This window comes from Onychomys torridus, chromosome 5 (genome assembly GCF_903995425.1).
Source record: "Onychomys torridus chromosome 5, mOncTor1.1, whole genome shotgun sequence".
Classification (NCBI taxonomy): Eukaryota; Metazoa; Chordata; class Mammalia; order Rodentia; family Cricetidae; genus Onychomys; species Onychomys torridus.
Genome location: NC_050447.1, coordinates 48,613,472 through 48,683,609, shown reverse-complemented (window position 1 = coordinate 48,683,609; position 70,138 = coordinate 48,613,472). Strand labels below are relative to the sequence as shown.

The following is a 70,138-nucleotide window of genomic DNA, read 5'->3' as shown; positions in this document are numbered from 1 at the left end:
TCTACCCTGTCTCCCTTATTCCCTTCCTCTTCTCCCTCATCCTCTATCTCCTGTCTTTGTCTTTTGTTCCCTGCCCTCTGTCCCTTTGGGGCAAATAAATCACCTTTATGCTGAATACCATTCACTTTCACAGCTTACACTCTGACCACCAACGCTCAGTACAGCTTCATTAACATCTCAGAATGAGCTCTGAAGATAAAATATGAGCTGGCAGAGGTGAGGTGCCAATCCTGTCTCCCCAGGTAAAATGAATTCATTGAGATGGAGATTTGCTATGTATGTAGTTCAGATTAGCCTTGGACTCCTGCTCCAGGTTCCTGAGAACTGGGACATGCATTAGCATGCCTTATCTATTTTATTTTTGTGGTTTTTGGAACAGTGTTTCACTTTTGTAGCCTTGGCTGTCTGGAACCTCTGTGTAGACCAAGCTGGCCTCCAAACTACGGAAATTAGCCTGGCTCAGTCTCCTGAGTGCTGGGATTAAAGGTGTGTACCACCAAGCCCAGCTCCTCTTAATTTGCATTACAACACCAAAGGAAACTTGTGACTAATTACAAGTGCTTTTAGGTGAATTTTTAGCACATTTTTTGAGTGTCTTAAAGAATCGTAGGAGAGGAGGCAAATATGTGGGTGATACTTATAAACTCAAGAATTTTAGTTCCTGGAGAAGGGTGCTTTTGGTGCCTGAAGTATCATTAAGGAGTCTGTGCATGTCATGGGCCAGTCTTGTTCTGTTAGCAACAAACTGCAGGTAGCTGAATCTGAACCTGACAGGGCCCTTGCCTTATATAGTTCGGCAGGTTTCTCAGGTTCTCCACCGAGTGTGACTTGCAGTAGTCTAAAAAGCTCTATAGAGAGGAAACAGCCACTAATAGAGAGATTGGGGAGGTGGCTCAGTGGTTAAGAGCACTTACTGCTCTTGAGAGGACCAGTTAGTTCCTAACACTCAAGTCAGATGCCTACAGCTGCCTGTAACTCCATCTCCAGATCTAACTCTTTTTAATGATTTATTTCTTTTTGCTTATGTGCATTGGAGTTTTGCCTATATGAGAGTATTGGATCCCCTGGAACTGGAGTTACTAGCTGTGAACTGCCATGTGGGTGCTGGGAATTGAATCTGGGTCCTCTGGAAGAGCAGCCAGAGCTCTTAACCACTGAGCTCTCTCTTCAGCCCCTTCTGACTCCTCCTTATGGCTTTTGTGAGCACTACACTCACATGCCCATACCCACACAAGAGGCAGTCAGAGGATGTCTATGAGTTTGATACCAGCCTGGGCTACAGGACCAGGACAGCCAGAGCTACATAGTGCGAGCATGTCTCAACAAAAAATAAATACATAAAAAGTAAGATTTTTTTTTCCCTCTTAAAGTCAGTTCATCTAAGCCTGGGGGGTTAGGATGGTCAGGACATTCTAGCCAGCCTGTCACCCCAGGCTATGTGACCTGCCCTGAGGCCTTCAGGCACTGGCTCTGCCTCTCTCCATCTCCACCTCTAGCCCAGACCCACTTTTCAATGTTCATTCAACGTTCAGTACCAGGAATTCTTTGACTGTCTCAGATTCTTCGTGCATCAAATGCTGTGGCCACTCTTTTAACACTGTCTGTTCTCTGTGGTGTCCCTTAAACAATGTGGCACTGCTAAGTTCCCAGCACAAAATTAGTAGTTCTAGGGCCTCAGCTCCATTGTGATGAATTCTGAGGCTTGTGGACTGCCCTCCCTCGGGCTCTGGGTTGACTCCATCCTTTCCTCTCCTGCCAGCCCCTAGTCTCAGATGATGCTCACCTCTGCAGAAGGCTGCAGACTCCACTTGAAGACCTGGAGTCAGGCAGTACCTCTCCAGACTGGTGGATGTGGCCCCATGCCCATGGGAGCAGTACAGTCCCCATATACCCACCCCTCCCCTCTCTCTTCCCAAACACCCCACCCCCCAGTATCCCCACTATTTGCTCCTGCAGGTGCCCCCCCCCAAGTGTCCACTACTATTCCTCCTGCCCACACCCTCTGTCCTGAGTGTTCTCACCCTGGGACTGTCTCCTCAGCCCCCATTACAGCTAATAATTAAGTTTCTTAAATTGGTGCTGTTTACTTTTCAACTATGCAACCTTGCACGCTGAAGGCTGTGAGAAGTCTTTGGGTTTGGAGCCTGCCACTGTCAAAATGGGGCTGTGGAAGTTTTAACAGCAGCAAAATCCATGTAGCTATGTTGGTGAGGCCCCATCATGGTGGCTCCCACTACTGGGGAGCTCACAGTGGAATGATTGTTGAACGTGGGAAAGCTCAGCTAGCCATTTCTTAACATGTGGACTGCCAAAGGGCAACATGAGATTCCTTTGACGGGATTTCTATTTTTATTTTCCATTTTAAAAAAATCCTTGCATTTCTGGGTGCTTTTCATTTGTTTAAGTACTTGTGCCTATTATTTATCCTCAACCCTTTGACGTAGGCAATGAGGGAATTACCTCTAATAGCAAAAAACCCATAAAAATGTTGGTAGGAAAATTAGCATAACCCTGTTTCTCTAAGCCCCTTTGTCTTCTGCCCCACCTTGATTTCTGCTGCTCTGGGCAGTTCTCTGCATTCTGTTCAAGTGACTTTCTTGCTCACCATGATGTGATTTCAGGCCAGTGTTCTTCCTGCTGTCTCCGTTCCATGCTCCACAGCTGCTGTCCCATCTGCCCTGGGTGTTTCCTCAGCATGACCCACACACACACCTCCCTGCTTATTAGCCTCCCAAGCTTCTCTTCCAAGGAGAATTCACAGCTGACCTGAGAAGGAAACTCAGCCAAGGCCTGCTTCTTGCTACAAACAGGAAGTTTTGCCAGGTTACCCTCCACTTGGTGGTCATGCAGGGTCAGGAAGATGGACATTAGCAGAGGTCAGCTTCAGGGTTGTGCTTTGTCGTGGCCCTCTTGGGAGGAATATATGCCACCACTCCAGGCCACCCACCACCCTCCCCGCCCTGCCCTGCTTTTCAGGGGATCTGCTGGGCTAACTCAGGTCTGAGACCTCTGTGTACCTATCCACTGCAGACTCTTGTCCAACAGCCTATTCCCATCCTCTGCTACCTTGGTCATATGAAGCTGCCCTCGTCCGCTTTTTAATCTTGCTTTATTTAAGAGCTAGAGAGATGACTCCATAGAAGAGCACTTGCTGCTCTTCAGTGGACCATTTCAGTTCCCAGCACCTATGTCAGGTAGCTCACAACAGTTTGTGACTCCAGTTCCAGGGAATCTCATGCGTCTGTCCTCAACAGGTGCCTGCATTCTTATACACATACCTACACACAGAGATACAACCTACACATAATAAAAATAATAAATCTTGGGCTGGGCAGTGTTGGTGCATGCCTTTAATCCCAGCACTTAGAAGGCAGAGGCAGGAGGATCTCTGTGACAGGCAGCCTGGTCTACAGAGCAAGTTACAGGGCAGGCTTTAAAGCTACACAGAGAAACCCTGTCTCAAAAAATCAATTAAAAAACAATAATAAATCTTTAAAAATAAATTTATTTCATGTGTATGAGTGTTTGCCTACATGTATGTATGTGCACTGCATGCATGTGGTGCTTGTGGAAGCCAGTGTTAAAAATCCCCTAGGACTAGAGTTACATACAGTAACTCCATGTACCGTGAGCCACCATGTAGGTGTTGAGAATTGAGCCTAGGTCCTCTGCAAGAGTACCCAGTCATCTCTCTGGCCCTCTTTCTCTATTCTTAAAATGTGTCTCCCTGCCTCTGAGCTCTGCTGGTGCAGGGGGTCTGTTCCTCAATTAATGATAGGCAGTGTGTGGGTCTTAGGTGTTTGAGTTGGTGGAGACACACACAGGGTGTAAAAAATTGTTGCAGTTCCTAAAGCAAAGGCAGAGCTTTTATGGCCTGGTTTACTTTTAAGTCTCCTCACAGAGTTCTAGAAGTTCCAGGTCACAGCATTATTTCTCCCACTGGAATTTGGTTAGGTGCTTGGAATTTTCACATAGGAGTTTGTCCTCAGCAGACATAAGATAGGTTGAAGTTTGTATTGCATTTGTCACAGGAATCAGTCTCCTGTCAAGGACTGTCTGTGCTCAGAAGACAAGTTCAGGGTAGTACCATGTGTGTTTGAGGCAGATGAGTGAGGCCTGGACCTTTTGGCCAAAGAGCCAGATTAGACTTCAAAAGATAGTCATGGGTAGAGAGATTGTCCTGGGTTCTCTGTGTAGGACCAGAGTAAGCATAGGGTGTTGTTAAACAAGTCAGTGGTAAGATGTGAGGACAGAAGCAGTCAGAAAGACAGGCGAGAAAGGGGTGCCCAGAGCTCGTGGAAAGAACCAGCCTCACCCCCACTGTAGACTTCTCTCCTGAGAGATACTGAATTCAATTGTCTTATGGCCCTGAAACAAAGAGAACCAGCCTGAGAGCTCAGAAAACTGGTCAGATGTGGAGCCGCCTGCAGAAAGGACTCACAAAGGTAGCATTGATTAGAAATAGCCAGCAGAGCTGGGCGGCAGTGGTGCACACCTCTAATCCCAGCACTCGGGAGGCAGAGCCAGGCGGGTCTCTGTGAGTTCGAGGCCAGCCTGCAGGACAGGCATCAAAACTACACAGAGAAACCCTGTCTCAAAAAAAAAAAAAAAGAAAGAAAGAAAGAAAGAAAAGAAAAGAAAAGAAAAGAAAAGGCCAGCAGATCACTTAGGTTTGAGTTCAGGTAAAGATGCCAGACCCAAAATTTAGAACAAGACCCACTGATGCTGTATGAGATAAGTTTGGGGAAACTTCTAGGTAGAGACATTTCAAGCACCTATTCCCTTAAGAGGAGGTGGCAACATGTGACTAGCTTTGCAGGGATTTGTGCAATGGAGCCATTATAAATATTTGGGGACATAACCCTAATCTTTTGGGTGAATGACCAGCATTTTTAGCTGGTTCAGTGAGCCCTGGTTTTGACCCAATATGGTAACTAATGAATTCTCGGGAATCTGGAAATATTCTAGTCCACAAGTGATTCAGGGACCTGGAGACTGAGGTCCAGCATTGAAAGCAGGTTTTAAACTCTAACAGTTTTGTTTTGTTTTTAAGATAGTCTTGTTGCACTGGGCAGTGGTGGCGCACACCTCTGGGAGGCACTGTGGCTTCTGAGTTCAAGGCCTGGTTCTACAGAGTGAGTTCCAGGGCAGACAGAGCTACACAGAGGAACCATCCATGTCTCTAAAAACCAAGGGAAGGGGTTGGGGATTTAGCTCAGCGGTAGAGCGCTGTTTGCAAAGCCCTGGTTCGATCCTCAGCTCCACACACACACAAAAAAAAAACCAAGGGAAAAAAGACAGTCTTGTACTGTATAGCCCAGGTACCCACACACACTGTGGTGTCGACGGGCTTCTGGCCACAAACTTAATACCCTTCTGCCACAGCTCCCAAGTGCTAAGACCATGCCACCATGTCCAGCTCATGTTGTTTGAGATTTATTTTAATTTGTGTGAGTCTGTCACTGGCAGGCATTAGACCTGCAGAAAGCCATATCGATGTGACTAACTGCACTATGGAGAAGTGCAGCTCTGAAAGTCTACTGCCTGCTCCTATGGAAAGCACAGTGCGGGGGACTAGGTGTGCTGCACTGCAGAGACATGGGCGCCATTTGCACCTGTCCCAGGCTCCTGTCTACAATATGACGGCTCTGACCGGCATCACTAGCGAGTTGTTAATGGTAAAACCCATATTAAAGATTCCAGAAAAGACTGAGGTCCAGTTCTGGCTCTGTTTCTATTCAACTCTGCTTGCTCAGAGCCTCTCTGAACATTAGTTTCCTTATTTGCAGAGCTAGCACCTCCAACCTAAGATAGCATGAGTGTGCTCAACACAAGTCATAGACCACAGTGTCACACTGTGGAAAGGCTGCATGGAACTAGTTTTAAGTGATCTGGATTTCCCTTTAAAAAGGTTTTATTACTAATTCTATAAATTCTTTCCATGATCCTGATACATATATTATAATCAGACAGCTTCCATATGTACTTTTGCTTCCTGTTAATCTTTTACTACCCTGGTATGAGGATACTGCTGTGTTGTGCGTTGAAACAGGTTGCTACTGCATTCTTGTGGCCAGAACGGTTTATTAACTGCTTTAATTACAATTTTGAGATCTGTGTCAGCTTATGGCTTTAGTTCAGAGGGTGCATACTGCTCATTTGTGTTACTCCTGTCTTAAAATAGATCAGAAATGTCTTGAGACTAAATACAGGCACATCTGTGAGGTGTCTGGGATAGCTCACAATTTGCTATCAAGATGGACATACTCCATTCTCAGATTAGTTATTCTAAAATACAGGCTTCTTCAACAAAAGAGATAGGCAATTACTTCGCTAACTCAAGTCAAAAATTTTGTAAAGGATAATTCCTTATAGAGCATTCTTAAATCTAGGGATCATCGTGAGAATAATCATCCTGCTCTTGTTTTCCCTTCCAGTCATCTTCAGACATTTAGGATCTGCTAACCATTCAGCCCAGAGAAAAATTCATATGCTTCAATTGAAAAGAAATTAAAAAGGAGGAGATGCTGGTGTCTGTGTCAGCAGAGCTGCAGACAGCAGTGGAGCTTATGGGCTATAAGCCAGAGCAAAGCTGCTCTGGGTGCATCCTGGAGAGCAAAGCCCCGGGAGGACTGTCTCCAGAACGCCCCTTGCTTCTGCTGTGCTTCCTCCTGTTTGCTGCTGCCGAGTTCCTGCTGTATTCGGCATGGTGGGATTACTACGTGAAGGGATCCCACCATATCTAGTACAGTGTGACTGTTTCCTGGGAAAATCCCATTCCTCACTGGGTAGTTTACTTGCAGAGCATAATGAAGGTTATTTTTATAAGCAGTGGTGATTAGTTAGTTAGATCTGTGATTTACTTGGACTTTCTGAGTTAGCCTAAGATACAGGAGGTTTGGATAGTTAGTAAAGACGATTAGGGAAATGGTTTAGGTTATTCTGCCAATTGCTCCAATAAGAGATACAAAAAAGGCAAATATAGGCTAAAAGTTACCTTCCCCCTTGGATGTGAGACTTACAGAAGATGAAAACAAGTTTCATGTATTATAGACCCCTGAATTCTGCCTGTGGAAAAACAGGCTGATGATTTAAAAAAAAAAAAATTATGTCCCTACACCCAGGGTTCGGCCTGAATTCCTTGGTCACGTAACTTACAGAATTAACCACAGGCCCCAGTATGCACCTTGAAGAAACAAAGTTATGAAAGGAAATTAAATGATCCTATTGTGTGTAAAGGAAAATAGATGGTGAACTGACCACTTGTTTAATGTTCCTCTAGAGTAGAAAATAGCAATCTGCTGCACAGAAACTGCAAACAGCCACCTGCTGGTACAAAAGGAACTGGCTGAAATATAGTTAGCTTGCCTAAAACTTTGTTAATCAGTTAATAAAGAATCAGCCAGGCGGTGGTGGTGCACGCCTTTAATCCCAGCACTCTGGAGGCAGAGCCAGGGGAATCTCTGTGAGTTCAAGGCCAGCCTGGTCTACAGAGCGAGATCCATGACAGCAGGCACCAAAACAACACAGAGAAACCCTGGGGGGGGGGGGGGGGGATCATTGCTTTAGGGTGGAAAAAAACATTTAACTACTTGTGGGCTTCTAAGAAAAACATGTTTTCCTGTTTGCACAATTTGATAGACTTCAGTCCAGCATCTTCACAGGCCCATGACACCATCACCACTTCCTGTTTTAGAACATCATTTCGAACGCCATTTATTGAAAGAGGAGGAGGTCTTAAATACAGGCTGACAGCACAATGGGAGAACCCCGGAGGGCGGAAGTTCGCTTCCGATGTTTTAGTAACTTGTGTTCTTAATGTGATTTCTTATGTAAAGATTTTAATTTGTTTTTTGCAAAATATGTGACTTATGGTTATGAAGTAATCTTTTCTTGCGTAAAAGCCTTTGTGTTAGGAGGGATAAAAGGGATAAGGGGTAAAAAGGATAGTAGGAGGAAAGCTGTAAAGGGAAACATCAGAGAAGAAGTAAAAGGGTATAAGATAAGGAGACAACTGGGAAGAAGAAAAACAACCACCAACTGAAAGACAGACACAATGAAGAAAGTCTCCTGTGTGTGTCTGTCGCTCTGCCGATGCCACACCTTCTTTCCATTCTCCCTGAGCTGCTGAAAGCTGGGCTTGCAGCAACACCCAGCCTGCTGTGTGCTTTAAAAAAAATAAGGAATGAATCAAGAAGCTTCCTCTCAGATCCACAAGCACTGTCTCTGTGTGGTGTCAGCCACCAAGGACTTCAGCTACTGAACCCAGTACAGCCTGTCTGGGAGGACCCTGCTTCTGGGCCCTGCCCTTGTGCGTTTCCCTGACCTCTGTGAGCTCTCATTTCATTGTAGGCAGGGAGAATGCAAGGGCTGTCTGTGGTGTGGCTTGGCCCACATGTGGTGGGGCTGGACAGCGCTGAGGCCTAGTGCCAAGCTCGTTTTTCCCATCTGTGTCCCTTTCAGATTGACTCATGGTGCAAAGAGAACAGTTATGTGATCGCCGGCTATTATCAAGCTAACGAGCGCGTGAAGGATGCCAGGTACGGGTTGAACAACTGGATGGTGGGCTAGAAGCTACAGAGCCATCACTGGGGTGCTCCTGACCCTCTGTCTCTGCAGGCTTCAAAGCCTGTGCAAGCCCCCATCCCCCACCCCTGCTTATCAGCTGTACAGGCAACTGGCCAGATGAGTAGCCAGGATTTCTCAGACATGGCTCATCTGTTGTGTGGGGAGGGAACTCAAAGAGGGGGACCAGCTGCCAGGTCTGCCAATGTCCACTACTAGCCTGCTGCCTCTCACTCCAAAACAAGATGCTGTGGAGAGCAGAGTTGCTCCTTTGCGTAAGTAAGTAAAGTGGTTTGGAGTTTGGAGCTGTTAGGGTGGGGCCTATGGTAAAAGTGTAGTCTTCGGCACCTGAATTGGCTCCAGGTTCCTCCACCCAAGATGCCACCACCTCAGCTCTCTCTCAAGCAATATAAGTTACCTGTCTGCTTCAGCCTGGGTCCCAAGAGCCTAGCCAAGTACACCTTCAGTCAGAGTGACTTGAGCTCACAGGTGAACTACTCCTAAAGGGGTGGGCCATAGATAGAATTCAGGAGCTGTGTGCAAGGACCAAGCCGGTGACAGCAGCCTCCATCCCTCAGCCCTCCAGGGCCAGCGAGGAAGAGCTGGTAAAGAAGGCCACATCCAGAGGAGCAACATCCTTTGGCCACAGGACATGGCCAGCAGCCAGCCTGATAGGTCCCACATCAGGGAAGGGAGACCCAGATCAGTCGGTACTGATGTCCCTCTTCCATACCCTCTGCTGTCCTCCAGAGGCTTCCTTTGGCTGCAGCCAGCTAGAAGCCAGGGGACAGCTGGAAAATGCCCACACAGTAAGTACTGGGGTTTTCTTGTGTGGTCACATGGAGCCAACAGACCCCAGTGTGCTTATGCAGTATGGATGATGGGGTGGCCCACGGGCTCTTCTTAGAAATAAAACAATGAGCTGGAGGACCCGCACTACCATCACTGATGAGGCTTGAGGAGTATTCAAAAGATATTCCCACCTTATCCTTGGAGGCCTACATCTAGCCAGGGACTCTTACTAAGTTGATAGCCAACTAGAGACTGGGCTCATTGAGTCTGTCAGGATACCTTCTGGTACCACCCAGAACCCATGGAAGGAAGCCCTGTGCTCAGGTCCACTGTTTCTCCTGCCATCTCTTGTTCTCTGTGCCTTCTGGCCCTCTATTCTGCCTCTGGGTGGGTGACAAGTACTTGTCCACCCTGTACAAAAGCTGCTGTGGATGCCACACAGCTAGCTCTGTACAGAGCCAAATGGGCCCTCCAGTCTCCTTGTGAAGGCCCTTAGGAAGAGGCGGCTACAACAGCAGAAGTTGCGGACCTACCCAGCACGTGGGCTAGAGCAGCGTTGTCGACATGAGATGCAGGTGTCGGTGGTTAAACTGGGGTGCACCAAATTGAAAGCTCCTAGCACAGAGAGATGTGAGATGGCTTACAGTCCTGAAAGTGGCTTGCTTTAAGAAGAGGCTTGGTTGCCAGGGCCTCCACCCCCTGTGACTAGTGCTGGGGACAAGCCACCTGAGTAGCAGGCATGTGGAGAGTACAGGCCCCAGAGACTCACATTTAGATGACCCAGCAGGTCATCAGCCTGCCCTAGGCAACACTCCATTGAGCCTCAGAAGGAAAGCCCTGCCCTTTCAGGAGATGCCCCAGGGCCCCTACAAGGGCTTGCTGGAGGAATGAGGCAGGGCCCACTGTGGCAGTCATAGCCCCAGTCATCTCACTGGACCAACAGTCAGTTGGTTCCAGTGCTGCCTGTTAATCCAGGTGTCGGTGAACGGTGCTGACAGCTGGACTGTTGGTGGCTCAGCTGGAGTGTGGTAGAGCTCATAGGTCCTTCTCTACAGTCCAAACCAGGTGGCAGAGAAGGTGGCCTCCAGGATCGCCGAGGGCTTCAGTGACACTGCACTCATCATGGTGAGTTTCTCTCCTGCTGTGTGACCTTCCTCCTGGGTCGTCCCACATCACAGTAGTGGGCTGAGCACTGCTGCAGCACGCATTGGGCCGGGGGCTTTCAACTCCAGCAGGCCTGGCCTGCTCCCCATCCTCACTGAACCCAAAACCCTGGTGGTGGCCCAGCAAAAACAGGGACCCCTGGGGAAAGCCAGTGTAGCCAGGGTCAGGGACTAGCCTGCATAGTCTGAGTACACAGTCTTGAGTGGGGAGGGATCCGGTTTGAGCGGTCTGCTCCGCTGTTGTGGAAGTGCCTCCCATTCACTCTGCAGCACAGAGTTCCCTTGGGATGAGCCTGTCTGCTGTTGATGCTGCTCTCATAGGAGCCCAAGAAGGCACTGCTCTTGTCAGCACTGTCCTCATGCTTGTCATGACCCTCACCTTCTCCTCAGGTGGACAATGCCAAGTTCACGATGGACTGCGCAGCACCTACCATCCATGTGTATGAGCACCATGAGAACAGGTGGCGGTGCAGAGACCCACACCAGTGAGTGCAGGGCCCAGACTGGGGCATTGCTATGGAGGACAGGGTCTGGGAGGTACTTGCTGGTCTCCACACAGAGCCATGGGACCACGCTTTTCCCATGTTTGATTTGTTTTCGGATCACACAGATTCTTCAGCCATGTCCCCCCTAGGTTCTTCAGTGCCCTGTTTGGAGGGGACCTGTCCATTTGCAAATGTCTTAGGTCCATCTTTATGTGTTTCCCAGCAGCTGCTCTGTCCTTAGCAGCCTGTGTGTCTTGAGGTAGGTATGAGACTGACTCTCCTATCTGCCCTGCAGCGACTACTGTGAAGATTGGCCTGAGGCCCAAAGGATCTTGGCATCACTCCTGGACAGCCGCTCCTATGAAACGCTCGTGGATTTTGATAACCACCTGGATGACATTCGGAACGACTGGACAAACCCTGAGATCAACAAAGCAGTTCTGCACCTGTGCTAGACGAGGGCCACTACAGATGGACACTTTCCACCACAGAGAAGAGAAAAACATATTTTTAAATTTAGAGAAGTAATGAGTTAGCCTGATGGGAAGCTGCAAGTCTGTGATGTGTGCCTTGGAAGGGGAGTCCAGTCAGCGTCCTTCAGGGCAGGGCTGTGGAGAGGTGTGGTTCTTAGTCCTATGCTGCCCAATCCTGCCCATCAGAGCTCTTTCTGCTTGTCCCAGGTTGTTCCCATTAAACAGTTCTAGCCTTTTATAATCTAGAGAGAATGCATTTCGGTCTTTACTCTGGTGAGTGTAAGTCTTTACTTTGGCTGAGCCAACTCCGGGCTTCAGGCAGCCTCATGGACTGCTGGAGCATCATCTGATCGGGGAAGGTGGTGTTGGGGCTAGGAGCTGTGGACTGCACAGGGAAAGAGCCAGCACCATTGCCTGAGACACCTCACTGTACAATGAACACAAGCACACTGGTGATGATCCATGCAGAGATCCCATGAAGAAAGGAAGCCTAGCCTATAAACATTCCCAAAGCCTGACTCAGCTGCTCTGGGTCTTCAGAATGAGAGCTGCTTTGTATTTAAAACAAGCAAAAAACAAACATACAAAAATCCTTAGTGTGCAGTGTCCCTGGGATGTCCTCAGCAATGTGCTTGTTAGCGTGATCATTTGACCAAGTGTTCTGACCATCTTAGGAAATAGTAAGCAGACTTTTGGTACATTGTGTGTTGTCCTTTGTGAAGTTTTACACAGAGAATAGTGCCTTCCCTTAGGCTTCATGAGGCTGGTGGCAAGGGTTGGTGACAGCATTCCCCCGGGCTCTTAAGTGGAACAGCCAGGGCCACCTTTAGTGAGTGGACTTGGTTTCTCCCCCTACTCAAGCACCTCTTGACTTAACTGTTTTGTTCTGCTCTTGGCATTTGTTCATTGTTGGGGGGGGGGGGGGTTCGTTTTAGTTGATTGAGAAGATCCCTCTGCTGTCCTGATTGGCTTGGTGTTGACTAAGTATGTGGAGGAACCTGGCCTTGAATGAGCAATGATCCCTCTGCCTTTGCTTCTCAAGGCCTGAGATCAGCACCCCTCCCAGGTCTCCTTAACCTTTTAAACTGACACTGTCCACGTCTGAACAGAGGAAGGTGTGAGGCTCGTCTGTGTCAAAGGACAGCCGTAGACATGTGCCCCCACCCCAGCACTTTCGTTTGTTTTGGAGATGGGAGGGTTGGTGCTATAGCCAGTTCTTCTGCCCAAGCCAGGTATAGTGGCCCATGCCCCTGGCCTAGCACACAAGGAAAAGGATCACAAGTTTGAGTCCGATTCTTCATAATGAGTTCCAGGCCAACTTAGAACATGTTCTGAAAACGAAATCTGAATGCGGCAGGTCACTACATTGTGTTCAGAGATAAGTCCCTTCCAGCTATGGCTGGCAAACGGTTCTGATGGACTTCATTTGTGGGAGCAGAACACAGGGCCTCACTGATGAGTTACCATGCAGCCCCGGATGAACATTGTGAACTCATACCCATCTGCCCTAGTTAAGTTCTTTTTTTTTTTTTTTTAGCTGAGGATCGAACCCAGGGCCTTGCACTTGCTAGGCAAATGCTCTACCACTGAGCTAACCCCCCACCCCTGGTTAAGTTCTTGTTGCTGTGATTAAAGCATCAGAACTCACTTGGGGAGGAAATGATTTCTTTTACCTTATAACTCTCAAGTCAAAGAACAGGAAGCTGGAGGCAGGAACTGAAGCAGAGGCCAGTGTAGACCAGGCTGGCCTTGTACTCAAAGATCCACCTGCCTCTGCCTCCTGGGTGCTGGTCTAAAGGAGTTTTTCACTTCTGGAATTGCCTTTAAGAATTAAGGATACTGCTGGGCAGTGGTGGCACACACCTTTATTACCAGCACTGAGAAAGCAAAGGCAGGTGGATCTATGTGAGTTCCAGGACAGCCAAGGCTACACAGAGAAACAAAAAAAAAAAAAAAAAAAAAAAAAAAAACCTTAAGGATACTAAACCAGGTATGGTGGTGCTTGTTTTTAATCCCAGCACTCTGGAGGCAGAAGCAGGCAGATGTGAGTTCAAGGCCAGCTTGATATAGTTCCAGGACAGCCAGGGCTATGTAGAAAGGCCCTGACTTCAAAATAAAAGATACTATCCAGGCATGGTGGCATACACCCATAATCCTAGCACTCAGGCTAAGACAGTAGAATTGCCATAGGTTGAAGCCAGCCTGGGCTACATTGTGAGTTCCAAGTCAACCTAAAGCTAGAATGAAGACCTGTCTCAAAAAAACAGGAAATAATACTAAAGGATGCAAATACAGAAAAACAGGCAACACCCTCATCAGAAACCATGTGTATTGCTTAGAAAAAACGGACTGCTAATTTAGAGGTGTGTGGGGTGTTCGCTAAACCATGTGTACCTGGTGTCCATGCAATAGAAAGCAAGTTGGAAATCCTGGGGAAGTCTTTGTAAGGCCAGTAAGATGGCTCAGCAGATAAATGCACCTTTCAAGCCTGACAGCCTGAGTTCTATGCCTGGGACACACGTGTTAGAAATGCATAGATTGTCCTCTGCCCTCCACACCTGCACATAATTGATAAATAAATGTTATTTTTTAAAGCCTTTATATAATCAGCATCATTTATTTTAAGAGGTTATTTTTCTGATGTCTGGAGAAACATTTCTGTATGGAAAATACTGTATTTTCCACTTCATGCCTACTTGTGTTGCTTTCTTTTCTGAAACTTACCTGCTTTGGGCGAGACCTGTATCTCAGGTTTAGCAGGGAACTCAGAGTGCTTGCTTACATGTGGAAGTTATGAGAGAGTGTGTGTATGTATGTTGCATGCATGGTGCTAGAGATTGAACTTGGAGCCTCATACATGCTCAGTGAGTGCTCTACAACATAATCTACATCCCCAGCCCTGTAAATATTTCATCCTCTTCAAATTGGCTTGCAATTTGAGTGCCTCTAATATCATCAGTGGGACCCATGGCATTCCTTCAAAGCTGTTTCTTCGAGCTTCTATCCCCCTGGATGATCCTGCCTGAAGAGCTGCTACTTGCAGGTTTCTAGAATCTAAAGTGCTCACTCTGGAATCAGATCTGGGGCAGCCATAGAACAGCCAGGGATCACCTTCTCTGTTGCCTTTGCTTTCCAAGCAAGAAACACCAGCACAGCCAGGACCTGACCCTTACTGGAGGTGAGCCTTGGCCCAAACTCATCTTGCGGTTGTAATAGCATGCTGTGTTGAATGCTGGCTGAGGAAATTCCAGATGCCATCATAAGTCTTATGAATTGTCCTTCCAAATACTTGACACCCCCTGGACAAAGCCTCCACTCATCGAGAGCAACCAGGAGCGGGGGGGTCAGCAGGTTTCAGGGTCCAGCCTCCAAAGATCAACCACACTGCCAGGTTCTAGTTTGTCGCCTGCCCGTGGGAGGAAGCTGGAGGTTTCTGAACTGGATGCATTCTTGGACAGTCTCTGGGTTTCCAACAGGCCTTGCCTCTTAGGGTGATGGTTTAGAGCCTGTCAGTTGGTGCCAATAGCCCTACAAGGCTCTGGATAGTCCAGGATGAGTTAGATGAGTCCCATTTACCACCTTGTGGTTCTGTGGCCTTAGCGTGTTACTCCTCACACCCCTCTGAGAACACCTGCCTTCAGAGCCATATGGAGCAGAGAGAAGACATTCAGGTGATGTTGAGAAAGCTTTTAGCTGCTAATTATCTTCACATCTAGAAGGAGTCACTGGCCAGATACATCCAAGGGCACCACCTGGCCATAGATAAGAGTCAGTGAGGATTGAAAGGATAAGTGAATAAAATATTCAAAAGATGGCACAGCCTCCGCCTCATTCCTACTGTTTTTATCAGCTACCCCTTCACCTAATGGTGGTGGTGTCTCCGTTTACAAATGGGGACATCAAAGCCTGCCCAGCCTGCAAAAATGACTTCTTGGGTTCACACAACAGTAAGTGATGGAGGAGGGCATTTGAGCTGGCCATGTTCAGTGTTGCTTGGCCTGCGTGAGACCCAGGTTCAGTACTCTGTACTGCAGAAAACCTTCTCTCCACAGTCAGTGCCCTTCCTGCCCAGTCCAAGTACTCATTATTGCAATATCAACAGGAAATGAGGAATGGACAGGCACTTTGGGGGGGACAGTATGTGTGTGCCTGCATGTACCTTCTGCCATCCCCTTCACTAAAGACATCAAAGTGGTCAGAGCTGCAGCAGCGTTGCCAAGCGGAGATGGATAACAATGTGCCGATGTTTGGGTCCATGCAGTGAAGAACAAAAGGCATAGTAGTGGGCAACAGTCTCTTAACTCCGGCCAGGAGGATTCAGACCCAAGGAGATGGGGCCCAAAGCCAGCGTTTTCAGCAGAGAGCCACAGTTGGTTTTGTTTGGTTCATTGCCTCCTCTGCAGTGCAGTCTGGCCTGAACACAGTCCTCCTGCCTCCACCTGGCTGTCACCTCCAGTGGTTAGCTCTTTTGGTGGTGTGCAGCCATGTCTGAGGTTTTTGTTTTTTAATCTAAATACCAAAGTAAATAATATGGCTTCTAAGCCAGGTGTGGTGGTCCATACCTATAATACTAGCAGTTGGGAGATAGAGAAAGGATTGTGGGGTTCAAAGTCAGCCTTGCAACATAGTGAATTTGGGGCCAACTTGGACCATATGACCTTGTCTCAAAACAATAAACAAAAAGCAAAGGGGGAACATACTACTTCTAGGTAACAACCCAGAGATTGTGACCTCAAACTTGGCATGGATTTTTAAACAGGATGCATACAGAAATGATCGATTGTACGACATTAAAATTAAGAAATTTGTTCATAAGAAGGACAATTAGGGGTTGGGGATTTAGCTCAGTGGTAGAGCGCTTGCCTAGCAAGTGCAAGGCCCTAGGTTCGATCCTCAGCTCAAAAAAAAAAACAAAACAAAAAAAAAAAAAACAAAAAAACCAATTAGGTTGACATTCAGGAAAGCAGGACTGGAGAGATGGCCTAGAGGGTGCTGTGCAGCCATGAGGACCAGACTCAGATCCCAGCACCCATGTGAAAAGCCAGACAGCCACAAATAACTGCGACATGAGCACTGGTGGGTCCCTGGCGCTTGCTGGCCAGTCTAGCTGAATCAGAGCCCTGTGTCAGGGAAGAGACCTTGTCTCAAAAATAGTGTGGAGTGGCTGGAGAGTTGGCTGAGCAGTTAAGAAGATGACTCGAGTTGGGTTCCCAGCACTCACGTTGAGTGGCTCACAACATCTAGAACTCCAGCTCCAGGGATTCAACACCATCTTCTGGCCTCTGCCGGGTACTCACTCATCCATGAGTTACACACACATCTTTTAAATAAATAATAAATGAATAAGGTGGGATGTGGAGTATAGTAACACATGTCCTTAATCCCAGCACTCTAGAGTGAGAGACAGGTGGATCTCTGAGTTCCAGGACAACCAAGACTATGTAGATAGAACCTGTCAAAAACAAAAGGTGGCAAGTGATTGAGGAAGACATTCAACATTGACACACATGCACCATATATATGCAACAGGTGTGGTGCATGCTTGCTAATCCTAGCATTTAGGAGGCAGAAGCAGGAGGATTCAGAATTCGAGGCCAGCCTGAGCTACATAGACCTCAAAAAAAAAAAAAAAAATCAGAAAGCAGCACATAGTGAGAAGACATTTGTAATAATTCACCTAACAAAAGACTTCTACAGCTATGCCTGCTGGTGCATGCCTGTGATCCCAGCACTTGGAAGGCTGAGGCATAGTTGTGAGTTCAGGGCCAGAAGCTACAGTGTGAAATATCTCAAAACAACAAGGGAACCGGAGACATGGCTCAGCAGTTAAGAGCATCTTTGCTCTTGCAGAGAACCCAGCTTCAATTTCCAGAACCCACATGGAGGCTCATAATTAATTCCATAAGATCCATAAGATCTCTTTTCTGGCACCAGGCATGTGCACAATGCAGAAAGAGAAATGCAGGCAAAACACCTGTGCTGGTTTGAATAAGAATGGCCCCCATAGGTTCATGTTTGAATTCTTGATTCCCAGTTGGTGGAACTGTTAGGGAAGGATTAGGAGGTGTGGCCTTGTTGGAGGAGGTGCTGGGGGTGGGCTTTAAGGTTTCAAGCCCACACCATTCCTAGTATGCTGTCTCTGCCTCATGCCTGTTGATAAGGACGTTCTCAGCTACTGCTCAAGTGCCATGCCTGCCTTCCTGCTGCCATGCTCCTCACCACGATGGTCATAGACTCTAATTCTTTGGAACCATGATCCCCAAACTAAATGCCTTTATAATTACCTTTGGCCACGTTTTAGCAGGGCAATAAAAAAAATAGCTAATACACGAGCCAGGCTGTGTTGACTCACGCCTTTAATCCCAGCACTTGGGAGGCAGAGATAGGTGTATCCCTGTGAGTTTGAGACCAGCCTGGTATACAAAGCTAGTTCCAAGACAGCCACAGCTGTGACACAAAGAAACCCTGTCTTGAAAAAAAAATTGTTTAACCCACAAAACAACAACAAAAACCTAAGACATCATCCATACACATAAAATAGAAATAAAAATAAAACAAATTTCTAAAAATAACAAACGGCAGCTATCCGGTGCCTACACATATAAAAAGTACAGTCAGGAGGCTCTAACCCAGTGGTTCTCAACCTTCCTAATGCTGCGACCCTTTAAATATAGTTCCTCATGTTGTGGTGATCCCAACCATAAAATTATTTTTGTTGCTACATCACAACTGTAATTTTGCTACTGTTATGATCATAATATAAGTATCTGTTTTCCAACGGTCTTTCAGCCCTCCAAAGAGGTTGTGACCCACTGCATCAGGCATTTTCTTTTTTTTTCTTTTTTAAAGGCAAACTAGCAGGTGCACAGATGCATTTCATTGGTGTCCCCAGGCAGGAACAAGTGGGAAATGAGAGGTAATTCCATAACAGGAAATGACCTACATACGCAGTCCCAGCACCCCACAGGCCATATCATACCTGAGATCTACATCTGATGCACCCACACTCAACCACAGGGCCAGTTGTCCCATGCCAGGGTGGGGGGTCCTGGGCATGTGTCCTCCACACCAACCTCTGGATGGAGAATGGGGTTCTTGGTCTGAGTCACAGCTGAGGTTATGTTGCTCAGACAGCACTCCTGAAGGCCCACATTGGCTGTGAGCATCTAACACCTGCCTCCATCTTGTCTGTACCAGGGCTCAGACCTAGAGCCTGCATTGTCTCCTGATCTGGGGGTTGGCACCATCTCTGAAGGGCTCAGAGCCATCTGGGAGCCTGCTGGAGAACTGCTGCCCAGGGTTACTGAGCTCTGCAGCCATTTTCAAAGCAACAGCCCAGGGCCCTATGCCTTGAGATGATCCAATCACCTATATCAGGAGTGTGACAGTCACAGTGTGCTGTCATGAGCTGGTACACCTGCTGATAGAGGCCAACTGGGCATTTTCATGTGAGCAAAGGGCCACTAGCTCAGGAAGTGGAGAAAGGGGCTGTATACAATTTAGGATGCCGGAGCAGTGAGTGGGTCCGGGAGTTCAGAACTCAGAAGTTAAGTTCAGACCACTAAGAGCATCCCTGCACAGCTGCTTCCCGAGAACCACGCCCCATCCCAGCATCCCCTGAAGAACTGCCCAGGAGCCCTGCTGCTGGCCAGAAGTCCTGCTGATGGCTGCCTTGTCCCTGCGCCAGGTGCTCCAATCGGGGCTCTCAGACCTCCCTTTTGTAGTGTCTGATCTGGGCCACCATTCTCCATGTTTTTGTTTCCCTGATGGTGTTTGAACCAAGGGCCTTGCACATGCCAGACAAGACTCTCACTGAGCTATATCTCCACTCCCACACTCTTTTATCACCACAGCCTTCCTAAGCTCGCCATCTGGGAAAACAGGGCACCAGGAAGGGTCAACGGGGACCCTGCTACAGCAACACATGAAGAGCTGTACATAGGTAGACAGGCTGGAAGTAATGGTGAGGTGGTACCCTGGAGGCTCAGAGCAGAGGGAAACCCCAAAAGAGAGGAGTCTAGATGGGGTTCCCACCCGCCCACCCCAGACAGCAGGGAATGCCCACTCCTTCAGAGTTGTGAGGGAGAGAGTTGAGAGGAAACCCTTCCTGCTGTGAGTTACCACTTGCTTCCTGCTTTCCTTTCCCTGGGGCCACCATTGGAGGGTGGACAGAGCTAGGGATGAGTGGACCTGGAGCCAGCATCTCAGCCAACATGTCTCATATGAGTAACCCAGAGTGCCCAGGACACATCTAATGAGTAGTCACACAAGGGTCACCAAGAAAACACCTAGGAAGGGAAAGGTATTCCCAGAGAACCAAGAGAGAAGTGTCCTGATCACATCCAGATTTTCCCTATCATTGGGCCATGGACCTAGCGAACGAACACCCGTAGGGCTAGGAACTCACCCCTGCCTCTCCTCCAGTACCTACTAAGTTTACCCACTTCCTACCCTGTTCATTATCTTGCCTGGCACCCCCCAGCACCCTCATCAGTGCCCTCCCCAGCATCCTCTCTAACATCCATATACAGTATCCCTGTCCACCTTCCTTCCCCGCCTCCTGCTCAATCCTTGCCCAGTCTCCTGTCCAGCATTCTCTATTTATCTCTTATAAGACCTAGAGAGGAGACTGTCCATCCAACACAAACCTAATGCTTTGTCTCTCCTGGGGTGGTTTGGGTAGGAGAGTAAGGGTCCGCTGCTGAACATGGCACTGTCTAATACACCATCTCTGCTGCCCGGGGTCTGCGGCTGGGACAAGACCTTACATCTCCAGACAATTCAGCCAACTTTGTTGCTGCCTCGTGAAGGCTGAGGACTGAGCAGGCCATTTGGCTGCCATCAGCCAGTCTCTCTCACAGGATTCATGGCCCCATCACCCTCTCCCAGGCAGGGAGAGACCATATTGATGGTGGTAACACACTGAGCTCACCAGCCAGAGACTTCCATCTCCACCCTCCCCAGAGGACTGACAGGAGGAACCAAGGTCAAGAGGCCTTCCCTACACACTAGCAGATATGGCTACCCACCATCCCAGAGAGACCACAGTGCAGGAAGTTGGACAGTCCTCGACGGCCTAACCTGTCCCTGAGGACAGCCACGTGCACGTGTCCCAGTGAGGAGGGACAGTGGAACTAGGCACTCCGAAAATGTGTGACCACGGAATTCTAACACCAAGGCATATCTCAGGAGAGAAGCACCGCCATTTCTGCATCCCCTTTCTCCTGGGGGCCCCTAGCTGATGTAGCAGGGTCGGGTATTAGCTCAGTTCTTGCTCTTTTCACTTTTGACAGCTCCGTAGTTTGTTTGCCTTTTGTTTGTTTGTTGTTGTTTTGTGAAACATGAATCTATTTAATCTTAACAATAAAAACCCAGAGTCAGATATCAAGGGTGAAAGCTGAAAGATCAGGGAAGCAGAGCAGCCAGCCACCAGAGACTTCTTACCTCTATGAATTCTCAGACCAAATGGGGAGCATCCTGTCTCTACAAATCCTTAGACTGAATGGGGGACAAGATCTTGTCTCCACCTCCCTAGTGCTGGGATCAAAGGCATGAAATCCCAAGTGCTTGGGATCAAAGGTGTATGCCACCAACCCCTGGCTCTGTTTCTCTTTTAGACTGATTCAATCTCAAGTAGCCCAGGGTGACCTTAAACTCCTGATCTTCCTGCTTCCTCTTCCCAAATTCTGGGATTAAAGGTGTGTGCCACCACTGCCTGGCCTCTTTGGTTAACTAGTGGCTAGCTCCTCCCTCTTATTTCCAGGTAAGCTTTATTTGTCAGAACACCAACAAAATATCATTCAACAGTTTTGTTTGTTTGGTTTTCCAAGACAGAGTTTCTCTGTATATCCCTGGCTGTTCTGGAACTCGCTCTATAGACCAGGCTGGCCTTGAACTTGGAGATCTACCTGCCTCTGCCTCCTGAGTGCTGGGATTAAAAGCATGTGCCATCACCACCCATTGTTTACTTTTATAAAAAAAAAAATTTAAACTGAGTGTGATAGTTCCTGTCATCTCAGTCCTCAGGAGGCTGAGGCAGGAGGATTACCATGAGTTCAAGGCCGGTCTCAGCTATATAGTGAGTTCTAAGCAGCCTAGAATATAAGATGAGACTCTTGTTTCAAGAAAAACAAAACAAACAAACAAAAAACAAAACAAAACTTCATTTTAACAAAATGATTTGGGCTGTTTGGTGGTGGCATACTCCTTTAATCCCAGCACTTGGGAGGCAAAAACAGATGGATCTCTGAGTTTGAGATCAGCCTGGTCTACAGAGCAAGTTCCAGGACACAAAGAAACCCTGTCTCAAAGGGAAATGGTGGGGGTTGGGGGGAGGGAGGGACTGGAGAGATGGCTCAGAGGTTAAGAACAATGGCCCACTGCTCTTCCAGAGGTCCTGAGTTCAATCCCATTCCCAGCAACCACGAGGTGGCTCACAACCATCTGTAACGAGATATGGCGCCCTCTTCTGGTGTGCAGGCATATATGCAGGCAGAACACTGTATACATAATAAATAAACAAACAAATATCTGGGGTATGCAAAGTGTTCAGGGTGGCTGTGTCAGAAAGAGGCCTAGCTTGGCTATCAATCACATCCTAGGACTGTACAATCCACTCAATCTTATGAGACCCAGAAACTTGTGCCCAGGACAAGCCATGGCTACATCTGACCTGGCCAGGGTCATTGAAAGGGTGTATGGTCCCCCAGCTGAGGCTCTTTGGGTTAGGGGAGCAGAGTTGGAACAGAGAGGCACCTCAGTCTAACCTACAGTCTACTACGGATCCGAGGCCTTTCTAACACAGTGTAAGAGAACAGCCCAGGATACTCTGGCCCCAGCTCTCTCCCTCAGCCTACATGGGTCCTCATGCACCCCACATGGGCTTAGCCACTTTTGACTCCAGGCCTGCCCCTAGGAGGTAGGAACGAAGTCTTCTAACATTCTCAAGGCCCAAGGCTCAGGTGCTTCTGGAGACAGGCCCTGCAGCTGGCTTCTCTGCTGTGAGTCCCGATTCCAGAACCAGCTATGCCATCACTGAATGTGACCTGGTCTCATTAGGGTACCTACAGCACCTGGCCTCCCTTTCCCAGGTCACTCCTGTTGCCTCACAGCCCTTCACTGGGGCTTCCCCATCCCCCCCCCTTGTGCCCCCCCCCCCCCCCGCATGGTCACAAGCAGAGGAAGCTCTATGGCTCCCTCCCTAGGAAGAGTCCTGGAACTCAGCAGTCCTCTAATCACCCCTGTGGTTCCCAAGGGGATCGAGCATCACAGGCCTTGGGGAGGGCATTCCTGGGAGGACAGCACCCTGTGGAGCCAGGGTTCATTCAGAAATGGTCTGGGTTTAGGCAGCAGTGTACTAACCAACCAGCTCAGACACCTGCCAGCAGGACTGGATGGAGCTCCGGGCAGGGGCATGCTTAGCAAGGAGCTCACTCACCACTCCTGAGCAATCCGGGGGTGGTGGCTCAGAGGCTCAACACCCCAAACTCAGGGGACTCACTGGGTCTGAGGCAGTTCACCCCCACTGTGCTGGCGCATACTCTCAGGCCGTGTATAAATAAATGTAAAACCTCCACCCTTGTCTAGTCCCCCTCCAGGGTCACTCAAGATGCTCACGCCTGCCTTTCCTGGGACAGACACCCACAAATGGCCTCCCCTCTCCCATTCCTCTTCCTCCCCACTGGCCCACCCCTCTAGCTCCAAAGCCAGGGGATTAAAGCTTCAAACGCCACAGGGCACACACAAGGCCTGGGCTTAGGGATAATTTCCCTTCTCTGCAAAGGCCAGGCATTTAGTCCCCATGAGCCAGGAGTGACGGGGAGCAGCCCAGGCCCAGATGGCCACCACAGGAGAGCAAGCAACTGTCCCCAGCCTGAACGAGTTCCCGGAGACCAAAGGCGGCCACTGAGCTCCTGTGCCAACAGGTAGGAGCAACAGAAGGGGGGTGGTCCTGGAAGATGTGTGGAGGACCTGTCTTCAGCCTCCAGGGCTCTTAACTCCCCTTTGTGCCCAGCCATGTGCCATGAGCTTTGGACATTTTCCCAGTGAAGTCTAAGAAGTGACATTTTTATCTTGTTAAAGGGGACACCGTATAAGTTGTTGTTACTTTATTTTTTTTTAAAAAGAGCTTATATCTATTTATTTATTGTGGTGGGGGGTGCCACGGTGCACATGTGGAGAGGTCAGAGAGCAACTTGCAGGAGTTGGTTCTTTCCTTTCATCGTGGGGGTCCAGGGATCAAACTCAGGTCATCAGACTTGACAGCGAGCACCTTTGTCTGCTAAGCCCTCTCTACCGTCCCATGTCGGATTATTTTAAGGTCAAGACTACAGACGTCCGTCCACACCAGTGAAAGAGGGGCCTGCCATGCTGAAGTCCCCTCTTGCCTGCTGTGATCCCTCCTGGCTGAAGTTAGCGAGGAAAGAACTCATTTCTTCTCACTGCTGGCTGCCAGTGCCCTGTGTGGAAGGGACTGGCCATTTATCACACAGTCCTTTGCTCCTGGAGATAAACCCTTGCCTTAGAGGTTTTCTGAGTTCCTCCCCAGCAGAGGTAGCCAGCAGCCTCCTTGCGTGGAGCTCACTCTTTCCAGGACAGCCTATGCAGATGGCCTCACGGAATGTCTTTCTAGTTGGAAAACAGGAGGAAGGGGATACTAGCTGAGCAATATGGGCATCCTTCAATGAGCTGGCAGTCCTTCGATCTGGGGCCTCCATGAGTCAGAAGTGGCTTTCTGGGCTTCCAAATAGACTTGTCCATATGGGGGACAGGTCTAGCAGGACCTGTCAGCAGCCAGAGCAGCCACCTCTGACTCCCGAGGGCTCCCCGTGCCAGGGGCGGAGGGGTGATTTAGCACCTATAGACTAAAATAATTCTCCAGCTGGGCATGGTGTCTTACACTTGCCATCTCAGCATTCAGGAGGCTGAAGCAGGAGGGCTGCCACCAGCCTGGACTGTGTGGCAAGTTCCAGGCCAATCTGGTCTGCAAAGAGTGAGTGAGACTCTTGGAAAAGCAAAACAAAACCAAAGGAGGGGTAGGGATGGCTCTCACTTGGTAGAAGTGTTCTCGAAACGTTCATGAAGCCCTGGGTTTGATCTCCAGCATCACATAAACCAGGTGTGGTGTGGTGGGACACACCTCTAGTCCTGGCACTTAGGAGGAGGATTGCCTCAAATACAAGGCCAGCCATGGCTACACAGGATCAGGCGAGCCTGGACTTAACAGTACCAGGCCAAGAACAAGGGTTTTTGTTATGTCTCAAAAAACAAACAAACAAATATCTTCCAAGCACAAGAAATCACAGAAGACCTAGTACTCCCCAGATTTTGGTCTTCTGACATGATTGATTGGTTGATTGATTGTGATTGATTGTGTGTGTGTGTACATGTGTACACAAAGCCACTGTATCCCCAGGGAAGAGCTTCCTAGATACTGGCAAACAACAGAGAACTGCCCTCTCCACAGCTCCAGCTGTGAGGTCTCTGCCCATTGCCCAGGCCGAACTCTGTCGGTTTAGGGAGTTTCTAGGTAGAGGGTGGAAATACCTCGGGATTAGCCCACCAAAGCGCTACATGGCCAAGAGCTGTGCCCAGTCACCAGGTGACAAGGCAGCCCTGTTTTAGGAGGCCAGCTGCAAGCAGTGACTTGTTCTAGGCCTGGATCTGCAACTGACTGCTGTAGAGTCTAGCTTGGAGACTGAGGGAAGACCAGTCTTGGAATAATGTTTATAGTCATCATGTACTCTGTGAGGATGTGTTTAGACAGAGGTCTTTAGACAGGCCCTGCTAAAGAAAGATGGTGGTCCAATGAATGCCACAGGTTTCTTAGTTTTGTTTTAATTTTTGGGTTTTTTTGTTTGTTTTGAGACAAGGTCTCATGTGACCCAGGTTGGCCTTGAACTCCTGATCCTCCTACCTCTACTTCTGGGATACTAAAATTACAGGCATGTACCACCATATCATTTATTTATTTATTTATTTATTTATTTATTTATTTTTTGCCGGAGCTGAGGACCGAACCCAGGGCCTTGTGCTTGCTAGGCAAGCACTCTACCACTGAGCTAAATCCCCAACCCCTTGTTTGTTTTTTTTTTTTTTTTTTTTTGTTGTTGTTGTTGTTTTGGCTTGGTTTGGTTTTGGTTTTGGTTTTTTGAAGCAGGGTTTCTCTGTGCCGCCCTGGCTGTCCTGGAGCTCGCCTGCCTCCTGAGTGCTGGGATTAAAGGCATGCACACCACCACCTAGCTCTTTTTCCTTTTTTAATGTGGCTTCTAGTACATCTTAAATGGTGCCTGGTACCATTTAATCCTTTGCCCAACCAGTCTGATGTCTCACAGTCACAGCAGGAACTCAAGGAAAGTATCACAGACAATGGAAGGATGGACAGGTAGACAGGTGGATGAGCAAGTGCCAGACATCTGAACTGAAGAGTGGCTTCATCTTTGTTCTCATACTTCTAGGTTAGTGTTGCAATGAGGGCTGGGAGCCTCTTCTCTCCTGCTCCTCATACCCCAGGAAGCCTGAAACACAGTAGCCCTGTCAGGGGGTGTAAGGGGGGGGGGGGAGGGGATGGGGGGCTAAGCTTCTACTCTGCAGCCTTGGTCACCAGAGCCTCCTGTCCTGGGAATAGCTCCATGCCCCCCAGCCCACCCCCGACACTTCCTGGCACCATCCCCAGTGCACTGGCCCAGTGCCTGCAGGGCAGAGCTGCTCTGTGGAAGGGTGCAGCCATCAGTCTGAGTTCTCAGGGAGGAAAACGGCAGCATGTGGTTGTCCCTGGGCACGGTTCCCAGGCCAGAGGCGGCAGTGTCTGTACACCATGGTGTCTGTTTTGAAGCTGCTGGGCCAGCACTTAACAAAGGTCTGGGCTGGCACCTGGTGAGCCTGGGAATGGATGCCCACCACACAAACACTGAGTTGGGGACACATGAAGTTGCCCAAGCTCCTGACCAGAGTCTGGAACAATGTATTTTGTGCAGCTCAGGTCTGGGAGCACCAGATCCCTCCCCTTCTCCCCCTACCCCACCCCACCCCCACATACCTCCCATTGTGCCTGGCTTAAGGTGGGAAAGATTTCATGGAGGAATCTGTCCTGTTTGCATTTTTTTTTTTTTTCAGAACTGAGGGCCTTGAGGCAGGTGCTCCCTACCACTGAACTGCATCCCCTCCCCTCTTTCCACTTTCTATTTTGAGATAGCATCTGGCTAAGGTGAACTCACTCTGGCCTTGAACTCACTCTTTAGCCTAGATGGGCTTTGAACTTGCCATCCTCCTGCATCAAATTCCTGAGTAGCTGGGATGAGAGGCCTGGCCTGCAGCATTTGTAGCTTTGTGCCCTGAGCTCATTGGTCACCCACACACCCACCCACCGCCTCCCTGACTCCGAGATCTCCCTAGATGTGCAGAGCTGGATGGAGCTCTGGCCTGGGCTTGGAACCTTCAAGGCTGTCTGCCACCTGGTTCTCTGTGGAGGTGTGGACAGGTGGAGGATGACATTGCTGTCCTCCAAGGACACCTTGGCACACGAGCAGAAAGACAATTCTGCAAAAAGCCACTGCCTCTCAAGTGGCGGAGCTCCAATCTTTGTCACAATAACTCAAGAGTTCCCCAATTCTGACTTGGGCAATGTGAGCTCATTAACTCACAAAGGATTCCATGTGCTGCAGGAGGCACAGGAACGAAGTCAGACGCCAGCCAGATCCCACCACACCCAGCTGTCGGGTCCCATCACCACCCATACCTACGCGTGCTTCTCAATGAGTCACTCCCCTCTGCAGTCCCCACCCTAGCCTCATCCCACCCACCTGGGACCCCTACATTCCTGGCTTTGGGAAGTCCCTCCACAGAGCTGACCCACATTCAATACCAGTTGTTACAGAACACCCTTTAGCGCTGATTGAAAGTTACAATGGAAGTGGTGTTTGGACTTCCATGTGGCCATGTGTGACATTGCATCCATTTGCTTTTGAATGTCTCATGTCTGGGAGTCTGGAAGATGACAGGAGCACTGTGTCCTGGACAAACTTTGGTCACTTGTATTTGACACTTTTCTCAATATTTTAGAGCCTAGTTTCTCATGCCCCCAGGCCTTCTTGGGGCTGAATAGCACCCCCCACCCCCACTCTTCGGCCATGGAGGGAGGCACAGGTGAAGTCAGCAAGCACTACACCTGGCAGAAGCTTCCAGATCAGCTTCACACCCACACAGAGATGGAGCAGACCCACATCCACATCCTCTCCCTGTGGTGACTGAGGAACACTCACTTTATTCTGACCTGGGACCTTCCACACCAGGACATGGAGAACGTGGACACTTTCTTGTAGCCATAGGGTAAACACTGGTTTGTTCCTTCAACTCTGGGACTTATTTCCCCTTCAAATTGTTGATTTAATTTTACACTTATTTATTGTGTACCTGCGTGAGTACCTATATAGGTGTGGGCCACAGTATGCGTGTGGAGGTCAGAAGATGTGTGGAACTCAGTTTCCTCCTTCTGTGTGTAGGTGCCAGGGATCAAATTCATGTTTTCTGGGCAGGTGGCAGACACCCTTACCTGTGGAGCCAACTCAATGGCCCCTTGATATCATTGGATATGGATTTCACTTCAATACAAAGAACTAAATTACAAAGAAAAGTACAGAAAGAGATACGTGTGCTCATAACAACCAAGAACAGGGGTTAGGGATTTAGCTCAGTGGTAGAGTGCTTGCCTAGCAAGCACAAGGCCCTGGGTTCAATCCTCAGCTCCACAAAAAAAAAAAAAAAAAAGAAAGAAAGAAAGAAAGAAAGAAAAAAGAAACAACCAAGAACAGAATGAGAATGAGCATGTAGCTGAGTGCAGAACCTTTGCCTGCCATGCGCGAAAGTCAGGACTTGGTGCCCATGGGGTCTTTTTTTCTAAACAGAATGTCATGTAGCCCAGGCTAGCCTCAAATTCACTATGAAGCTGAGGATGACCTTGAACTCCTGGTCCTCCTACACCCCTGCCCCACTCAGGTGCTGGGAATGCAGATGTATGTGCTGGCTCCTACTGGGATATCTTATAGCTCCTAAGAGCTCACTTCTAAGTCAGCGCACACACACACACTGCTGCATTTCCAGATCTATTGTCTTCCTGGACTCATCTCACTTGTATGTCCAGGCAGCGAGTGAACCTATTCTGGGTGGTTCTATGCCCACACACTGCAGTTATGGTGTAGAGCCCACATTCCTGGCTGTGACCCCAAAGATCCACAATCCAGCCACCACTGACCTTGGCCCTGGCTTCCATTGCCTGTGCACTCTGGCTCCGGTCTGTCAGCCTGGCCTTCTGGCTAACCTTAAGATGGTCATCTTTCCACACTCCTACCTCTTTAGCTCCAAGCCCTGCTGTCTGCCCCTTCCACCCCTTGGCTTGGTGTCCACTCCCCATCTGGCTTGGCTTACCCATGTTAGGGCTCTGTCCTGCTGGCCTAGTGGCTCCTAGAGGTAGAGGCTTGCCTGACTGTTCTCCGAGCTGCCAGCACCCTCCAAAGAGCTGACACTTATAAAAGTGTGGGAAGCCATGTCTGTAGCGATGGAGTAAGCAAAGAATGAGTGAGGGAAAGAAAGGAAGAAAGAAAGAGAGAGAGAGAGAGAGAGAGAAAGAAAGAAAGAAAGAAAGAAAGGGGGAGGGAGGGAGGAAGGAAGGAAGGGAGGGAGGATGGATGACTTTAGCTCTAAGCTAGGAGTTAAAGACCTGACTCTTGGTCAACATGAGCCCTGAGTCATGGTGACCCTGGAGTGAGCTGGGTGCCTAAGAGCCCTGTGTATCCTTTCCTTTATCTCTCGCCCCATGCCAACTCTGCACCCTCCTCCTGGGCAGCTTCTCTCTCTTGGCCTCTTCCTCTCTTGCACCCTCTGCTCAGCACCCACTGTGCCCTCTTTCTCCTCCTTGCCAATGGGCCAGCCTTGCTGGGGACTCTGGTGGCCCTTGTAGGTATGGTCATTGTTTTATGCAAGAGTAACTTTTATACCTTTCAGCCACCCATTATAAGTGCACAATTCAATAATTTCAGTAAACCAACAGCTCTCTCAGCCCTCTTGCAGCCCTTCCTGGGTCCACCTGCAGCCCTGGTGACCACTAATCCGATTTCTGTCTCTGGATTTGCCCATTCTGGGTGCTTCCCGTCAGTGAGATCACATACTATATGGCCTGTTGCATCATCTGGCTTCTTCTCCTGAGCACCATGGGTTTGGGGGTACAGGGAGGATTGTTCTGCTTTGGTTTTGGAGACAAAGTCTTGTTATGTAGCCCAGGCTGGCTTTGGACTTGAGATCTTGTCTATACCCCGAATGAGGATCATGGGCATGCTCCATACCCACTGGGCGGTATGTTTTGAGGTCTGTGTGCAGGACAGTCAGTGTCAGTAACCCAACCCAGTCTTTCCTCTGTGACTGCCTGGAGACACTTGTGATGGCTGGTCATATAGCAACTTGACACATCTGGGAAGAGGGAACCTCAAATGAGGAATTGCCTCCATCAGATTGGACTGTGGGCATGTCTGTGGGACATTTTCTTGATGATGTGGGAGGGCCCAGCCCACTGTGGGTGGTGCCACTCCTGGGCTGATGTTCCTACGTGCTATAAGAAAGGTGTGGAGAACAAGCCAGTAAGCAGTACTCTTCCATGGCCTCTGCATTAATTTCTGCCTCTAGGCTCCTGCCCTGACTTCCCTCAGCGATGGACTATAAACTATAGAATGCTTCTGGTTCGGGCTGCTTTTGGTCTGTGTTTTCTCACTCCAGTTTCAACCGATAGTGGCTGTTGCTTCCATTCCAAGCTTTTGTAAGCGTGTTAGCAGAGCACAGCTTTGCTAGCCGGAGTGGGCGTTCTCTTTGGTAGAGCCTAGAAGTATAGAAGGCCCCGCTGAAAAGTAAATGTTTGGCTCTTGAAGAACCTGCCGAACCATTCCCCAAGAGCTTGCACCACGCACCCAGCGACGACTTCTACATCCTCACCAACAGTGGTGTTTGGGTTCCTGTTGTTGTTTTTCCCAACTCTGTACACGTATCTACGCGTGGTGTGTGGGCACGTGCATGCTGCAGCACGAACCGGAAGGTTAGGGGGCAGCTTTGTGGAGTCGGTTTTCTCCTCCCATCACGTGGTCCGGCTTGTGCCTCTACCCACTGAGCATCGTTCCAGCCTTTGTTTTTGTTTTTTGTTTTGGTTTTGGATTTTTGAGACAGGGTTTCTCTGTAGCTTTTGGAGGCTGTCCTGGACTAGCTCTGTAGACCAGGCTGGCCTCGAACTCACAGAGATTCACCTGCCACTGCCTCCCGAGTGCTGGGATTATAGGCGTGTGCTACCACTGCCCCGCCTTTGTTTTGTTTTTTAAGAAAGGGGTTTCTCACATAGCCCAGGCTGATCTAAACTACTGTTCTTTGTGCCCTGAAGCTCCTAAGTGCTGGGGTGACAGGTGTGCCCATAACACCCGTTTTGTTGTTGGCTTATGTTAGTACAGCACCCCACATGGTGGCTCTGACTCCCTGCGTCCTCACTGAGTGTGTGGACGTCTCCTCTGCCTGCTGCCGTCGAAGTCTGTTCCTTGGAGTTGAGTCTCCTAAACCTCTCACTTCACTTGTTGTTGCTGTTGTTTGGGTTGGGTTTGGGGGTACAGGGGACGGAACCAAAGGTCTCCTGTGTGGTGAAGGCACTCTGTCATCTGATCCTTGAGCTTGCTTGTAAGGGGCACTACCCACTGAGCCACCGCAGTCCGATTGCCTATGGGTATCTGCCTTTTTAAAAAAAAAAAATTCTGCCGTGTGTCTGTGGATATGTGCACATGCGAACATGTGCAGAGGCCAGAGGTGTCAGATCCCCTGGAGATAGTTACAGACAGTGATGAGCCACCTGATAAGGGTGCTGGGAATCAAACTCAGGTCCCCTAGAAGGGTAATATTTGCTCTTGCTCTTAACCACTGAGCCATCCCTCTAGCCCCTTTCTTTATTTTTTGGTAGGGGGTGGATTTTCTTGGTTTGGTTTGGATTTTTTTGGTATTTTTGAGACAGGGTTTCTCTGTGTAGCCCTAGCTGTCCTGGAACTCATTCTGTAGACCAGGCTGGCCTCTAACTCAGAGATCTGTCCGCCTCTGCCTCCCAAGTGCTGGGATTAAAGCTGTGCACCACCACCGCCCGGCGAGAGTTCTTTATGTACTCTGGCACATGCCCTTTATCAGACACACGACCTGCAAGTTCTGAATCCCAGCCTATGGCTTTTCTTCTTTTTGTTTTCTTTCTTTTCTTTTTTTTAATTGAAGGAAAGTTTTTCCCAGCCAGGCATGGTGGCGCACGCCTTTAATCCCAGGACTCAGGAGGCAGAGCTAGGTGGATCTCTGTGAGTTTGAGGCCATTCTGGTCTATAGATCTGTCTAGGACAGCCAGAGCTGTTACACTGAGAAACCCTGTCTTGGGGGGGAAAAAGTTTTTTGGGTTTTTTTTTTCCATACAGTATATTCTGATCACTATTTTCCATTCCCCCCAACTCCTCCCAGATTCTTACCTCCCTTAATTTTTTTCATTTTTATTATTTTAAATTCTGTGTGGGTGTATATATCTGCATGTGGATATGTGCCTGTGGAAGCCAGAGACATCTGATCCCTTGGAGCTGGAGTCACAGACAGCTGTGAGCCGCCTGATCTGGATGCTGGGAACTGAACTCGGGTCCTCTGAAAGAGCAGCCAGTGCTCATAACTGCTGAGCCATCTCTCCAGCCCTCTTTTTCTGATGTGAGTGAGTGAGTGTACAAGCATGTGCATGCAGGCAAGTGAAGGCCAAAGGGCCTCTCAACTGAACCCAGAGTTCACCAACTGGCTAGACTGGCTGTCCAGGAACCCCAGGGGTCCTCCTGTCTTTCTCTAAACCCTGGGCAGGCATGCTACCCACTGAGCCATTTCCTGACCCCTTCTCATGTTCTTTATGGCATCTTCTAAAAGTTTCATTGTTTCATTGTGAGGACCTGGCCATCAGTTCTGTGGCTTTCTATCTGTTGAGGTTCTGTTTATTTTCTGAGACAAGGTCTCGTGTAGCCCAAGCTAGCCTTGAACTCACTTTGTAGCTCAAGATTGAACTCCTGATTTTCATTCTGCCCCCACCTCCTGAGTGCTAGGATGTGGCCCACCACGCCCAGCTTGACTGTATTTTTTGTGAAGCATTGGCCTGAGCTCCTTTGGGACTGTCTCCTGCTGCTCTACGTCCAAGGGGTCTGTCTCAGTCAGGGTTACTATTGATGTGTGATGAAACACCACGACCAAAACAATTTGAGGGAAGCATCACTGAGGGAAGTCAGGACAGGAACTCAAGCAGGGCAGGAACCTGGAGGCAGGAACCGATGCAGTGGCCATGGAAGGGTGCTGCTTACTGGCATGCTCAGCCTTTTTTTTTTCTGCCCCCCAAGACAAGCTTTTTCCGCATAGTTTTGTTGCCTGTCCTGGATCTCACTGTAGACCAGGCTGGCCTTCAAAGAGGTCCACCTGGCTCTGCCTCCTGAGTTCTGGGATTAAAGGCGTGCGCCACCGCTGCCCGGCTCAGCCTGCTTTCTTATAGAACCCAGGACCACCAGCCCAGGGATGGCACCCCCAATCATGGACTGGGCCCTTCCCAATTGATCACTAGTTAAGAAAATGCCTTATAGGTTTGCCTGCAGCCAGATCTTATGGAGGTATTTCCTTAATTGACTCCAGCTTGTGTCAAGTTGACATGAAACCAGCCAGCACAGGGTTCGTGGTGTATGGTGCACATCAGCACTGTGCAGGGGCCACAGTGAGGGCTCTGGACTCCAGTCATCTCTGGAATGCCCTGACTCTCAATTCTCTCCCTCTCCCTGTGGTCCCCAGCCTGGTAACTTCTTACCCCACGGAGACATAGAGGTTGAGCAGCTGGGCACAGTGGAGCATGCCTACAATCTCAGCTGAGGCAGACTCCCTCAATTCAGTCTCTGGCTGGACTACAGAGAGGTGTAGTCTCAAAACATGGGCAAGAAGCTGGCAAGACGAGCCAACCATTAAAGGCCCTGGCTGTTCTTCCAGAGAACCTGGGTTTGAGTCTCACACCCACATGGCAGCTCACAGTAGTATGCTGTTCTAGGGGACATAATGCCCTCTTCTGGCTTCTGTGGGTATCAGGCACACAAGTGGTGCACAGACATTCATGAAGGTAAAACATCCATATACATAAAACAATTTTTAAAATATATTTAAAGCCAGGCAGCAGTGGTCACACCTTTAATCCCAGAGGCAGGCAGATTTTGAGGCCAGCCTGGTCTACAGAGTGAGTTCCAGAACAGCCAGGGGTACACAGAGAAACCCTGTCTCAAAAAAAATCAGATAGATAGATAGATAGACAGATTTAAAAGGCAGGGAGCAAGAGAGTGCATCCCAAGAGTCACTTGCTCCTGCCAAGCTCATGACCTGAGTTCAATCCCTGGGACCCACATAGTAGAAGAGAGAATTGACTCAAAGGCCAGGCATGGTGGAATAAATCTTTAATCTTAGCAAAGGCAAAGGCAGGTGGATCTTTGTGAGATTTGCTATGGAGTACATAGTGAATTCCAGGCCATCCATGGCTAGCTACATAATGAGACCCTGTCTCAAAAGCAGGGGGGAAAGTGACTTCATAAAGTTGCCCTCTGACCTCCACAAGTGGACCACAGCAAGTATGTCCCCAGCAATGATGATGATGATGATGATGATGATGATGATGATACATTTATTTTAAAAAGAGAAAAAGCAAAAGCAAGAGCAAGCATTGTGGGCTGGAGAGATGGCTCAGAGGTTAGGAGCACTGACTGTTCTTCCAGAGGTCCTGAGTTCAATTCCCAGCAACTACGTGTAATGAGATCTGGTGCTCTCTTATGGCCTGCAGCCATACATGCTGTATACATAATAAATAAACAAATCTTTTAAAAAAAATTCTTAAAAAAAAAAAAAAAGCCAGGTGGTGGTGGCACACGCCTTTAATCCCAGCACTTGAGAGGCACAGGCAGGTGGATCTCTATGAGTTCGAGGCCAGCCTGGTCTATAGACAGAGATCCAGGACAGACTCCAAAACTACACAGAGAAACCCTGTCTTGAAAAACCAAAAAAAAAAAAAAAAAAAAAAAAAAAAAAAAGCAAGCATTGTAACAAACACCTTTAATCTTACCACTTGAAAGGTGAGTGAGGGCAGGAGGATCAGGAGTTCAAGGCCAGCCTTAACTATATAGGGATTTGGGGGCCAGCCTGGGCTATGTAGGGCACTACTCAGAATCGAAAATTAAGCCTGACCCTTGAATCTGAGAAAGCTTGAGCAGCCTCCTGAGGCTTCTTCAGCCAGCTGTGGGGACTCAGGGACTTTAGCCCAGGTCAGTAGGGGCCGGGGCTCCTGCACCACTATCCCCACAGCTGCCACTGTGGTACCACACAGCTCCCGTTTTCCTGTGGACTCACCACCATCCTCTCTCAGCTACCATGCAGCCACTTTATGCACTGGGGTGGGGGGTGGGGGGTGGGGGTGCTCCAAGAGTTTCCTCACCTTAGGCAGGGCCAGCCCCACTTCCTGTGCTGTGGCTCTTCAGGCAGCCCTGCTGGCTTGGCAGCTGACAGGTGGCTTCCTCTGAGGATGGATGCTGGCATCCATCACACCCCATCCTAGGCCTGGGGACTCAGGCCTTCCTGGCCCTCCCACTTATGCCCTTGCAGAGGGCTGCTGATGCATGCCAGCCAGGCTCTGCACTTCACGCTGAGTGTCTCATGGCAGCAGGGCAGCCAGAGGAGCAGGCAGAGTGCTGGATGGGACTCCATGGTGGCAAGGAACTAAACAGGGAGGAGCAGAGGGATGAAGAGGAACAGCCAGGGAGGCAGGCATGCCTCCACCCCCATCTGCATCTTTCCTGGACTGACCACACCCAGAACTTTCTCAGCCTTTTTCTAGTCTGCCTCCTCTATCATGCCAGCCCCACCCCAGTCTGTAGAGCCTCCTGATGCCCGTTTCTGGCTCTCCTTGGTCCTCAGAGTCTCATGCCAAGAAGGACAGATGCACTCGATGCCGGAAGTACTTGGCTAGTGTAAAATGGCACACAGAAATTGCTCCTGTGGCTGATAATCCCTGGGAGTAAGAAGCAGGTGGGGAACCAACTGTCCCACTGCCCACACGGATAGAAGGGGTCCCAGAGCTCAAAAGGGACCTGACTTCACAGCCACCCACCCAGGACAATACCTAGGATGCCCAACCTGGCCACTGCCCTGCCCTAAAGCTCCAGATGATTCAGAGAGGGCTTTCCCAGGTATGACCTGGTCATCAATGTCTCTGCAGCTGTTTGCCACTGGAGGGTAAGGTGACCCTCCTCCTCCAGAACTCAGTGTCCCTTCCAGAAGCTTCCAACAGCACCCTGCTGAAAAATCAGCCATGCACCTCAGCACAAGGCCCAGCCTGCCTGCCAGATGGGCTCTTGACACTAAATTTTCAGGTCTCCATTGTGGTCAGCTGTCACTGGGTGATTACCCCTTCCCAGCCTTGCTTGGCCCAGCTAAGTCAGACTCCAGACTGGACAAAGGTGGGGACAATTGCCACATCTGTTTGCATTTACTTTTTCTGAGACTTTTTCCTGTAGCCTAGGCTGGTCTTGAACCTGTTCTATAGCAGAGGACGGCCTTGATGATCCTCTTGCCTCTACTTCCAGAGTGCTGGGATCACAGTGTATTGGGTTCTGGTGCCTGCCATGCTAGACAAGCACTACCAGATGAGCCACAGCCACTTTTCTCATTTGGAGCTCCCCAGGTGACTCCTGCAGGTTGTTGGCTCAGAGAGCAACTGTGAAATACTCCAGGGCTCTCCTCTCCGAGCTGTGGCGCCCTAGGGACAGAGGCAGTTCTGGTACTCCTAACATCAGAGGACAGTGCTACTGGCATCCGGCGGTGGAGGTTCGGGGAGCAGCTCAGCCTCACTGAGGGGAGGGGTGGGTGGTGGAGAGAGAAGCCATAGTCCAGAGGGCTCAGACCCAAGTTCTCAGAGGTCATGTGGAGGAGCCCCCATCTCGGTTCAGGCACGTGACAGGACCATCACCCTGTCTCCTCTCGGTCATCGCCTCCTCCCCTACACACACACACACACACACACACACACACACACACACACACACACCCAGAATGACGGTGTTCTCTCCCTAAGGATGACAAGTCAGATGTTCAGTCCAGAAGCTCTATTTGCTGGGTGGCCTGTGACTTCCCTAAGCCAAGGTCCCACATTGAGGATAAGTGAGAATAACCATCTACCCTGGAGGGGCGTCACAGGCACACAGTGATGATATCAAGGCCTCTTGCCTTGTTGGCACCGGATCAGTGCTAGCAGAAAAGAACAAACACAAATTTTGGGGAAATTCTGAAGCTGGGAGACAGGCTGACCTCCACCAGAACCTGAATTTGGCCAAGCCAGGTCCTTTACCATCCAGAACAGGAATTCAAGGACTCTTGCTGCTGTCCCAGGGGTCCCCATATGTCCTTTGTTACCATGAGAGGAGACAGTTTTGGAGTAACCCTGCCGCATTGCTGCAGAGGGCAAAACCTGAACATAGAGCCATTGGCAGCTCAGGAAGTAGCCTGTTGGGACTCTCAGGAGGTGATGTATGGTTAAGGGACATAACCTTGGCTCTTGGGAGGTACCAGGGATCCCTTGAGAAAGTTGGGGGTGGAGGAGGCAAATGTTCATCAAATACTCGCACACATGTGAGAGCATCCCCTCCCTGCTCTGGGTGAAGGAACGGGGTGGGGGAACTGATGTGAGATCCTGTGCTTTGAAGTTGGGGACCAGAGCAAATGCCCGGCCACAGGTGCTAAGCACTTCTGCTCATCCTGGTTCATACCTGCAGACAGGCATGGCAGGCAGGAGCAGAATGCTTGCCCAGGAATGCCCAGCTCACACCAAGACCTCCCTGGGGGTTCAAGCTGGGGCAGCTCCCATCTTGTCTGAGGAGGGTGGGCGGTGACTATCTTGCCCACCCGCCCACTTCTGTTGGAATTCTGAAGAATATATGATCCACTTCCTATCATTTTGGTCTGAACAAAGCCAGGACCTGAAACTTCACTACATTTTTTAATGATAGATCAAGGTAGAAAGAAGAATACCTCTGTGTAGCCACCACAAGGATTCCCCTCTCCTGTCTTGGACTCAGTCTCCCCTTGTAATCCCTGGGAAATAGCACCGGGTGTGGAGACCGGGAGCTTGTGGAGAGGGCATGGCACAACAAGCTTGTGACAAAGAATTGAGCTAGGCCGCAGAGGGGGGCTTCGAGGAGGGCCTCCTGAGAAAGCCATTAAGAGACAGGCCTGGAAGCCACACCTAGGGTTGGAAGTGTGTGGTGTGTGACTCAGTAGTGCACATTTGCTGGGCTTGTGGAGGAGGGGCAATGGGGAAGGCATGTCGTATCTCTGGCACCATAAAACATAAAAACAAAGAAGGCTGGGCATTGGCCCATGTCTGTGATCCCAACAGACATGGGAGATCGAGGCCAGAGGATCGGGGGTTCAAGGGCAGACTGGGTGGGCTGCCAGAGACCCTATCTCAAATCATACAAAGAAAACATGATGCTAGCTAGCCTTAGGGGTAGGGAGTCGGGAGGCGGCAGCCCTAGTCCTCTTAGTCTGCACCTTCAGGTCCTCTGCCAGCTGTGGCGGATGGAGGCACGTGGCCAGTCAAAATGCCAGAACCCAGCAGCGGGGAAGCCCGCGGGTCACCATGCCACCTGAACCTCTCAACCGCAGCGACGAGCTGGGGGCGTTACTTCTACGTCTCTGCAAGAGAGGCGGAGCCCGGTGCCCCTTTCCCTCTACAGCATCGGGGACAGCCAGCCGGTGCCCAAACTTTCCCGGGTACAGGGATCGCGGCGAGGGTGGGGGAGGCCGGCTGGGAGGCGCGGCGGCCGGGGCTGTGACAGCTCCCAGGGCGGGCTGCGGGGCGGAGCGGCCTGGGCGGCGCCGCCCTCCAGGTGCCGGGCGGGGGCCGAGGCCAGCGGCGCTGCGGGGAGAGCAGGCCGGGCCATGACCCCCGCGGCCCGCGGCTGCAGGCGTGTCGCCTGGTGTCCCGCAAGGCCGCCAGCGTCCGCGCCCAGCGCGCCCCAGAAAGAGGTGAGTGCGCGCGCGCTGTGCGCGCCACGGCGGACGCACCGGGACATGGGAGGGACCCAGGACAGGGGACCCCAGGGCCGTGGAGACCGGGACGGTGGGGATCCCGAGGTAGGGTGGGAACCCGGAACGGTGGAGATCAGGGTTGCAGAATCCCGGAGGGTAGGTATCCCAGGGTGGGGTGGAGACGCCGGGGGAGGGGCTGTGGAGACCCCCAGGTGGTGGGGACTCCAGAGCTATGGGGGACCCTTTGGCCCCAGGCGTCCCACAACTTCCCGAAGACTTCGCTGCCCAGCTCGGCTCCTTTTGGCCGCGTGCCTGGCATTGGGCGGGGGCGTGTCCCGCGCGTGGCAGTCTCAGGCCCCTCTATGCACCCGGCTTGGCTGTCAAGTTGCCAAGCAGTCGGGCGAGGTGGGGGCAGGAGGCCTCGGGAGGAACCGCTTCCCTCCACCAAGTGTTTCGAATGTATTATTGATGAGCTGCCTCGCTTAGGGGCGCCCAGCACATCAAAGCAGCTCCAGGAGACCGCAAAGGGCGACCCGCGCAAAGCAGGCACTTCTCCTGGCAGGGCTGGCCGGGGCAGACCTGGGGAGGGTGCTTATTTAAGAGAGGACCCGCAGCTTCCCTGGGGGACTCTGAAGGCAGGAGGGACTTCTGGCCTTTGCCAAGAGAACAACAGTGTAGCAGCAATGTAGAAGTCATTCCGAGAGAGTACAGAAATGCCAGAACACACCCTGTTTTACAGATGAGGAAACTGAGTCCCAGATGGCTTCTCCCGAGTGGCAAACTCTGATGTCTCTCTCCAGCCTGAGACACTTCCAGAAGGCCCTGTCTTGGGCTGTGCTACCAGCTAAGAGCACCCCTTACCTGTCCAGACCCCTTTCCTACCCAGGCCACAATGTAGCCTGGTGCTGTCTAAGCCATACTGACCTCCGGTCCTGTCGTGGTCCCCTCCCCTGGGTCCAGGTCCTCTGCACAGGAGAGAGGCGGTGTATTTATGGAAAGACTTAATCCCTCCACCAGCCCCAAGGCCTGGAAAGCTGTGTCTAATCTGTCCCTGGAAGGCCTCAGCTGGTGGGCACACAGCAGACAGGAGTGTGTGTCCCCTAGGGAGGTGTAGGTCACTCGGGAGACTCGTCCTCCTCCTGGGCAGAGGACGCTGAGATGTTAGTGCTTAGCCAGCAGTAGGCCTCTGGCAGACCTGTGCTAGCTGTTTTCACACTCACACCAGCCCTCTAACCAAAGCCTCTTCTTGTCCCCATTTTAAAGGCAGGAGACCGAGGCAAGGAGGTAGATAAGACCAAGTGTTAGCCCCGAGGCAGCAGGGAACGGCTCTCATCCTGGGGTGGGAAAGCTAGGCCAGGCCTGTAGAATCATGGGAAATAAATCCACCATTGAGACTGATAGAGGATAGCCCATTCAAAAGAAACCCATCGTTCTCCAGGCCCCACACAGCCTTGGTTTCCTGATAGTAGCCACTAAGGTCATAGTACCCATCTCTCCTATGTCCCTGTGTTCAATCTTTCAGAAAAAAAAATTTTTTTTAATTTATTTTCATGTGTACGAATGTTTTACGTGCATGTATGTCTGCCCCATATACATGCCTAGTGCCCTTGGAGAGCACTGGATCCACAGAGCTGTAGTTACAGATGGTTGTGAGCTACCATGGGATCCTGGGAACAGAATCCAGGTCCTTTGCAAGAGAAATAAATGCTCCTAACCACTGAGCCATCTTCCCCTCACCCCCATTCCACCCTCCATGTTCAATCTTGACTGCTACAGAAAACATGAGGACAGTCTCTTGCACTATAGGCTTTTTTTTAAATAATTTATTTTTATTTTATTTGCATTGGTGTTTTTTGCTGCATGTACATAGACTGTGTGAGGGTGTCAGATCTTGGAGTTACAGACAGTTGTGAGCTGCCATGTGGGTGCTGGGACTTGAACCCAGGTCCTCTGGAAGGACAGTCAGTGCTCTTAACCACTGAGCCATCTCTCCAGTCCCAGCACTGTAGGCTTTATTGTTTAGCAGATGTTTTTAATGGTGTGAAGAGAGTGTGGCATTAAGTGCTATAGAGTGGCCCAGAGCAGGCAGCAAGCTGGTGAGAAGCCAGGGCTAGCCCTAGGTGGGGTCTTGGTGGCTTTTGGCCTCTCTAGTTTCCTTGAGACTTTCAGGTTGGCAGGCTGGCCTTGGCCGGGAGGTACCTAGGGCAGCAGCTGTTCTCAGCGTGGTGCCTGGGCTGGAACTGAAAGAATTCTAATCCTGTCACACAAAGTGACCTTCCTAAGCAAGGAAGAAACCCAGATGTGAGTGTGTGCAGGGTGTTTGAAGCAGGAAACCACTGGCTCTGCTGTGTGTGGGAGCTTGGGAAACAGCTAAGGGACCAGGTTGCCCTGCCTAGCCTCCTCCATCCTCCCATGTAGCCAATGGTCTGACTGCTCCTGCCCAGCCTGGTCCTTAAAAGAGGGCTTTGTTAAAGAGGTGAGGCACAGTGCCACCGTGACTCAGGCTCTCTTGGCAAGGTAATTCTCATTTCATGTGGGAGGTGACAGGGCAGAGACCATGGCCAGAGGGCTCCCAGCCCAACTGCATACTTACTATTCATTCTTCCACTCAAGACAGCTGATGTCGGAATCAGGACTAAAGTAGCCAAGGTTCCAAAGGAGAAAATGAAGAGGCCCAGCTCTGGCCAGTTGCAGGTCCACACTGAGTCACAAGTGGGACCCAGGCATCTGCCTTCAGCCTGGAGCCTATCACTCCATCCCTCAGCAGCTCTAGGTTTGCATAGCCCTACAGCCCAGCGCCACCCCACCCCCCACCCCCCCAACACAGGCTGGAGCCTGCCTTCTCCAAGCAGGTGCATACCATAATGACTCCTTTTTTCTGTGTTGCAAAATGTGAAAGCCAGAAGGTGAAGTCACTCCTGATGGACACTGGTCCATGGAAGACCTCATTGTCCACTTTGTGTCTCTTCCCCCACCTCCTGCTTGTATTGATCAATTGCTTGAGTTCTAAGGAAGGAGTTGCAGGAAGGTCAGGAGAACGTGGGTGGGAGTCGTTCTAATTCTTCACGGTCTAGGGACACAGCCTGTAGAGTTCAATCCATTCCGTATTGTGAAGACAGGGGGCTGGGCTGTGGCTCAGTGGTACAGTGGACACGCCTGCTGTGCATAAGGTCCTGGGTTCTATCCCCAGCACCACAATGAATGAATGAAGCAGAATGTGGTCACTGACTAGAACACTTGAGAAGTCAGCAGAGAAGGTTACAGATGGAAGATGCCGTGCCGTGGTAGGTTTCATCTGCCCCACAGCCTGCAGGTCCTCTATCCCTGAGGCTGACCACTGTCCTGTGGCCCCTGAAAGCAGAGACTGGAGTGTTGCTTCCACACTCTCAGTCCTGACCAACCTCACCTGAACATTCCTGGACAGCAACCCTCTGCCCCTGGCACACTCTCTGCCCAGATATGGTCAGCAAGCACTGTGACCTCATAGCTGGTTACTCCATCACTGCTTCCTGTTGTGTGCCCAGTTGGCCAAGTAGGGGCCTGGCCACATGTGGCTGGGACAGTGACATCCCTCGTCCTTCTCTGAGTGCTCTCCTCTCTTCACAGGCCTGCAGAGGCGACGCCATGGGGCTGAAGCCCTCCTGTCTGAAAGGTAAGGCAGAGTGGGGGTGCTGGGGCAAGGGGACTCGGGGGAGAAGGGAGGGGGGAGCTGGGCTGGAGATAGTATGGGATGACCCAGAGGCCTGGGATACTGGTCTAGAGATGGGTCCCCATCTGTAAAGGCAGACTATATATACAGTAGGTACTCTATAAATGCTTACTCTGCCTCTGTGACCTCCTCCAGACCTTCCTTCACCAGAGGTTGGTACCCAAAGGCTTCAACTTCTTCCTCAGAGGGGAAGTCCCAGAAAAAGAGGGTACCTGGGAAGGAGGAAGCCTGAGCAAGAAGCCAGGCATAGCTTGGAGAATTGCTTCCCAGGACACCCTGGATGTCTGCCATGACCCAGGCAAGAGGTCAGCTTGGCTAGTACTGAGAGAGAAAAAAAGGCCATCAAAAAGTTCTAGAAAGTGGGGGGCTGGAGAGATGGCTCAGCAGTTAAGAGCAATGACTGCTCTTCCAGAGGACCCAGGTTCAATTCCTAGCACCCACATGGCAGCTAACAACTGTCTCTAACTCCAAGGTCTGACACCCTCACATAGACATATCTGGAGGCAAAACACCAATGCAAATAAAATAAAAATAAATAATTATTTTTTAAAAAAAAAAAAGCTCTAGAAGGGTGCAGAATCAGTGAGTGGTATTGGTGGAGGCAGCACAGACCTCTGCTGATATCCAGAGGGAACCTGAGGCATTATGGCCCCCATGGGAGACACTTGAAACCTTCTGATGTCTCCCTGCGACACAGGCATGGTTCCCACCCTCATCCTCCAGCTTTGAGGTCCAGACCTGCCCTGGACAGCCCTGCAAGGCAACATAGGCCTACCCCCAACTGCTTGTTGGCATCCAGCTTGCTGTGGCTCCATCCGTCCCCAAAGCCATCTCAAGCCTTAAGTTCTCACTGCCTAGGGTGTTTCCTTTCCTTTCCTTTCCTTCCCTTCCCTTCCCTTCCCTTTCCTCTTCTTTCCTCTTCTTTTCTTTGCTGGTTCTCTGTATAACAGTCCTGGCCGTCCTGGAATTCACTTTGTAGACCAGGCTGGCCTCAAACTCACAGAGATCCACCTGCCTCTGCCTTCCAAGTGCTGGGATTAAATTCATGCACCACCACACCCAGCCCAGTGTGTTTTCTTGATGGCCACTGCCAAACACATACTCACTACCCCACATGCTGGCCTGAACAGCAGGCTCTCCTCCCTGCCCACTCCAGGCTCCCCTCCTCAGCCTTCTCATGCACTTCTGCCCTCCAAGATCAGCCTGCTCAGAGTCTTGTGTTCCTCAACCTGCTCAAAGCTCTGGAGACCTGAACAACGGCCTTGAGTTCCTTGTTCATAAAGTGGGGTCATGACGTGACATGCTGTGGTGTTCAGGAGTGCCAGGCTCCCAGCACTGAGGCTGCCGCTGCAGTGGAGCTCCTGTGATTATCTCACCATACCCTTCTGTTTCCTGGGCTTTCCAGCCCCTACTCCAAGGTCTTAGGCTAAGGCATTGATTACAGTTCACATGAACAAGATGAACTTCCAGGAAGACAGATGGAACCTTTCCCCCAGGAGAAATGAAAAGGCTGGGAAGGAGTGGGTGGATGTCTCCTGAGCTGCTGCTTACTTTTTGAGTGTGGGGGTGGGGGGAACAGGTATAGGACAGCATCTGATTGGCCCAACTGAGGTCTTGCAACTTGGCCTGGGAGGGTGGGGCATCTTGACTGACAGCTCCACCAGAACTTCTAGCAAGTGGGGCGGGGCACTGTGCAGCTTGCAGGATGGCCCAGATGTTGGAGGAGCAGAGTCAGCCCTCATCATGCTCCAGGGCTGGCTCTCTCTAAGACCCCAGGCTCACAGGAGCAGGTGAAAAAAAGTGTGTGGAAGCGGCTGAACGTGGGGCAGCTGGTGGCAGGGTGGTTAAAGCCTGAGTGGGTCCTTCTCTTGCTGTGGCCATGAGTCTCAGCCTCATCATGGCCGTGGGTCCTCTGTAGCTGTGAGTTCACGTGTCTCTACTGTGTCTGTGGGTCCTCCTAGTGCCCCCCACAAAGCATCTCTGTGATGTCACCTTTTCTGTAACCATGTAGAATGGACAAAGTTTACCAGTGAGTGCATAACAGTTTGGGGATATACCAGTGAGTGTACAGTTTGGGGATATGCCAGTGAGTGCAGCACAGTTTGGGATATGCCAGTGAATGCACAGTTTGGGGCTATACCAGTGAGTGCACAGTCTGGGGTATACCAGTGAGTGCACAGTTTGGGGATATGCCAGTGAGTGCAGCACAGTTTGGGGATATGCCAGTGAGTGCACAGTTTGGGGATATGCCAGTGAGTGCAGCACAGTTTGGGGATATGCCAGTGAGTGCACAGTTTGGGGATATGCCAGTGAGTGCAGCACAGTTTGGGGATATGCCAGTGAGTGCAGCACAGTTTGGGGATATGCCAGTGAGTGCAGCACAGTTTGGGGATATGCCAGTGAGTGCAGCACAGTTTGGGGATATGCCAGTGAGTGCAGCACAGTTTGGGGATATGCCAGTGAGTGCACAGTCTGGGGATATGCCAGTGAGTGCACAGTTTGGGATATACCAGTGAGTGCACAGTTTGGGGATATGCCAGTGAGTGCACAGTCTGGGATATACCAGTGAGTGTACAGTTTGGGGATATGCCAGTGAGTGCAGCACAGTTTGGGATATGCCAGTGAATGCACAGTTTGGGACTATACCAGTGAGTGCACAGTCTGGGGTATACCAGTGAGTGCACAGTTTGGGGATATGCCAGTGAGTGCACAGTTTGGGGTATACCAGTGAGTGCACATTTTGGGGATATGCCAGTGAATGCACAGTTTGGGGTATACCAGTGAGTGCACAGTCTGGGGTATACCAGTGAGTGCACAGTTTGGGGATATGCCAGTGAGTGCACATTTTGGGGATATGCCAGTGAGTGCACAGTTTGGGATATACCAGTGAGTGCACAGTTTGGGGATATGCCAGTGAGTGCACAGTTTGGGGATATGCCAGTGAGTGCACAGTTTGGGGATATGCCAGTGAGTGCACATTTTGGGGATATGCCAGTGAATGCACAGTTTGGGGCTATACCAGTGAGTGCACAGTCTGGGGTATACCAGTGAGTGCACAGTCTGGGGATATGCCAGTGAGTGCATAGTCTGGGGATATGCCAGTGAGTGCACAGTTTGGGGATATACCAGTGAGTGCACAGTTTGGGGATATGCCAGTGAGTGCACAGTCTGGGGTATACCAGTGAGTGCACAGTCTGGGGATATACCAGTGAGTGCACAGTCTGGGGTATACCAGTGAGTGCACAGTTTGGGGATATGCCAGTGAGTGCACAGTCTTGGGTATACCAGTGAGTGCACAGTCTGGGGTATACCAGTGAGTGCACAGTCTGGGGATATGCCAGTGAGTGCACAGTCTGGGGATATGCCAGTGAGTGCACAGTCTGGGGATATGCCAGTGAGTGCACAGTCTGGGGATATGCCAGTGAGTGCACAGTCTGGGGATATGCCAGTGAGTGCACAGTCTGGGGATATGCCAGTGAGTGCACAGTCTGGGGATATACCAGTGAGTGCACAGTTTAGTGCCACTGTGGGGTCAGTGCCTCTGCCATCCTGTACTTCTCTACAGTGTCAACAACTGTAAGGTCTTGTGGGCCCCAGGGTGCTTAGAGATTCTAGTGCTCAAATGCAGGGTATAGTCGGACTTTTCTTTGGGCCTCCAGTTCACAAATAACAACATGGAGACTTATTAATTATGAAAGCTTGGCCTTCGCTCAGGCTTTTCCCCAACTAGCTCTTATAACTTAACCTGTTTTTATTAACCTATGTTCTGCCACAGGGCTTGGTTACCTCTCCCCTGTCTGACTTCTTCAGTGTCTTGCTGGTGCCTCTTGCACACCTAGATTGATCCTGAGTTCCTCTTCCTCCCCCAAAGTCCCACCTATTCTCTCCTGCCTAGCTATTGACCACTCAGCTCTTTATTAAACCAATCACAGTGACACATCTTCACACAGTGTAAACAAAAATTCCACAACAGCATGGACTAGTTTTGTTGTTGTTGTTGTTTTTCTTTTTCTTTCTTTCTTTTTTTTTCTGGCTTTGTTTACTGAGCATAGCATTTTCCAGGCTCTGTTGTGGCGAGTGTCTGTGTGTCATAGGACTGAGGAGTGTTGAGAATGAGGTGCCAGGGCTGGAGAGATGGCTCAGTGGTTAAGAGCACTGTCTGTCCCTCCAGAGGACCCGGGTTCAATTCCCAGTACCTACATGGCAGCTCACAACTCTGTAACTCCAATTCCAGGATACCCAACACCCTCATACATACATACAGGCAAAACATCAATGCACATAACTTAAAAAAGGAAGGAAGGAAGGAAGGAAGGAAGGAAGGAAGGAAGGAAGGAAGGAAGGAGATGCCGGTCTATGACAGCTAGGAAGATAGAAAGGGTTGGGACAGAGGCCAGGGTCCTAATATACACCTCAAGGGCATGTCCCCAGTGACCTAACTTCCTATTTGGCTTGCTTTTTACAACTATTCCCATGATCTAGGGACCAGGACTATGATACATGGGCCTTTTAGGGACATTTGAGATCAAACTAAGCATGTACCTGTAATCTCATCATTCATGAGGCTTAGACAGGAGGGCTTCTGCAAGTTTGAAGCCAGCCTGGGCTACATAGTGAGTCCCATGCCAGCCTGGGCTACACTATCACCCTAGCTCAACAAAAAAGCAGTAGACCATGGTCCAGCAGGATGGGACATGTTTTCTTTTTCCCCCAGCCATCATTAGGGTCTTGCCTAGTTTGATCAGGATGTCTGAGATGGTTCAACCCGGGACCTAGACTAATTCCACCAACAGGATACACCTCTATCCTGCCCCACCACAAGCCCAAAAGCCAGACTGGGTGCCAAGGACCCTTCAGGATGTCACCTCCTGTAGTTTTCTTTGCATGCTTTGGGTCTGCCGGACCTTGGTCTGCCTCCAGCCCCCAGCCTTGGTCCCTGGAGGTAATGAAGCCAAGAGTGACCCACCAGCTCAGACCTCCTTCACAGTGGAGCCTAGTTACACACACACACACACACACACACACACACACACACACACACACAACGAGTGATGTTGTCCCCATAGGCCTAATCATGCTCAGCTGCCTGTGTGGCCTGCTCCAGCACAGCCACAGGTTTGGCTCTGTGTGGTGTCTGTTTTGTTTCTTTAAGATACTGTCTCATGTAGCCCAGGCTAGCCTCAAGCTCTATGTAGCCAAGGATGACTTTGAGTTCTACACTGGTGCTTTAATAGTTAAGCCATTGGATATTTTGGCATAATGGTGATGATGATGATGATGATGATTTGTTTGGAATAAGTCTCAGGAATCAGAATGATCAAGTGATAATAAATGGCTGATTTATTTGGGGGCTTCGCCCAGGAAAGGTTCTTTTCTGTGAATTCTACATGGACTAAATCATTTGTCTCCAAGACAAGGAGACTGAAGAAGCCCAGAGAGGAAGTTCGGCTTCCCTGGAGTCACACAGCTTTGGCCCAGTTAGTATTTGGATTCTTCCAGAAGCCTTGCTCCAGCCCCTCCATCACCGCCTCCATCCTCACGCAGTCCTCTTCTGTCTTCTATGTCCTCAGGCGGCTCCCCTCCCGTCTCTTCCTCTTCGTTTCTGAGTGCACAGTTGCTGGGCTCAGTCCACACGGTTCCAGGATGCTGTCTCTTTGCGGTTCTCAGCCTGATTAAACCTTCCAACACCTCATTCTAACAAGTCTGGGTTCACCCTGGGGTTCACCCTGGAGCCAGTTCACCCCTAGAAGTGAAGGAGGAAATGCTGCTGTCACTCATGGTGCAACAGGCAAGGGACCCAGCCAGGACCTACCTAGGTCCTCTGTCCCTTCATCCCCAAGACTGCCCCTGGGACTCAGCTCCAGGCTACATCAGGGCTCCAGATCAGCTTTGCTCCTTATCCAAGGCGTGTACACCGCACAGAGCAGCGCATAGCACAGGATCCCACCATCCCAGAGCCTGACTCAGCTTAGCGCTCCAAACTCATTTCCCATGAATCCCCATGACAGGGCACCCCCATATGTGTCTCTGGGCTTAGAATTTTCAGGGAAAAGTGAGACATCCTCCACCCAGCCACACCATGGCTTGAGAATCATCTAGAGAATTCTACTGAGTTGCACATGTGGATTCTGCTGAGGGTTTCACCAGCTGAGAGCACTGTCCCCTTAGAGGCCAGGACACTTAGAAATTTGTAGCTGTCATGGTGGCAGATCCTGAAGGCAGAAGGATGGTGAGCTAGAGGTTAGCCTGGGCTACACAATGAGCCCTTGTTTTTAAAATATATAAATTTTGGGGTCTGAAAAGATGGCTCAGTGGTTAAGGGCACTGACTGCTCTCCCAAAGGACCCAGGTTCAAATCCCAGCACCCACATGGCAGTTCACAACTGTCTGTAACTCAAAGATCTGACCTGTAGGCATAACACCAATGCACATAAAATAAAAAAGTAAATAAATTCAAAATTTTTTTTAAAGAAAAAAGTATATAAATTTTGGGCTGGCAAGATGGCTCAGCAGTTAAGAGCACCTGTCCTTGCCAAGGACTTGGGTTTGATTCCCAGTACTCCCACGGTGGCTCACAATTGTCTGTAACTTCAGTCCCGGGGGTCCAACATTGTCTTCTGCTGCGTGCCAACACAGACCTATATGCAAGCAAAACACTCACACACATAAAATATATAAAGAGATAATATATATATTTGAGCTGAGGATCAAACCCAGGGCCTTGCACTTGCTAGGCAAGTGCTCTACCACTGAGCTAAATCCCCAACCCCTATATTTCTTTTTTAAAGACTTCGTTTGTTTTTCCAGACAGGGTTTCTCTATATAACAGCGTGGCTGTCCTGGAACTGGCTTTATAGACCAGGCTGACCTTGAACTTGAAGAGATCCACCTGTCTCTGCCTCCCGAGTGCTGAGACTAAAGGTGTGCACCACCACCTCCTGGCTAAGACTCATTCATTTTTAAGTATGTGTATGTGTGTATGCACACCTGAGTTTAGGTGAGGCCGGAAGAGGGTGTCGGATCCCCAGAGCTAGAACTACAGGTGGTTGTGAGTTGCCTGATGTGGTGCCGGGAACCACACTCAGGTCTCAGGCCCTCTGCAAGAGCAGCAAATGCTTCTGACCACTGAGCTATCTCCCCAGTTTCCATCCCCAAGTATTAATTTCTCAGTGGCACAGTTTGGATCGTACAGTGCTGCCTGCCTCAGTGACCCCTGCTTCCCACACCTGTCCTTCCCCACAGTCCGCTTGCCGCCACTTTGTCTCTTTCTGCCTCAGGGTCTTTGCACCCGCTGTTCCCTCTGCCTGAGATACAACTCTCCATACTCAGGGTAGCTCCAGTCCAGGCCAGACTAATGTTGGGGTAACTCATGGTTCCTCAGCTTCTTTCCTGTACCCCCTTACTCTGCCAGCCTAGGCTGTATGTTCACATACCCATCCATGGTTGTCTCCTCTCAGGGTCCCCGCACAGTGATGGCACATAGTGGATACTTAGTATGCTTGTTGGTAAAAAAAAAAAAGCCTGCCCCTTTACAACCCTGGTCTGGGCTCTACTCCCAGAGCAGGCATTTAGCCTCCTGGAGTCCCATGTGTGTCTAGCTTCTTTTGGGGCTCAGATACATCTGACCCCTCCCCTATGGTGGTGGCATTGCCAGGCATTGAGGTTGGGGACTCCCCTCGAAAGCTGGAGCCCATTTTATAGATGGGGCTGTTAAAAGCCAGGAGGTCCAGGATGTAGTGCAGCAAGGATGGGAGGTGACTTATGGAGGCTGAACAGGGACCCCCTCAGATAAGCATCACAGACTATAGGGTCCTTGTTTTTTTGGACGTGAGGTCCGTGTATTAGCTGTGGATCTTTGATGAACTCACACTTGATTTGAGGGGCTCTAAACTCTAAACCCAGTGATTGGTGTCTTCATGGGCAGAGAGACAGAGAAGATGGCCTTGAGAAGCATCAGCAGAGACTGTGGACATGGGAGCTACTTGGAACCAGAAGAGGCAGGAAAGAATCACTCTTGGGCTGGGCGGTGGTGGCTCACACCTTTAATCCCAGCACTCAGGAGGCAGAGCCAGGCGGATCTCTGTGAGTTGGAGGCCAGCCTGGTCTACAAAGTGAGTTCCAGGAAAGGTGCAAAGCTACACAGAGAAACCCTGTCTCAAAAAGCCAAAAAAAGAGTCCCTCTTGAGGCCTCCCTGGGGCTCCTGGCCCCAAACACTACTTCCATGGCAGGCTATTGGTCTCCAGAGCTATAGGGCATAAAGTCTCACTGTCTCAAGTCACACAGTTTATGGTCATTTGTTAAGCAAGCCCCAGGACACTTGCCCACGCTGGAGGAGATAGATAGAAGTTAGCCAAAGTGGCTGATGGAGCCCAATCCATCAACACAAAGTTGGTCGGCCAGGCTCTGTGTCCTCCTGGGAGCTTAGAAAGAAGGGGGTGAAGAAGGCTTTACTCCATTGTCACAACTCCTAAGGTAGTGGTTCTCAACCTGTGGGTCACAGGCATCCCCAAAGATAGTCAGAAAATACAGATATTTATATTATGATTCATAACAGTAGCAAAATTACAGTTATGAAGCAGCAACAAGAATAATTTTATGGGGCAGGCACCGCAACATGAATAAGTGTGTTAAAGGATCACAGCATTAGGAAGGTTGAAAAGCGCTGTCCTAAGGGAGCAGGAGAGTAGAATAGCCTCCAGAGAGTCTGATTCTGCTCCTCGGCTTTTGGAAATGCACGCCTTTTAGCTTTGAAAGCCAACTCTAAGACGCCAGAAGAGGAAGAGAAGAGGGAGAGCCAACACCAGTCCCACTACCACCCTCCCCTAACTCTGGCCTGCTGATTAAAGTCCCCTCTAGACTACCAGCTAACAGGAGCCCCCTAGGCTAGCAATTAGGCCCCAAGACCTGACAACTAGGCCAGCGCACTGACCTGTGTGTCAGTAGAATAAACAAAGTACCTTCATTTCTTCTAGCCCCCCCCTTTTTTTTGCTCAAGGGATACCCAGATGGTTGGGTACCCCATTCAGAACTTTCTAGCCCAGGGATCCAAAGTTTTGACACATATGAGAGCCATCCAGAGTGTCTCAGGGTCTGCAGCAACATGGCCTCCAGCAGATGGGTCAGGATAGGTCAGGTGTCGTGTGCTGGGTCCCAACTATTCCCATTATAAACAATAATGTATTAGTTTCCATAATCAGATCTGTGTAGATTTGACCTTACAGGCTTAGTACAGTGTGCTGCTCTGTACAAACAGGAAAAATATTCAGTAATCTGGTCCAAAAAGCCTATTGATTTCTCCACAGTGGTAAATTGGGGGACTTGTTTTCCAAAGCTGACAGCATAGCAAAGTCTTCAAAATACAAATTATATGTGTATATATGTATTTATAGGTGCATGGGGGCACACACCTTTAAGCCCAGAACTCGGGAGGCAGAGGCAGGCTGATCTCTGTGAGTTTGAGGCCAGCCTGGTGCGTGTATATATGTATTTATATGTGTGTATATATATAACTATAAAAAGGCTGATGCTGGGGCTGTAGTTCAGTTGGCAATCCCAGCATTCAGCAGGTGGAGGCAGGAGGATCAGAAGTTCAAGGCCATCTTCAGCTATATAGAAAGTTCTAAGCCACCCAGGGCAGTCAACACAGGGACCTAAAGACTGATCCAGATCTCCTTCTGGAACCTTCTGTACAGAGCCTGCCGGGGCAGCTCCAACCCAGGCTGAGATCTGAGTGCGCTGATCTTGAAAGTCTGTTTGAAATTCGGGTGTGTGTGATGATTGACCCAGCCCCATTCTGTGCCCCCGGGGCATGTCCGGCTCACTGTCCTGCTCTAGGACTTAGCCCTCTTGTGTCCCGTGTTACTAGTGCTTAGGCTAAGTAAGCCTCAGCAGCACCGATGTCCTTAGGAATTAGGGCAGCAGCCCCAGGAGGTGGGATCAGATGCCCTCCCTAATCGCCTGTGCCACCACCCCACCCCTGAGCTGCTGGAACCACTTAGTGAGGACCCCGGCTTGAAGCCACTCAGGACTCAGGACTCAGCACTCACGGCCTGCCTACCTGCTCAGACACAACCCCGGTCAGGAGGCTGGCCAGCCTGCTCACCGCAGCCACCCTGCTCCGCCCCCCACTTTTTAATTAACATTTTCACTGTCATTCATTCCATTTTATTCTAGATTCTCATTTGCTGTATGAAGTGGACTTACTTTAAAACACTGGTTACTGTGGTCGGGATGTAATAGAAATTCAAGAATGTTCTGTTTGATTAGATTTTAGCTTCTCCTTGAGAGAGCTTAGTGGGAAAGGCTTTGGATTTACAACATTAGAAAAATAGATAAGGAAGAAAAACAAAGGGGGAATACTGGTCACAAAAGAGAGAAGATATCTGAAATAAAGCAGCTGCATAAAATCCATGTTAACATCCTGACACTTGTAGGAGCCAGGTGAGGACTGTGGCCCTCTCTCTGTGAACATAGGAAGGAAAGCAGCCGCAGGTCCACCGTTTCCATAAGATTCAAATGTGCAGTTTCCTCAGGAAATAAGTTTCTTCCTGTTCTTCCCCTACTGTGGATGCTGTGCGACTTCACAGAAGCTCCTCCCCCCATTTTTAAAGAATATTTTTGGCCAAGCATGGTGGCACAGGCCTTTAATGCCAGCACTCTAAGGCAGAGCAGATAGTTGGACAGGGATAGTTTGAGACCAGCGGGATCCACACAGACAAACACTGTCTCGTAAAGAATATTCTCTCTGTACCCCTTAACAGTTTGATGCGTGTACACAGTGTGTCATGAATCCATCCACGGCTCTGTGCTGCCACTCCCCCAGCATGTCCCTAACACCTTAGGGTTCTGTTAAAGCACACTGGGTCCTTGATATTTTCAGGGCTTTGACAAGGGACCCCTGGCAGCAGTTCCCTGGTGCCCCCCCTGCCCCCATCCATCACACAACATACGGAAGTGCCAACAGCCACGATTTTGTCCCTCATTTTGCTGATCTGCTGGTGGAGAAAGCCTTCTTCCGGGAAACTCTGCTTCATTTCTTTCTTTTTTGATGAGAGTTGAGTCCAAGCAGGCCTCCAACTCACAATCCTCCTGCCTCAGCTTCTTGAGTGCTCTGAGTCTGTTCCCTGCTCAAAGAGGGCAGGAAACTTCCTCAAAACACAGAGCCAGTGGAGGGCACTCAGGGGAATGGGGCCCCCTGTGTGGGAGGTGCTCTACCCCTTATGTGGCCCCATCCTTCCAGGTGTGTGGTAGGCTGTGGGGGAGGGGGACAGGCAGGAAAGCAACAGCTATCAGGTCATGAACACATTCTGGGCCATTACCAAGAACAATCACACAATCTCACACACACACACACACACACACACACACACACACACACACACAATTTTCTTTCTTTCTTTTTTAGCCAGAGCTGAGGACCAAACCCAGGGCCGTGTGCTTGAGGCAAGCACTCTACCACTGAGCTAAATCCCCAACTCCCACAATTTTCTTGAGACATAGCTCAATATACAACTTATTTTGTAGCCCAGGATAGCCTCAAATTCAACAGCTATCCTCCTGCCTCAGCTTCCCAAATACTGGGATTATACAAATCACACCTGTGATCCTCAACTGACATTGATTTGTGCCTATGCCTCTGTGTGTGCGTGCGTGCGTACGCCTGGCTTCAGAGACAAACCCTACAGAGTGGAGTATGGTGATGCACACTGTCTTCTCAGCTTGCAGGAGGCAGAGGCAGGAAACTCAAGAGTTCAAGGTCTGCACCACAGAGCAAGACCTTATCTCAAGAAATAAACAAGTGAGCCAGGGTGGTGACACACACAGCTTTAATCCCAGCACTCAGGGGGCAGAGGCAGGTGAATCTCAGTGAATTCAAGGCCAGCCTGGTCTACATAGTGAGTTCCAGGATAGCCAGGGCTACACACAGAGAGACCCTATCTCAAAAAAAAGAAAGAAAGGAAAGGAAGGAAGGAAGGAAGGAGGGAAGGAAGGAAGGAAGGAAGGAAGGAAGGAAGAGAAAGAAGAAGAAAAATACAAATAAATGAAACAACAATTCTCCTGCCTCACCCTCCCAAGTACTGGGAAAATAAGTGCTGGTCATCCAGGGATGACAGATGTGCGCTATGAGTCCAGAGTTGCTTGTTCCTGTGGCTTCTTATGGTCACCCCCCAGAAGACGGCCTCCTAGGTTCATTTTAGGGTTGACAGGCTGAGGGCCAGCGCTGACCAGTGACCAGTCCAGGCTGGACCCTGTTTTCTGTACTGAACCCTTGATCTCCACAGCTGAGACCCCAGCAGCCTTCCTCGGGGGCCCTGCAAGATGGCAGGGACTGGCTGTGGGGTGTGCACAGTGCCCTCAGCCTGAACTGCCTGGCAGCCTCTTCTCAGTGCGAGCTCCAGCTGCAAGTCCCTGACGCAAGCAGGAGCTTTTCCCTTCATTGAAAAGAGATTTCAAACCATCTCTGTTGGGCCCAGGCTGCCGTGAAAAGGTGAAAACTACAAGCCCATCGCTGAATCTGTAGTAACACTAGGCTATCCCTTTGGCTGGAATTATAAACAGAGGGCAAAGGGAAATGAAGATAACATGTCTGGATCCCTCGCAGGCCTTTGCCCTTGCGTTTTGAAAGATTTTTCAGCATTCCCTGCCCCTGCTCAGCCCCTGCCTCTTGCCCCAGTGCCCTCTTCTCTGTCCCTCCTGCAGCTTTGATTGTCCCCCCCCCCCCCCACCTCCCCTCCCCTCCCCTCCTCAACTCTCAGCATCCCCCACTCCAGCCACCAATGGCCTGTTGTTTGTCCTTGTCCCTCTGTGACCAGACTCTGAGTTTCTGTGCCTGTGTCTCCAGGACCCAACATCAGATCCCTGTGACCTTCCCTGTATCTTAGCACGGTGACCCCCACCTAGTGAAGTATTCAACTATCGGGTCAGTCCCTTCTCTCCCCCAGCAGCCCCTGTAATCCTTGTGGTTCACACAGCAGCGTTGGGAAGAGCAATCCCAGCATCCCACAGGGAAACGCCTGAGTGAGAGGTCACTTGGCAGTAGCGTTTTGTAAAAAGGGGTGAAGTGAGCACACAGATCAGGAGGCTTTGCTGGCTTTTATTCTGACATAGGCAGGGGCTGTGTCTCATCCCATTCGTGGGAGCTTCACCTCATACCCAGATGTGGTTGCCTAATTGGCACAAAGGGGAAACATGTGATAGAGAGCTTCAGGAATGGCCAGGGTTTGGGAAAACAAGCATAAGGTGAGGGAGATTTGTGGGATATTGGCTAGCCACCTTTGATAGAAAAAGATTTCTCACTCCGTTTCTGCTGCTGGAACCTGGCGTCGAAGGCAGGGAAGGCTCTGTGGGCAAGCAGAGAAACATCTGGAGTCATTTTGATCTCAGTTGTGTGCCCAGCACATGGATTACTGCCTGGTACACACACACACAGTGGGTGCACAGAAAATGCCTGCTGTCAGGGCCTCAGCTCCTCCAGGGCCAGGGCTGGGCTTGGTCCTTTATTCAGAAGTGGGTCACAGAAGCCTGACGCAACAAGTGGCCAGCCCTGGCCAAGATAGGCCTCTTTCCCAAGTCCATGGCTATCCAACAAGAGAGGAAAAGGTGAGTCCTGGGTACCATGCGGAGACTGAGCCCTGTTCCTCCTGCCTCCACCTCCTGAGTACTGGGCTGCAGGTGTGTACCACACCACGTGGTACTGGGACTAAAGCTCAGGCTTTGTACGTGCTGGGCGAGCTCTCTACCTGCTAAGCTAAATCGCCAGCTCCTAGAACCAGGAATATTATGCCTAGCACCCACCCCAGCTGTCTTCAGAACATTGGTGGTGCTGCATACCAAGTGTCTGATATTGGTTGGTTTGGATTAAGTGCTGAGGAGTAAACTGCCTGGCATAAGTAACAGCTGGTGTTCCTGGAAGGTGCATTAGGAAGCCAGCTCTGGGGCTATGCACTTGAGTGGCCCGGGACAGAGTTAATGGCTGACAGTCTAGCTCAGTGGTTTCTCAGTGTCCCTGATGCTGCGACCCTTTAATACAGTTCCTCATGCTGCGGTGACCCCCCCCCCAACCATAAAACTGTTTTCGTTGCTACTTCATGACTGTGATTTTCCCACATATTGTTATGAGTTGTAATATAAATATCTGTTTTTCGATGGTCTTAGGCAACTCCTGTGAAAGGGTCATTTGACCTGGGGTCTCTACCCACAAGTTGAGAACCGCTGGTCTAACCTGTCTGTGGGGTCATTATGTACTCCCAGCAGGGGAGAAGACAGAGGCCTAAACATGTGGGGCCATTGCCCAGGAAGACTGAAGCCCAGCTGTCTGTCTGGCTCATGCCGTACTGGGGTCAGCAGGTTGGAGCCCCTTGAGTGTGGAGTGAAAATTGCTTTTTCAGTGGAGAGGGAGGCTATTGGGCAGGCTCCTAACAGAGCCAGATTGCTGTTTTCCAATGAGCCAGTAGAGGGCACCTGTGAGCCACAATGCCTGCTCAGGGCCAGAACTTGCCTTTGGCTGCAGCCTGAGTCTGTTAAGGCCTTGGGAGGCCTGGGGAATACTGAGGGTGAGTCGTATTGCCCTGCCCCTAGGATCCTGGAGTGTCCTAGTAGAGGCTAGATGTGGGGTCATGGGCATGAGCTCACCTGACCCCGAGCTTTAAAAGAACGAGAAATGGGAGCTGAGGCAGGAATGGTTAGAGCCACAAGAGGCCATGGCCTCGCTAGACTGGCTAGACCCTAACTCCATCTGTGGTGTGAGGATGCAGATGGTAGGAATTCAGGCTCTTCTCACCTTGGCTAGGGAGGCTGCACCAGGAGGCTGGCCAGCTTGGTGGGAAGATAGCAACCAGCTTCTCGTTCCCCCAGGTCCTTGCCAGGGGGATTGCTACAGGGCCATTTTACAGCCTGGGAGATCAAGGCTCAGAGAACCAAAGAGCCAAGCCATGCATCTCCACAGTCACTCTAGTTCAAGGGTTCCTAACCCTGACTGCGAATCTCCAGGAAGCTTTATAAACAGCCAGTGCCCAGCTCAGAGCAGAGACGCAGCCCCTTTGTGTGTGGGGGTGGGGAGGTGGGGGTGGGAGACATGAGGAAGAAAGCTGGGTGTGGTGGACACCTGCAATCCTAGCACTTGAGAGTTGGAGGCAGTAGAATCAGGAGTTCAAAGCCAGCCTTGGCTATGGGAAGCCCTGGCTCAAAATCAAAAGAAACCTCTCAGAGAATCCCCACAGGCCGCCTGGGTGTTGGCACAGCCATAACCAGCAGAGGGCAGGGTTCGCTCTCAGCCCATCCTTGCCCTTGAACTCACCACATCTGAGTTCAGCTTCTCTGAAGGCACCTTAGGCTGGGTCTGTGCAGTCTGGTTGATTGAGGTGGTGCATAGAAGGATGCTCAAGATGGGGGACCCCAACACTTGGCAGAGCCCATGAAGGCCTCCTTCCCAGACTCCAGGCCTAGCCCACGTCTGGATCCCTGGTCTGTGTGCTGCCTCACCTGTCCCTCTGGAAACAGGCTTCTAATTTGCCTGAGGCAGTCACGGAATTGACAGATGACAGCTCCGGCCCCCAGGGTGGCTGGCATTTGTTTTTTTAATCTTCACGGTTGCCTAATCCTCCTGAGAGCTTTTGCACCTGCCCAGAGGCCCAAGGCTGCACCAGAGCTGAGGGGCCAGGGACCTGCCCCTCCCTCTCCCTTCTCCCTTCCCTCCTCCCTCTCATCTCTCCTCCCAGTCCCCCTCCCTCTTCCTTGCTTACCCCCTCTTCTTCTCCTCCTTTCTCCCTCCTCTCTGCCTCCTGGGCCCACTGAACTCCAGATACTTCCAGCTTAAGCTGTGGGCTCTGCCCTCAAGTTCCAGACCTTGCTGGCGTGGTGGAGTGTGGCCCGTCACTTCTGTGGGGGTGAGAAAGGGGTTCTAGTGGGAGTGGGAGGCTCCTCTGTCACTGTGGGGGTGATCAGCACCTCCTTTGGTTGAGGTTTCTGGGAGCAGCAGAGTCAGGGCTGACAGGACAGAGCCTGATCCCCCAGCCCCTGGCTGTTCCAAGTTCCTTCATTCGGTCACATACAAATGGCCCAGGTGCACCCACTGCCCACATGGCCAGGCTCTGCTTTCAGATTTAAGGTTGGTGTGAACATGCCCAGGCTGTGAGACTCTGTTGGCCCATTGGGACATAAGACTCATCCTAGATCCACTTCCTGGGGATTATTGTAGGTGTGAGGCAGCAGGGACTGGCCGGCCACAGGCACTCATCTGGAACCTGTTGGCTGCCTATAAATAGAACAGTACCAGGATGGACTCCCGCCCTGTCATCCCTGCAGGTTCTTGGCGGCCAACATACCACAGGGGCAGAGAGTTGTAGGTGACAGCTTTCTGCAGAGGAGTTCTGCAGAGCTCTGCAGGGAGCTGTGTGCTCCATAATTCATGATCACCAGGACAGAAAGCATCAGCACTGGGAGTCATCCAGTCTCTGGCTTAGCAACCCTGGCTACCTCTTACCAGTTGGTCAGCCATGTGCAAGTTCTGGCTCTCTCTGGTCCTTAGCTTCCACATCTGTATAATGGGCAGGTCGCACTTGACAGAGAGAGAGAGCTGTGAACTGAGGGGAAAGGCCGTGTCAGCCCCAGGAACAGGGTTTGAACCCTAGAACACCCCTCCAACCTCACCCCCCAACCCCTGTCCTTAGCTGGTTTCCATGCTGGCTTCTGTGTGACACAACTGTGCTACAATGTCTCAGCCGCCAAGTCTACGGGTCAGGGGAAGGACCTGAGGCACTGCCTCAGGTTCTAGGATGCTTGTCAGGTCCTAGGATGAGATGGGGTGAAAGTAGGCACGTGTGGAAGGAGGGGGAGGAGGCACTGGTCATGCACCAGTCACCATGGTGACTGTTTTCCAACAGAAACGGATGGGTTTGGCTTCTGATTTTGTCAATGTAAAAAGAACCGCTATGAGGAACCAAAGCTAAAACCAAGGGTTACATAGAGTGAGGTCTCACTCCGCCTCCTGCAGAGAGAAAGCTTCACTGAGCTGGCAGAGGAAGCCTGGAGCACCAGCTGGGAGGTCGTCTGCCCCTGGGCTCTTCTTGGAAGCCAGTGGGGAGGAGCGACCTGAATTTGGATCACATGAGAGGCAGTGCTTCTCCACAGGGGTTTGTATCCTGCGGGGATTTGGAGCTGTGACTTCACTGGTGGTGGCTTCTGTTCACTGCCTTCCAAACTGTCAGAATCCCCAGTCAATGCTCTGGAGAAGGCTCCTGGCAGAGACTTAAGAAGTTGTCACTTAAGGTACGGGTGGCTCTGTCCAGCAGGTGGTGCCCTCCTGTGTGATGAGGCCAGGTGCTAATTCCAGCCCTGCCCCCATGTATGAGGCCACACACCCTGCCATGCCAGCTGCTCCCGTCCCCATCCTCACCCCACCCCTACCCTCCATGTGACTGAGTTGCTAGAAGGACCAATGGGCCTCACCAAAACATGTCACCTTGGTCACAGGCGTGCACATCTGACCATCCCATCTGTGGAGTCACAGATGGTGCTGACCCCTCCCTGACCCTGCCATGTGACAGTGTGAATGTGTGGTGCTGACATGTGACGACCCTCAGCGTCCTTACCAGGGAAGCACCTTGAGTCTCTGTGTCCTGTTCTGTTGTGGGTTGGATTGTATCACCACAAGATTTGTATATTGAGAGGTTGTGGGAGCACTGAGGAGGCTGAGGCATGATGATTAGAAATAGCCTGGGATACACAGGAAGACCCTGTCTCAAACCAAAAGGAGAAGACAGGGCAGGGTTGTTTGTTTTGTTTGGTTTTTCAAGACAGGATTTCTCTGTGTAGCTTTGGAGCCTGTCCTGGAACTCATTGTGTAGACTAGGTTGGCCTCGAACTCACAGAGATCCACCTGCCTCTGCCTCCCAAGGGTCAAGGTGACTCTTGACTGATTATTGTCTTGTTCAGTTCTCCATGGTGACTTGGACAAGTACGTACTGCCGAAGTGACAGGTCAGTACCCATGAGACGACTATTGGGCTTGGGCCTGGCCTTACCATGCAGTGACATGTTCACAGGCTCTGCCCTTCTTGGAGTCCTGGCTCACTGTAGGTTGAGTCGGTGATATGGAGACTGCCTGGTGCCTTTTCCAGGGACCAGGACACTGTGGAGGCCAACAGGTGTCTCAGGGACTCTTTTTGCCTTCAGCCTTGAAGGAGGGTGTTCATCTGGGCCTGTCAGTCACCAGGTTAGACAGACATTCGGGGTGTTCACAGGCCTGCAGGCAGAGCTAGCTGAGAGACACAGCCAGACAAGGCTGGTTGCCTGCTTCCACCCTGCCACGGCACCCCAGTGGCCCTGACATGCTGGGGTCAGATCTTCCAACAACGGTTCTTTTCAGTTTTCGTTTGTTTGGTTGTGGTTTTTTGTTTTGTTTCGCTTTGTTTAAGACAGGGCTAAAGTTGTGTGTGTATATGTTGTTCTTTTTTAAATACTTTTTAATTATTTATTTATTGTATGTACATTGGTGTTTTGTCTGCATGTATACCTGTGTGAGGGTGTCGGATCCCCTGGAACTGGAGTTACAAACAGTTGTGAGCTGCCATGTGAATCCTGGGAATTGAACCGAGGTCCTCTGGAAAAGCAGCCAGTGTTCAACCATTTAGCCATCTCTCCTGCCCTCTTTTGTTGTTGTTTGTTTGTTTGTTTATTTGTTTGTTTGTTTGTTTGTTTTTCAAGACTTGGCTGTAGCCCATGCTGTCCTAGAACTCACAGAGATCCACCTGCCTTTGCCTCCTGATTGCTGAAATTAAAGGCATGTGCCACCTCCACCAACCAGCTAGCTTTTGTTTTCTTTCTTTGTTTCCTTCCTTGTTTCTTTCTTTCTCTTCTCTTCTTTTTTGTTTTTTGTTTTGTTTTTCGAGACAGGGTTTCTCAGTGTAGTTTTGGTGCCTGTCCTGGATCTCACTCTGTAGACCAGGCTGGCTTTGAACTCACAGAGATCCGCCTGGCTCTGCCTCCCGAGTGCTGGGATTAAAGGTGTGTGCCACTGCTGTCTGGCTTACCTTTTGTTTTTTTGAGACAGTCTTAGTGTGGCTAGCCTCAGACTCCTGATCCTCCTGCCTCAGCCTCTGAGTGCTGGGATCACAGGTGTGCTCCACCACGTCCGGCTGTAGGAAACATGGTCTCCAGGCTCTGGTACACTTGGTGTCCTCCTGGGCCTGTGTCTGACCTCCCTTACAGCCAGTGGCCCAAGGCAGGACAAGGACTGTCACTTCTGTTGTTCATTCTGTTCTTTAGAACAAGTTCCTGAGTCCCCTCCCCACTAGGACTGCAACACCACAGCCTGGGGACATCCTGACAGTGGCCAGGGCATTGGAATGTGGTAGAGACAGTCACTCAGGACTCAGGCTTTGCCGTTCCTGTGGACCTGAGGTACTGGGGTCCTTGACGTGGCTGTGCCCATGTCAACAATACACATTTACTCAGGGCTTCCTTCATTCCCTGCAGCCCCCAAGTCTGATGTTCTCTGGAGTAAGACAGGACCCCAAGTTTAAAGGTTTCTGAAGGTCTTGATTATGTAATGTAAATTTTAAAACTCTGTCACTTACTCTGCTCCAGACTCTGCTGGGCTCAGGGGACCAATAAGGAAATGGTGGTGACTCTAGGTGCCCTCAGCCAAAGCAGAGGTAAGAACTGTCCTCTCAGCACCTGTGAATAAGGGAGCACAGACAGGTCAAAGAGGTCGTGAGGACACAGCCTGAGCCACCTTCCCCAAAGACGAAGATGCTATGCTAGATTGAGAGACGGTCAGGAGCTCACTCCCCAGCAAAGGAAGAGAGTGCATTTCAGGCAGGGGGAGCAGCATATGCAAAGGTGTCAAGGGGCTGAAGGACTTCATGACTCTTAGTTCTAGACGTGAACAGGTGTCCCTCCAGATGGGACTGTAAGGTCATCGTAAATTTGGGAAGCCTTGGGTTAGGTCAAATTAAAACCTCCTCCACTAGGGCTGGAGAGATGGCTCAGGGGTTAAGAGTATTTGTTGCTCTTTCAAAGGACCTGGGTTTGGTACCCAGCACTCACATGGCAGCTCACCACCATCTGTTACTCCAGTTTCAAGGGATCCAATACCTTCTTCTAGCTTCCATAGGCACCAGGCACTTGGTTCACAGACACTTATTTCAAACATATAGAATAGAATAAATAAACCTAAAACTTGAGAGACGAAAGCCTTTTCGTGCTGTCTGTGATGGTGTGTGCCTGCAGTCCCAACACCTGGAGGACTGGGGTAAAAGAATCACCTTGCATTTGTGTGCAGCCTGACTGATGAGCGAGCTCAGTTAGCCTTAACCTGGGATATGTTTTGGTTTGTTTTAGCTGTTTTTGGGGACCCACCACCCAGCTCCCAAATAAATCACACATGGAGGCCTATTCTTAATTATAAATGCCCAGCCTTAGCTTGGCTTGTTTCTAGCCAGCTTTTCCTAACTTTAAATTATCCCTTCTACCTTTTGCCTAGGGGCTTTTACCTTTTTCTAAGATTTATGTATTTATTTTATGTATATGAGTGCTCTATCTGCATGTATAACTTTATGCCAGAAGAAGGCATCAGATCCCACTATAGATGGTTGTGAGCCACCATGCTGGGACTTGAACTCAGGACCTCTGGAAGAGCAGCTGGTGCTCTTAACCGCTGAGCCATCTCTCCATCTTTACCTTTTTCTTACTTCTGTAACCTTACCTTCTCCCTTACTTCATGGCTGGCTGGGTGGCTGAGTGGCTGTGTAGCCGGGTGGCTGCCCCCAGATGACCTCCTTCTCTGGCTACTTCTTTCCTGTCTTTCTCCCAGATTTCTCCTTCTATATGTTCTCTCTGCTTGCCAGCCCCATCTATCCTTTCTCCTGCCTTGCTCGCTCGCTACTGGCCATTCAATTCTTTATTAGAGCATCAGGTGTTTTAGACAGGCACGGTAACACAGCTTCACAGAGTTAAACACATGCAACATAAACAAAAGTAACACACCTTAAAATCATATTCTACAACAGGCCTAGAATGAGATCTTGCCTCAAAAATGAAAAAACAAAAACAAAAAACCACAACCCAAATCTTCCTCATGCAGGACTTCTCAGAGCCTCTGACTGGCAGTTTCAAGTGCCCAGCAGCTGGACAAAGTAGATGGGATTCAGTCACAAATATGTCCGATTCCCAAACTCATTATGAGGTCCCTTCCTGGAGTATCACAGAAGGCCAGGGGACAGACCTTGGGAAAATGCTGCTCATACCTCAGAAGATGCCATTCAAAGGCCACCACTCCCATGCATATTTCTGGGGACAGACAGAGCTCAGAGCCCTCGTGGAACTGTGCAAGGTTGGGGATGCATTTCCTTTTCCTGAGTTTCCTCAGCTTCCTCATCGATGCAGTGAGAATGGCAGTGTCCCTTTGTGGAGCATGGACACTCTGAGAGTGTGGCAAAGGGACTGAGTGACATTGGCAGGCACTGCCCAGAGGGCCTGACGCTCTCTCTCTGTCATGTCCTGTATTCCTCAGGCTTTAAGATGTGTGTCAGCAGCAGCAGCAACAACCATGAGGAGGCCCCTGTGCTGAATGACAAACACCTGAGTGTCCCCAACATCATCATTACACCCCCAACCCCGACGGGCACGGGGCTGTCCAGAGACTCCAAGCAGCCAGGTGAGGCAATACCACTATGCAGGAGACTGATCCCAGGACCCATTCTGTGCCATGCATGGCCTGACCTGGTCCCCATCTCCCCCTGAGCTTGTTAATGTATGGGCAACTCTGTGGCCACTGCACTCTGGGGCCCTTTGTCATGATGCCAGCCCTAGCTAGATGTAGCTTGATGAGCAATTGTCTGAGCAGTCCTTGCTGGCAGCAGGAAGGATGATGGATTGGTCTGGGCTGGCCCCCATGCCATGTCTTAGCCACTCACTAGAATTGAAAGATGCTCCATCCCTGCCAACAGCAGGGTGTACCATCTTCCATGGTGCTGGCTGCAGCAGCTTGGACAACAGGATAGACTGGGAAACAGCCCCACGACAGGCTGCAGCTGTCCTTGGGTTTTCCAGATGTGAGGAAAGGGAAGATATGAAATGTTCCTGGCCAGACAGCATACAGGGTGCGGTGCAGACTGGTGTCTCCTGCTGATGCCCTCAGAGCTGGCAGGAGAGACTGCTCTCTTGTGCACTGAATGGAGATGCATTGAGCTAGGCCTGCTGGGCCGGTTCACATTCCTAGTTATGGGGGGAAGCTACGGCAAAAGGACCACAAGTTCAAGGCCGCCTGAGTGCCAATGAAAGCTCAAGGCCAGCCTGGGCAGCTTAGCCAGACCCTGTCTCAAAATAAATATTGAAAAAAGGGTTGCCTGTGTTCAGTGGTGGAGCTCTCAAGGCCCTGGGTTCTGTCCATCTCCAACACCAAAGGGGAACAGAAGGCTGGTGGCAGTGGGGTGGTTGTGGCTGGTGGCCCATACTGAGAGAATGGGTCATTTTCTCACAGGTGCTCAGGAATGGACTTGGTATAGATCTCACCCCTCAGCTACAGACAGACAAACTGAGGCTCACAGAGGCTGATGGACAAAGAATGTAGAAACTCCACTGAGTCCCATCGGGGTGGGTGGCATCATGGCTGAGCAAGCCCGAAAGGAGTAGGTCCCAGGGAGAGGTAGGAGTCAGCAGGAGGGCGGAACCACCTATGATCCTTTCAACTCTCCAGAGAACCAGCTCAGATCCCAGAGGACCACCCTGGATTCCTGCAGAGGGCAGCCACACCCGATACGATACCTCATCGGTTACCTCAGCAGTCCACCCAGCCGCTCTCTTAAACAAACCGCTAGCCCTCAGCATCACCATGCTGAGGGCCAAGCTTCCGGCGCATAAGGCCCAGCCAAACCACAGTCCTCATCCTCTTTTGTGGCTGTCCCCAGAGCCCCTCACCAGGCTAAGTGATGGATGCACACCTCAGTTACTTCTCACTCCAACACTGCGGGCTGTAGGTACTGCTTGTAGCTCTGCTTCAGAGAAGGGAAAAGGAAAGGGTCCAGGGAAGGGACAGTGACTCACCTGAGAGCCTGCAGCAAGGTGGAAGAGAGCCAGGCTCCCGCCTGTTGCTTCTTTGGCTCCCAGAGCAGACCCAGAGGACATCAGAGATGCAATCCTCAGCTTTGCCATGAGGGCACTTCTCTCTCTAGGCAGTATCCTCTTCTGAAAGTTCCCAAGGTCGATAGTTACCCCACAAAATTGTGAGGTGACATTTCAGGCTAAAGCTGAGTGCTTAGGAGGCTCCTGAACCTTGAAAAAAGTTCATTTTAAGTTTGGACACCCGTAGAGTGCATGGGGCCTGAGGGGTGGCCCACAAAGTCTCTCAAACCCACACTTCGGTTCTACCATGCTTCCAGAATTCCACCTGCCCCTTAGATGTGCTGCTGGGAATCTCCTAAGCCTCAGTGTCATCCTCTGTGCAGGGAAGACAAGAAGAGAGAGATAGAGGTCTCTTGAGGACCTCAGGCTCTGCACATGACTGTCCTGTTGATCACTAGACTGGACCAGGGCCCTGCATTCTGGGAACACTTGTTACATATTCCAGGGGTCCTGAGGAAGCACCCCAGCTCTGGCACATCGCCCAGATCTATAAACCCAAGGAGATTCTGATCTCCCTAGTTCCCAGGAGGGCCTAGGTGGTGGGGGAATCTGAGGCACTGGGGATCCTTTAGAGCCTTTAGTGACTCATGCCAGGTTGTGGGGTCCTCAGGTGGTGGCCTGAGGTGAAGAATGTTAGGCCTAGGGAGGAAGCTGACAGAGGACCTGTTAAGGTAAGCCCTTCCTGACGCTGATCCCCTCTTTCTCCTAGTCTGGATGGATGAGTTGGGGTGTTATCAAGATGATGGAGAATTGGAGCCTGAAGCCTGAGAAGTCACCAAGTGGTGGGACCTGTGTGGCAGCTTCTTGCCTCACTGCCTGCCCCTTTCCCCAGATGTTGGGGACATGGCTACCTGAGCAGCTGGATGAGGACTGAGAATTGGGCCCTGGACCAAGACAGGAGTGGCCAACGGAACACAACAGGGCTCCGGCTCCGGCAGAACAGACATCTGTCACCTCCAATATCTTGCCAAGCCAGACCCCAGCTTAGTGAGGAGGAAGTGACCCTGCCCTATGGCCACTGTGACCACAGACCCTGGCCCTCAAGGTCACAGCACACAAGGACTTCTCGCCAGAGCAGGGCCTCTGTTTTTTATAAGTTGTTTTGCAGGTACAGAACCCACGTCCTGAGTGAGATTTATAAATAAAGCACCTTTGTGACTTGTGGGGTTCTGCTTCTTGGGCTTGGGGGGTGTCTGCCTTGCCAGGGTGAGAGACAGGACATCACAGGCAGTCAAGGCTGGGAGTGCAGTGTGTCCACACTCTTGGCCTTTTCTCAAGGAGTGGAAATAAAAATCCCACAGAGACGGCAAAGCAGCCCGGAATCATATTTAAAGGGAGTGATAGATAAAATGAGAACACATTGCAAGCAAGGCCTGTCCACCATTGGTGAAGACACTCGCAAGGGACTCAGGTACTGTTTGAGGGCTTCCTTCCTTTCTCAGAGTGCAACAGAATAAGCTTTAGGGTTTCTCTGTAGCTTTGGAGCCTGTCCTGGACTATCTCTGTAGACCAGGCTGGCCTTGAACTCACAGAGAGATCCACCTGGCTCTGCCTCCCGAGTGCTGGGATTACAGGCGTGTGCCACCACCACCTGGCTTTTTTGTTTTGTTTGGTTTTGGTTTTGGTTTTTTGTGTGTTTGTTTTTCAAGACAGAGTTTTTCTGTGTAGTTTTGTGCCTTTCCTGGAACTCACTTTGTTGACCAGGCTGGCCTCAAACTCACAGAGATCCTCCTGCCTCTGCCACCTGAGTGCTGGGATTAAAGGTGTGCACCACCACTGCCCGCTGTTTTCTTTTTAATACTTATTTTATGGGTATGTGTGTATACCTGAGTGTGTGTGCCTGAATGTGTATCTCAGCACCACATGCAGGTAGTACCCACAGAGGCCAGAAGGGGGCGCTGGATCCCCTGGAACTGGAGTTACCGGTGGTTGTGAGCCACTGTGTGGGTCCTGAACCTAACCAAAGTCCTCTCTCTGCAAGAGCAGCCAGGGCTCTTAATCATTGAGCCATTACCCCAGCCCCAGATTTCTGTTTTGTTTGGCAATTTAGGTCATATAATAATTTTTCTACTAGGCAATGTTCATTTCTCATAATGCATCTGATTTTAATCATGTGCATGTGTAATTATGCATAAACATAACATGGCAAACAGATTTTTCTCTCAAAGCTCACTTTTTTTTTTTTTTTTTTTTTTTTTGCACATGTACTCAAAACTAGTTCAGGCTGGATTGGCCCTTCTACCCTAGAACCAAGATGTATTGGGAATGAGTCTAAATAGGAAATGTCTAAGCTTGGTGGTCACTGAGGGAAGAATAACCCCATTGTTCAGAGAGGGGTATAGGTGTAGCCTGATGCAGGTGGGGTCTGAGGTTGGTAGGTGTATTGTTTGAAGAGGGGTGTGTACCTAGGACAGGCAGGTAAGGGAGCAAGGCTTCCTAGGTGTTACTACAAGAGGTATGTATAACCCAACCTGAGTGAGTCCCAGGTCACTGGAGACCGAGCCAACCTCCCCTTAACTGTGTCAGGTACTGGTCATAGCCATACAATAGTGATGACTACTGCTGAATCCAACCACGTTGAATATTTAGGCTCCAACATGGTTTTGAAGGGACTCCAACATTCAGACTACAGCAATAACACTGATGGCCTAAGTTAAAATTGCTTGTGGGCTGATGAAGGCACTTGCCACCCCACCCATCCCAGTGTCCTGAGTTAGATTTCTAGGACCTACAGTGAAAGGAGAGAATGATGCATGGGTGCGCACACGCACACAAACACACACACAATAAGTAAATGAGCTGAGTGTGGTGGCACATGCCTTTTAATCCCGGCACTTGGGGGAGTGGGACAGAGGCCAGTTTGGTCTACATAGCAAGTTCCAGGCTAGCCAAGGATATACTGTAAGACTGTCTCAAAATAAAGTAGTAAAGTAATAAAAAATAAAATAAAAATTGTAAGTTCATTTACTAATTTTGAAAAGTGTAGAAAATAAAGTCTGACTTAATGCTTGATGACAATAACGTTGGTTTTAACAAAACATCAAGTATTGTTATCCAGAAATTATCCAAGATTGTTATCCAGAAAGATCCAGATACATTTGCAAGCACGTGTAGATGGGAGGGGACACACACACACACACACACACACACACACACACACACACACACGAGGGATGGCAGAGGGGGGGAACAACACAACACTTGAGTCCACACCGCACTCTGGACATGCATCCTCCGGCAGGGAAGACCTCACCACCACGCTGTCTCCCTTCCTGCCCCAGCTCAAGCCCTGTGCCTCTGTCATGGATGCCTGTGCCTTGCATCGATTTGTGTTGATTTCTTCTCTTGTCATGCCTTGCTCCTTTTCACGAGGCTCCAGGCCAGCCTGGTCTGCCCAGGCTCTGCTCAGTCGGCCATGATGGCAGGAGGCTAGGATGCTCGCTCTCTGCTTCCCTGTGGCCCTGCCCTTCATTCTGCTGCCAGTTGACTCTCTGATCTGCCTCCACCCTGCTTAGCAGGCTTCCTGCTTCCCCCAGAGAGCAGAGCTCAGCCTCCCTCCAATCCGACCTAGCCCCGTGGCCAGCTCTCCCCTTCGTGTGTGCCTTCTGTTCTGACTATTGCTGCTGCTATGGGATAGCCCCAGTGTTGTGACAGAACAACATCTGCTGTGGTCACCAGTCTGCAACCTGGGCAGAGCTCAAAGAGACAGCTCACCCCTGTTTCCTGAGACTACAACTGAGACATGTCACATGGGGCTGAAAGGTTGACATCCAAGGTGGCCCACCCTGGTGACCCATCTACCCACCGCAAGGCCGGTGAGATGGTCCCTGGCTCTTGGTTTCTCTCCACAGATGGCTTAGGCTTCCTCACAGTATGGTGGCCTGGTGCTCTGCAAGGACCTTGTCTCCAAAGCCACTTGCTGTCACTTTAGCAGTGATATGGGGCTATGGGGTATTCTTGACCTGAAGGGAGGGGACAGCAACCCTGGTTTCTCTTGGGAACCATGTCAAAGGTACAGCAGAAGCACATGGCGAGAGGAGAGGTGTGGCCATGCTGTCTGTGAGGCAGGGCTCTCAGAGGAGCAGAGCCAATCGAATATATATGTGCACACACACACACACACACACACACACACACACACACACACGTATTCATATATTCTAGGAGGGGTTTATTAGATTGGCTTACAGGATCCCGGCTGCCTGCTAATGTAAGGGCTAAGGATCAGGACTCCTCAGCAATCCCACTCTAGACTGAAGGCATGGGAGTCACTAGAACAAAGAAATGGGTCCTGATGTCAGTGGAGGGGGTAATGGAGGGGGACAGACTCCTGCAGAGAAAGCAGGAAGTGAAGGGAGGCACGGACTTCCTCTTTCACTTCTTCAGATCTGGGTTGCCCTTTGGAGGGGCAAACCCACATTAAGGGTGGTTCTGTACTGCCTCGGCCCACAGCATCCTCTGTGGAACACTCCTCACAAACAGGTACCATTAATGGGTACTAGATGGCTCTTTAAAAACAAACAAAGATTTTTTTTCATTACTATGCTGCCTTGGGGCTCCTACAGGGAGATCCTGGGCCCGGGAATCCAATCTAGATCTGACGCTCTTGCAGCAGCCTGAGGCCTCCTCCCTGGGCAGTGCATCCCTAGGGAAGCCAGTTTTGGAGGCTGCTACCCTGGTTGTGCCTGCGAGAGAGGTGAAAGACCCTCCCTGGTG

At 50.4% G+C, this 70,138-nt stretch overlaps 2 protein-coding genes across 2 annotated transcripts in view; both read left to right on the top strand.

Annotated features, from left to right (window-relative positions):
• Positions 1–11,723, top strand: part of Emc8 (ER membrane protein complex subunit 8) — a 13,303-nt gene extending 1,580 nt beyond the window's left edge. The window contains exons 2-5 of the mRNA XM_036187535.1: positions 8,464–8,540; positions 10,413–10,482; positions 10,911–11,005; positions 11,301–11,723. Of these exons, the coding sequence (XP_036043428.1) occupies positions 8,464–8,540; positions 10,413–10,482; positions 10,911–11,005; positions 11,301–11,460 (402 nt within the window). The 3' untranslated portion in view covers positions 11,461–11,723. The remainder of the gene's footprint in view (positions 1–8,463; positions 8,541–10,412; positions 10,483–10,910; positions 11,006–11,300) is intronic.
• A 26,710-nt stretch (positions 11,724–38,433) lies between these two features.
• C5H16orf74 (chromosome 5 C16orf74 homolog) lies at positions 38,434–66,564 on the top strand. The gene is made up of 4 exons (XM_036187538.1): positions 38,434–38,589; positions 42,199–42,244; positions 63,813–63,956; positions 66,132–66,564. Exons 1-4 carry the CDS (start codon positions 38,503–38,505, stop codon positions 66,188–66,190), a joined length of 336 nt encoding a protein of 111 aa, XP_036043431.1. The 5' UTR covers positions 38,434–38,502; the 3' UTR covers positions 66,191–66,564.
• The last annotated feature ends 3,574 nt before the right edge of the window (positions 66,565–70,138 follow it).

What these genes read in the sequence shown, in the direction of transcription:
- C5H16orf74 (XM_036187538.1), top strand. Translation starts at nt 38,503, where the DNA reads ATGACCCCCGCGGCCCGCGGCTGCAGGCGTGTCGCCTGGTGTCCCGCA. An exon ending in CCAGCGCGCCCCAGAAAGAG is followed by an intron (nt 38,590 to 42,198) that starts GTGAGTGCGCGC and finishes CTCTCTTCACAG; the next exon opens with GCCTGCAGAGGCGACGCCAT. An exon ending in GAAGCCCTCCTGTCTGAAAG is followed by an intron (nt 42,245 to 63,812) that starts GTAAGGCAGAGT and finishes TGTATTCCTCAG; the next exon opens with GCTTTAAGATGTGTGTCAGC.